Source organism: Mustela nivalis (assembly GCF_964662115.1).
Source record: "Mustela nivalis genome assembly, chromosome: 1".
NCBI lineage: Eukaryota > Metazoa > Chordata > Mammalia > Carnivora > Mustelidae > Mustela > Mustela nivalis.
Genome location: NC_139020.1, coordinates 69,724,050 through 69,796,138, shown reverse-complemented (window position 1 = coordinate 69,796,138; position 72,089 = coordinate 69,724,050).

Below are 72,089 nucleotides of genomic sequence, written 5' to 3'. Positions count from 1 at the left end.
TTCTCCGCAAAATTTTATATGATTTAAAAACATTTAATAGGCATGGTAATTAGAATTATGTGAAAGGCACAGGCAACGAAGAAACAGATTTTTTTTTTTCAAACGGATTCATTTCTTTGTGAGCTAATTTAAAGCAGTTCTTCAGAGGTTGGCACATGTGAATAAAACACTGCCTTAATTGACAGCAAATGCTGCTTGTTAAAACTTCACAAACTGGTGCATTGCAAAACATAAGAATACCTGTGCTGATGCCCTGGGATGGAGAGGGGGCTGAAAACTGGGAATAAGAAGAACGCCTGGGTGGCTTAGTGGTTAAAGCCTCTGCCTTCAGCTCGGGACATGATCCTGGGGTCTTGGGATCGAGCCCTGCATCTGGCTCTCTGCTTGTCGGGGAACCTGCTTCCTCCTCTCTCTCTGTGTGCCTGCCTCTCTGCCTACTTGTGATCTCTATCTGTCAAATGAATAAATAAAATCTTAAAAAAAAACAAAACTGGGAATAAGACCCACGAGCAAGCGACAAGGCTTTCTTGGAAGGAGGCTGCTAATTAAACACACTAATACTGGTCCTGGGCATTAGCGAACACTTCCTCAGAGGACATTTTATAGACAATAAGAGCTCGCACAGTGCCTGTATTTCATGATTTTGCATCCTCAAATCTACACGGTGAAAAAATAGCTTCTTCACTTGCAGGAGAGTATTATAGTCACCTTTCTTCTGTAAATGTTCTTCCAGGCTGACTAGACTGTGATCTTGGGCGATGCAAATATCTCCTGTGACTTTTTCTGTTGGGCATTTGGGGGACTGCCTTTCTTTTCTGTTGCTGAAAAAGGCACACAATTTCTGCCTGGTACCTCTGTTTAGTTCTTGTTCTTCAAATAAACATTTTAAGTGTAAATGGAATTAGAAAACCACCTGATTTCTTTTTGCTTCAGTGAGGTTACTCCGTGGTGCAGAAGAGTTGACTAAATGACTCTAAAAGTTCAAGTTAAGAGGCACAGCACTCTGTCTGGGGAATGCTGTGTGATATTCCCTGAGGAGATGGCAGTAGGCATGAATAATGTCGATTCAATTGGAAGCTGCAGTTGAAGTAAATGGATGGTTAATGAATTTTGCTATTTATCTTTGTTTTGTTTTGGCCTCAGTCGATGCAGATAAGCAGTCAAGATGATGAGCAGTGGGTCTTCGCTGATTCTATTGAAAATCTAATTAAAGGTTCTTCTCATCTTAGATTATATTGGAATTCTAAAACATAAGGATGCTTCCATTACTTAGGACCACCATAATTCACAGCACTGCTAGGGGAAGTGGTGTTTAATTGCTTGTCAATAGGCTGTTGTTTAATGTTATTCACCTCAAATCAAACTTGCTCAGAGACAAATGTTCATGCTTTTATTAGCTGTACTCTGTGACACAGCATCCAAATAAACGGAGGATTAATAAATCAAAGTGAAGGGATTTGAACCGTAACATCTACTTTTCTGGGCATCCATGATACACAAAGGCATACTTCTTTATTAAAATTCTTAATAAGTAATGTGACATTATTTGAAGACATGAAAATAAATTATTTGCCATTATTCTGAACACACCATCATTTTTAGTGTTATTTTGCATGTGGAAAACTAGACCTCCTCTTTACACTCATAATTGCTTCTGTGTCTACATTGCACCAGGTATATTCTCATTATACACAATCTTTGACACAAACCCTCCCTTTAGACAGATTATAGCTAGTTTATTTTTGCATTCCCATTTAAAACTAAGTGTTAACCTAAAGCAGTTGCTTCGTAATGTGTGGAGATTGCGAAAGACGGAATATTGAACAGACAGGTGAAAATGCTGGAGATTTGCCCCTTAGCGTCAAGAGAGTCGGGAGAGGCCACTGGCCAGTGTTTGCTCCTGGCTTCTGACACAACATTTCCCCTGAGCTCTCACTTTCCCTCTTGTTTTTCTGCTCTTTCACCTCTTCCTAATTTCTTCAGGCCACCAAGAATGTATAGCACCTATTCTGTGCAAATTAGGGTACACTAATTGTACTCACAGTTTCTTCCCTCAGTAAAGTTCCTGCTGGGTATGGAAGATAATGGATACAAATATGAATAATTTAGAGTAAAAAGTTACAACCTAAGAGTAATGCAAATAAAATTGAGTTGCAGCCTCCATCTTTCTAAACACACTGTTAATTTGCCACCATTTCCCTAATCCTAAAACAGTATTAATTTTTAAGGCATATCAATTTAGGAGTAAAATTTCAAGAGAAGATGTTGTATTAAAATGTACACATTTAAAAGCCACCCAATAGGGGCACCTGGGTGACCCAGTCAGTTGAGCGTCTGCCTTCAGCTCAGGTTATGATCCCGGGGTCCTGGGATGGAGCCCCACATCAGGCTCCCTGCTCAGCGGGGAGTCTCTTTCCTCCCTCTCTTCCTGCCCCTCTCCTCCACTCATGCTTGTTCTCTTTCTCTCAAATAAATAAATAAAATCTTAAAAAATTTTTAAAAATTAGAAATTTAAAAAACGACCCAACAACAGCATACACTTAGGTGCAAAATCCCTTGCCACATTGTTCATCAATATTAGCTTCTCAGTCACGACAAATTCTAAGTCCAAAGATCGTACTGACAAATTCTGCTGATCAGAGGTTCGGTATAGAATCACAGAGATTACCAGTACACCTGGTTCTAATCTCTTCAGCACCTTCAGGAACAGCAGTATAATTGTGAAACACATCAGATAACCCTAGAGTTTCTTCACCATTCACTTCTTCATTTTCTCCATTTCTTCTCTCATTCTCCATTTGGTTAAACTCTTAGTTACTTGCTTTGTTTTTGTTTGGCTCTTAATTATATGACTCAAAAACTGGCCCCCCAAATCTTGTCTAGTTCTGAAAAGACTCTGATCAGTTCCAAGTGATTTGGCAATACTATTGTCTTGAATCATACTGGACGACAAAAGACAAGTGATCATCTGGGTTTGTAGTAACTTTCATTCCCATGCTCCCAAAGGTTATATTTTTTTTTCTGAGGACATTTTAAATAACATATACAAGTCCAATTTAAAATTCAAACAGCTCTAGTGGTACAAAGGCAAATAACTCTTCTCATGTGGAAGTCAGATGAAACAGGAGTCAGAAGAACAGATGCCTTTAATTCTTGGCCATGATACTATAAGCTCAGAAATGATAATGACTTAGGGCACCTGGGTGGCTCAGTGGGTTAAAGCCTCTGTCTTCAGCTCAGGTCATGATCTCAGGGTCCTGGGATGGAGCCCAGCATCTGCTCTCTGCTCAGCAGGGAGCCTGCTTCCTCCTCTCTCTCTGCCTGCCTCTCTGCCTACTTGTGATTCTTTGTCTGTCAAATAAATAAATAAAATCTTTTTTAAAAAAAAGGAAAAAGAAATGACAATGACTTTACAATTTATTTCACTGCCCAAAGGCATATAGGCTTCTTTTGACATCAATTATATTTTGGCATCAATTGAAAGAAGCTTCCCAATTTAAACCATTAAAATTAAAAGTGAATTTAATTTTTTAGAATTGAAAAAATATGGCTCATAACTTATGGTAATTTAATAAAATCACATTCCCCATTTTTTTTTATTTGCCTGATGTATTGGACATAGTTCGCATTGTTTTGATGCACAGAGATTATTGCTCTGAACAACAGCGTTGCACCTCTGATTTTCTACTATTAGTGAAAGTATAATCTCCTATATAAAATCCTAGAAACCATTATAGGAGATTCCCCCAAGGCCATGAAGGAGGCTTAGGCCCAGCTGCTTCTTATTCATATAAATGCCGTACGTAAGCTGGAAGTATACAAAAATAGAACAGGTAATATGTCCAGTCAATTAATCTTTGTCTTGCTTACATCAGCTCCCCAACTTAACTCAAGGTCTAAGTTTAAACGAAGGCGAAAATAAAAGCAAAATTAAACTTTTGGAGAACGGGTACATGGAGTCTATGGATGTCACAATAAAACCATATTACATGGAAAATCCAGCTCAGGGGAAGACAGTAAATATAGATTCAGATCTGTTATTTTGAGGTAACAAAATGATATCCAACAGAAAATGTTTACATTGGTTATTTGGAAATGGGACAGGTTCTGCGGCTAAAGAAGTAGACTTTTGGCAACTATTTAGAAAAGAACAGAGGCAGTAACTGAAGGCATAAAAAGTTAGTTGCTATTAAAAACAGTCATCAAAAATTAAATTAGAACTCCTGTTCGAAGTTAGCAAATTTTGCAAAGGTAGCCATCAATTTCTTTATCACACACATTCCTTGTAAATGGCTAAAGTGACTAAGTCTACCTGGTGCAGTGTTGGACACTTAGGCCACGCAAGAATGAACTTCTAACGCCCTGGCATTGTCTTAGGACACCAGTCCTAACCCACCTTGAATTCCACAATCCAGTATGCTTCTCATCTCCACAGCTTTACACGACATGATTTTTCTTCAAATTCATGGATTTGCTTTTCCCTTCAGATGAGTTTAGATTCACTTCAATGCTCTTGTTTTCCATGACACCTATAATTTGATTTTTTTTTTTTTTTCTGTAGCTATGCATTCTTCCACAGCACTGGGAGAAGACCTAAACAACAAGATCAACTCTTAGGACCCTGTCTCATGGTAGCTCTCCATGGGTATATTTTAGGATGAATCCCTTTAGTAAGACCAATGGCAATTTACTTAATAGGAAACCACTATGTCCTACAAAGAAAAGAATAAGAATGTGCATTAAAAGCAAAGTTTAAATACAATAGGAAAACCTCTAGGATAAAAAACGTTGTTCTTAAAATTTCTTATATTTTCTTAATAGCTTCTAGACTATAGCTCATGAATAAATACTAAATTCTCACAACTTCAAAGGCATAAAAAGCACTAGACTATGGAAAATCTATTCAATATATATCTACATCTATATATCTATATTTATATATCATCTGCTACGATAAAATAAAATGCATGAACTATACAAAATAATTTTATATAAAATCATGCATTTAAAAATTATATTTAAGGTCACCTGGGTGGCTCAGTGGGTTAAAGCCTCTGCCTTTGGCTCAGGTCATGATCCCAGGGTCCTGGGATCAAGCCCCGAATCGGGCTCTCTGCTTAGCGGGGAGCCTACTTCTTCCTCTCTCTCTCTCTGCCTAACTCTTCACCTACTTGTGATCTCTGTCTGTCAAATAATTAAATAAAATATTTAAAAAAATTATATTTTATTAAATTTATATGAATACATGTACATATAGTTCAACATGGCTAAAATTATTTAGCTCCATTGACCCAGTATGCACATATAAAATAATTATATGTCAACAAATATAAAAATTATATGCTTACAGAGCAATCCTACACAAGTCTAAATAGTAATATTAATTGCTTAAATTTGAAATTATTACAACAAAAACAAGATTCTGTGAAGAATTAACTCTACTTTGAAATCTGTAAATGTAAGTAATGACCATCCCAACAGTGTCAAACAACACCTTTGATACCTTGACTTGAATCCTGGGCTCCCTAGTTAAAACAAAATAAATCTCTTGCAGAGGAAAATTCCCCTCACTTTTTAAACCCCTTAGATTGCATCAGGTGCTATAAAACATTAATAACCATAGAGTTTAAATATTATTTGAAATGACATTTGTAGAAAATGCAAATGTATGCTGAGAAAAGTTATCCAGCTTATAGTTTGGACAAGTACAAAAGAAAATAAGGTTGGCTATTTGGCTATCTCCAAATGATGTCATGGGGAAGAAAGTAAATTTGAAACAAAATCAGGAGGTTTGCATAGGCTCTGAGAAACCGATTTCTATAACTAGTATCACCCACATGAATGGCGAAGAGTCCAGATGGGTCCTACAGTGAAGCTTGTTTATTCTGGGGCTTTCAGTATCGGCCGCTAGACCACTGAAAATGCAGAGATAATTAGCCATTTGTTGGGAAACTCAGGCACATACCTGTGGTTTACAGAGATAAACAGAGACACATATTTCTAAGTATTATCTCATCGTTTTTCAGCAGCAGGTCCGGAATCACCTGACGACCCCTTAATTGAGTAAACCCTGAAGTGTCCTTATCAAAGGTCCACAGTGCAAAATAGAGAAGCCTCTCTCCTCCTTCTCTACTCTGACTGGTCTCTCATCACTCCAAAATAGAATGTGAAGTGTTGCTGCATGTTAAAGTAGTAAATTAAAGATGATTATGATAAGCAGAAAAAAGGGGGATTTATAAATATATGTACATATATTTATATATAATATAATTATATATTTATATTATATATATTATTTATACACACACACACACACACATTCCTTGCAATGGGGAAGCTGACTCCTTCACCTCATCCCCTCCATCAAGAAATATTCTTTTGAACACCATGCAGGATGCAAAATGCTAGAACCAAGGCCTTGACTGGGTGGGTGGAGGTTTGAGGTTTTCTTTAAGTCTTCACTTTTTTTTTTTCCAAATAAAATGCATTTGTAAACCATTCTCTGTAGTGATTTGGCTCAGTCATTGCATTCACTTTATTTTTTTTTAAATATTTTATTTATTTATTTGACAGATCACAAGTAGGCAGAGAGGCAGGCAGAGAGAGAGAGAGAGAGAGGAAGATGCAGGCTCCCTGTGGAGCAGAAAGCCCAATGCAGGGCTCAATCTCAGGACCCTGAGATCATGACCTGAGCCAAAGGCAGAGGCTTTAACTCACTGCCACCCAGGCACCCCTACATTCATTTTAGAAAATAGGATGGCAAAACCTATCAAAAGAAGCATCAAGTGAGGGTACCACGATGGTATCAACATGGCATTAACACTGGTTTGGGTTTAAAAGATCCTTATTTATTTATCTATCTATCTATTTATTTATTTATTTATTTATTTGCATAAAGAGATTTTTATTCCCACGGTGTGAGTTTATATAGCATTTTTCCTGTACTTTTTTCCCTTTTAATTAATTAATTAATTAATTTCATTCACATATAATGTATTATTTGTTTCAAGGGTACAGGTCTGTGATTCATCATTCTTACACAATTCACAGCACTCACCACAGCACATACCCACCCCAGTGTCCATCACCCAGCCACCCCATCTGTCCCACCCCCACCAGCAGCCCTCAGTTTGTTTCCTGGCATTAAAAGTCTCTGAAGACTGGGTAACCCGTCCACAAACATAATTACATACCACGAACTGGAACACACACATCTAGCAAAATCACAAGGCATATAGGTACAGTCCTGGATTTCAGGTTTTCTATAGCACCTGCAGGAGCCACAAATGACAGCTTTGACACAAATATAAATATATGTGTACATTATGCATAAATAATCAATCACTTGAATGGTTTTCACTTAAGTCTCCGGAGGAAAGGATGTACAACAGACACAAAGGGAAGGAAGTTCCATCCATTTAAAAAGCTCATAAAAGGGGCACCTGGGTGGCTCAGTGGGTTAAAGCCTCTGCCGTCAGCTCAGGTCATGATCTCAGCACCCTGGGATCGAGCCCCGCATCGGACTCTCTGATCAGCGGGGAGCCTGCTTCCTCCTCTCTGTCTGCCTGCCTCTCTGCCTACTTGTGATCTGTCTGTCAAATAAACGATTAAAAAAAAAAAAAAAAAAGGCTTCACGAAGGCTTAAAAAGCTCATAAAAGACATGTATCAGAAAAGACGTATGGGAGTAGATAAATTTGAGCAGGATGAAACAACATGAATGAAATAGCATGCTTATTAGAGGGAACAACAGAAGCAAAGAAGCCTATGTTAAGAAATGGCCATCCAGACAGCTGAGAGTAGAAACGCCCTCTCCAGTGTTTGAGGACCGCATGCTAAGGATGGCCCATGCTCTACATATGTAGATCCATAACTCTGGTCTGATTTCCACAATACTGTTGCAGGGGTAATAGTATCACCATCACCACCATTTTACAGATGAAGAAATTAAGGCATAAAGAATTCCCATAACTTGCCTCAGAGAGCACAGCTCGCAAGTACAGGAGCTGGAATTTGAACAGAGGTAGAGCGATCTTCAAGCCTACCTTCCTAACCATCTGCTGTATTATCTGCTGAGCCGGCAGCTTAAGCAGATGAAGCCTAGATGGTGGGGTCCTCACCTGCCTCCTAGACTGAAGAATTTGTACAGGCATTTCTCCTGCGGCGTGAGTTTTTGTAACATGAATTGTTAAGAACGTGATTGAATAATTAAGGAGCAAGACTGGCACGACTCCAGCAGTGGCTGGATATAAAATTACCATGATTGGGAAGAAGCACCTCGAACAGTAGAAAAACGCTATGCCGTCAACAGTGCAGGAACTCACACCTGTTTGGTGTGCAGTCAATGGAGGCTCAGCTGGCGTTCTTTCTTCTGGATCCTGCTGGAGGTTGTAAACAGCACTACACACATTTTGATTGTACAGAGTTTATTGATTCTTGTCTGATCCTACATGCTCTTCAGAATTTTTCCGGGGATGTTTCAGTTTATTTGGGGCAGTTCTGATCAACCACTTTATTACTTCACTTTTCGAAAAAGATTACTCTGGCCGTTTTAAAGATCTTCATTATTGAAAATCCTGAAAAATATAATGTGGTTATTGCTGATTTGGTATTGTTTATGCCATCTCTCGTGTGTCACTATTCCACACACCCATTTCAACAGTTGGTTTTTTGACACAGTATTTGAAAATGCCAAGTTTTTTGGTAATACTACTGTCTTGTAAGAGCTGTAGAGATTTCACTTAAAACACGCACTGTAGAAGCACTAATGGTTTCTGAGCGGGTGTTATATTGGGAACCATGCATTAGAAAGATTAAACATGCTGCATAGATGCTTTACAATGAGGAAAAGAGAAGACGTGGAGGGAAATAAGGCTGAGTCAAAATGCCTGTATCTGAAATCTATGTGTCTGGGAGAAGAGCAACAGCATTAATAACTCCAACTGCTAAGATTTAAGGACAGATGTGATAAAACAACATGTCAACTGACCACAGTTTAGAAATACACTAATTCTCCTGTTAAGAAATGTAGTTGTCTGTAAGAACTTCAAATATTACATTGTTTCCTCAAAGGTGCACATTCCAACCTAAGAAACTACTTATATGCAACAATTAAATATTCAGTGTCTTAATAACTCAGCTGTTTCAATATGCACCTTGTTTCTTCCTGGTTTTGATGAGGTTGCATGTAATGCCATGAATAGCCAATTATGTGCAATGCTTATTATATAAAGCACTCCATGGTTAAACTAAGATACCGCTGTGTTACCATGGAATTTAGCTCTCTGTAACACAGCATAAAAGCAGAATTAAAATGGCACTTAAAACCCATCTATTAAAAGTCTCTTTACTTCTACTGATACTAGTCTCCACAAATATATTTTTAATAATCAAAATACATATTTTTCAATAATCAAAATTAGAATTAATCAAACAGTTGAAGATCAAGTATTAATTCTGAGTTTTTTTCCCCATAGATATAGATCTTTGAAAATTATAAATGATTATCTAGTTACATCAGCAACAAATCAAAGGTAACAACTTCCATTATCAGAAAAGGGTCTTTTCCATAAGAGCTAATTACTGATCTATTTTCTCACACAAAAAAGCGTACCTAGTTATGGACAAATGTGTTTCTGATAGTTTTTTCAGTGAAACTGATAAATTATGGATTAGGTTCAGCTCACCTTTAGATCAACAAATGTCTAGAAATCTTCCAAATGCAATAATCAATTGGAATGCGTCTGAAGAGTCTGACATTATCTCTTGACAAATTCCTTTGTTCTCTTCTGAGTTGGCATGATGTATGCAGCTTCCACTTGTGTCTAGAGCAGACATTTCCTGGGAGGTGAGAACAGACTGAAGCATTAATGCATTGTCCAAGTTTATTTTGAATTCGACATTGGAATTCTTAAATCTTAACAAAATTGTTACATTTTCTAAGGCTTACTTTATTATTTTCAAAGGAAGGCAGGAATTACTTGAATTACTCTAAGAAATCTCAGCAGAAAGTATTGAATAAAAATCTAATAAACAATTTGAATAGATAGGAGTGTGGGTAGTTTCTCCATATGAACAAAAAAAAAATCCATTCAATCACTGAAAATTCAATACTTTCATGGTCACTAAAGTCTTCTTATTTTCACGGTTCTTCCCACACTATCCAAATTTCTATTTCTGTTGACAAAGTACTTCTGCTGCCAAAGCATATCCAGTTGCTTAGCCATCTTTATTCTTTCCTTCTTCCAGCTGCCATAAATATATTGTTTGATCCTATACCTTCATTTAGGTTTATATAAGAGATCTGTAGGATTATAGCAATATCACATACTTCTGGATCAATGAAGGTGACTTCATAACCCCAAATGGAAAAAAAAAAAAATGGTGTGTGTAGAGGGAGGATAGCACACTTGTAAATACCATACCAAAAGACAGTCCAAGGGTGACCTTTAGCTGGAAAATATGACTCTTTCATAATAAGAAATTGGAGTAGCCCTGGGGATTTAACCACAGGAGAAAAACAGGGCTAATATGATAAAGGACTGTTGGAAGCAAATTGGTACTGAAGCATTTGCTCCCTATGGGACAAATGCAGACTTGTCTCATTTTTGTGGCTACCACTAAGCCTACTTCTGGAAACAACACCTAATAAATAACCAGTCACCTGCCAGTTATGTCCCCTTGACCTAAACAAAATTTAACCCCCTATGACAATGGTTTTCTACATTAGATGCATATTAAATACCTAGGGAGCTTCTAAAAGATATCTTGGCCTGGGAGTTATAGAAAACCAATTAAATCAAAATCTCAGGATGGAAGTTGGAGCACAATTTGGTATTTTGCAGGATCTCTCTGTGGTTGAGAATCACTGTCCTAAAACCTGAGGTCACATGCATCCTCTTCTGGTCCTCGTCACCTCAACAAATCATAATCCTGCTCTAGTGGGCCACCTATGGCAGTGCAAATCACCGGATGCCTAAAGCCCACATCTCCAGCTCCAGCCCGACCATGGCTTTCTGCCCCCAAGATACTGGGGCTGATGATTGTGTTTTGATACATACTTGTTAAAATCAAGAATAGGGAATTTACCATGGTCACAGCATAAGAGGACTGAAAACAAGTCATTCTGAAACAAAGAAAGCAAACAAATACCAAACAGTTCATGCATAAGGTTGTACAACAGAGTAGGAATAAGCCTTATTAAGGCAGAATACTATACAGAGTGCAGAAACATGAATCGTTGTACTCAATTGTGAGGAAGGCTCACCCTAATCCAGAGATCCATCTCTAATAATCCCTGAAGAAGCTATTTAATGCAAGATTTTTTAAAGACAGATATTGATTGACAGTGACTGAATGTGTTCAGTGAAATAAGAATATTAAGACTGCTCCATGTAAGCACACACATCCAACATACACATGTGATGTAATTTTGCTATCAACTCTTAGTTTCTCCTAACTAATTGTTGAACCCCTTAACCTCGTGAAAGCAAAGTAGCTGCTTCTCATGGGCCAACCCTCCTAGGCAGAATAGAAATGGCAACAGGCAATACACAGCTCAGGGCGACGGTTGGGCCACACTGGAATTCAACGGGAAGCAAATGCTCCCCCCAACCCCATCATCAATGCCTGCTATGGATGCAGGAGAGCATACATTAGCACCTGTAATGTGCTTCCTAACTCTGTCTTAGTGACGTGTGGATGCCCAACACCCATGCCCCTGACTTGAACCTTCTGGATTGTCCTCCCCTATCCCATTATCTGGTTCTCTTTAATTTACTGATCCCTTTTCTGAAGCCAAGAGTCCTAATAACTCCATACCATCTTACAAGGCACAGGTACTCCCTCAAATCTTGTATTTTATACTAAGAGCAAAATAAATTTTTCGTTTCTCCTTATTGGCAAGAGTTTAGACTTGGAGAGTTCTTAATAACTGCTTTTGTTTTTACTTTTTTTTTTTTTTTTTTCTATTTTGGGTGGAGGCAGACTGTAGAGGGCTTGAGTTCTAAGGATTTTTTTTATCTTAATTTAAAAGATCTGAAGAGTTTTTTCTTTCTCTTTTCCTAATATATTCTGGAAAATGCTGTCACCAATAACATATTTTCCAGAAATAGCCTTGTTTTCTTTTTGCAAAATGCTCGCTTCCTTGCTCTCTACTTGGAGCTGACCTGCTGTGGTGGAAAGGGAATTCTATTCCGCTCGGGGTATGAGTGAGAAAAAGCAATATCCAATTCAAGATGAAGTGAAAAAGCCTTCACCAGAAGTCAGGGACCCTGTGCAGTTTTATCTTTGAAGCAAATAAAAACTCTGCTTTTAATGCTTTCATACCTACTTAGACTAAAGTCAGATTATCATGAAAACCATGCCCTAAATGCCTCCAACATGTTTATTCAGCTATTTCAAAAGCAATCATTAATTTTATATAATATGATTTCTTGTCAGTATTAGCCTATTTCTCGGCCTCACATATAAAATCTATGAGATGAAAAGCTGATTAAAAATATAACACAATGGGGCACCTGGGTGGCTCAGTGGGTTAAAGCCTCTGCCTTCAGCTCAGGTCATGATCCCAGGGTCCTGGGATCAAGCCCCACATCGAGCTCTCTGCTAGGCAGGGAGCCTGCTTCCCTTCCTCTCTCTCTGCCTACTTGTGATCTCTCTCTCTCTCTCTGTCAAATAAATAAATAAAATGGCTGAATTTCAGAAAATGTCATAAATTAAGAATAGAACTTAAAATGAAAAACCAGAGCATACTATTTGGCATCTAAATACGCTGTATCCTGTTTCCTATAGGATTTTTTTTGTTTGTTTGTTTAATGTCCTTAAACTCATACAAACGCACTGCCTTGGTAAAGAATTTCAAGTCTTCCATATTCTAAATTAAATTTAGGGAAGTTTTAAATATATTTATGATGTAGAAAGAAGTATATCTTAATTAAGATGTCACAATGATGGAAATATTTTTAAAATCTGAAATTTTTAAATAGACAAAACTATGACAGTATTTGTCAAGAAAAAAATAGAATGGGTACAATTAAATAGTATTAGGAACAATAAAAGAATTCATAATATAGATAGAGTACAATTTTTAAAAAATCATAAAGTAGTAGTAGGAGCATCTTTCTGCTAATAAATTTGAAAAAAATAAAAGGAAAATTGCCGAGTAAATTACAACTTAACAAGATAAACTGAAGAAAGGGAAAACATGAATTGACCCAGAATCATTTAAGTTTTTATAAAAATTTATACCTTCTGGATTTCTGCTTAATAAAAGACACCATTAAGATCATAAGAAGAACAAGTCACAGAAAACAAGACTGAAAAGTCAAGTCTCTCTCTCTCTCTGTCAAATAAATAAATAAAATCTTAATATATATATATATATATATATATATATATATATATATAACACAATGGCTGAATTTCAGAAAATGTCATAAATTAAGAATAGTATGGAAGATATTTTTATAAATATAACCATCAGGGCCACAAACTAAGAACATGCATGTGTATATATGTAGGATATGTATATATGCATGTGTGTGTGTGTAGTTACATATGCCTATAATTCTTTAGGAAAAAAAACTGATAGAAAATGGATAAAATATTTGAACAAATATTTCACAAGGGAAGAAATTAAAAATAATTCATCTTCACTCATGATAAGGGAAATGCAAATTAAAACTTCAATGAAATAGTACTACACATATACCAAGAAATTTAGAAGACTGATGATAGGAAGTAAGGACAAAGATGTGAAGCCACTGGACTACTGTACTGTTGCTGGGATTATAAACTGGTTTAATTGCTATGAAAAACTGGCAGTACCCACTGAAGTTGCCCTAGGCATTCCCTGTGACTCAGAAATTCTGCTCCTGGGCATAGGCCCAATGGAAGTGTATGTGTATGTTTATAAAAATACTAAAAGAAATCTCCTAGAACAAATATTGGAATTATTCAAATATCTATTAATGATAAGAAGGATGAATAAGTTATACTATATCTGCACAAAGGAACACTACCCAATAATCAGAGTAAATGAACTCTATTGTTCACGCAATAGCATTGGATGAATTTTATAAATGTAATATTGAGCACAAGAAACTAAACACAAAAGAATACACAGTACATGATTCTACTTGCCCAAGGTTTTTAAAATTCATCTACAGTGTCTTAAAGAAAATTTTCGTTCAACTTTGAGAATGTACACACACGTGTGTCTAAACCACCCTGGGCCCTGGAATTTTGTACAACCCATTCTGGCTTGTTTGAGTCCTGGGTTCCAGTGAGTAGTAAGGTGAAACATGATGGTGGCCACTGGCAAAGAAGTTTCTAGTCCAACTTCTGAGCCACCAGAAATCTGAACTTAAAAAGTTCCCTAATTTTGAATGCCTCTTTTTAAATAGATATCAAGCTCTTTTAGTTTCTGCACAAAGAGAAACGGGATTTATACCTAAATGGTACTTGCCAGGCAAGCAATAAATTCAGCTATTTTCCATTGTTATTTACAAATCCTTATTTCTTTTCACTTAACAGTTGGTAGAAGTCAAGATCTGGTGGCACTTAAAAAAACAAAAACTTATAAGTTATGCTTGTGGGATGCTGGTAATATTCTATTTCTCAGTGTGTGTTGGTTACATACCTGTGTTAATTCTGTATAAATTCTTTGAGTTATACTTCTGTGATTTGAATTATAACATAATTCAACTACATACACTTCAAGAAATATGGAATTGTGTAGCAGTTAAAAATGTCTCAAGTAAAACATAGAAAACCTACCCTTCAAAAGCACGCTAGGCTGAGATGGTTTTACAGGCAAGTTCTACTACACTCTTAAAGAACAGATAATCCCTAACATTGTACCCCTACTCATTTCTCTCCCTCAGGTTAGTATAACCTGCATAGCAAACACTAGACTGTGAGGGAAAAAAGAAAGAAAGAAAGAAAGAAAGAAAGAAAGAAAGAAAGAAAGAAAGAAAGAAAGAAAGAAAGAAAGAAAGAGAAAAAAAAGAAAAAATACGTTATAGGCAGATCTCACATATGACTATGACAAAATCTTTTTTAAAAACTAAGTTTAGCTGAGAAATTAACAAACAAGGAAGACAGAGGTATTAGAAACAAAAACCAAAGTAAATAAAATTCATATAGCCCAAACTGGAATTTACATTCAGTATATTTAATATAATGAAATGTGGCCCTGTGTAACCTCATGTAATTCAGATACCCATGCTGATAACATTTTAATCTCAGAAATATCTAAAGATATGTGTAAGGGGCATCTGAGTGGCTCTGTCATTGGGCATTTGCCTATGGCTCAGGTTATGATCCCAGGGTCCTGGTTTGGAGCCCTGAGTCTGGATGCCTGCTCCTCAGGAAGCCTGCTTTTCCCTCTCCCACTCCCCCTGCTCATGTTTCCTCTCTCTGTCAAATAAATAAATGAAATCTTTTTGAAAAATAAAGACACCTGTAAATCTTGCACAACACTTTTTAAAAAAATCTGATTTCTCTATTACCGAATTAACCTTTTCCCTAAGAAGCAGTAAAAGATGAAAAGCATGGAGGGAGTGGGACAAGGCTTGATTACGCTCTGTGTTCTCCAGTCACCATCCTCCCAAAGACAGCAAAGGCTGTCAAGGAGGCTGGCCTCTGCAGATCAGAGGAGAAAGGTACATGTGCCGAGGCACAGTGGTTCCTGGACTGTGGCCCCCAGACCAGCAGCTACAGCACCACCTGGAAACTTATCAAAAAAGGATATTTTTAGATTCCCGAAGTAAGATATATCAAATCAGAAGCTCCCTAGATGTTGTGTTTTAACAAGCCATTCAGGGGATTGTGATCCATTTCAAGTCTGAGAAAGGGGGTCCTCAGGTCATAGTCCCTGTAGCAAATGGGCGAGCTCTGCACACGCTGCCCTTTCTTTCTTTCTTTCTGTCTAGTCCAGGAGACCAGACAACTGTGAGGAAGACAATGGTGAAAGGAATTGATCCTCCTACGAAAGCAATATAAATTTTAAAATTTCAAATTTTACATAAATTGTAAACAGAAGTAGGGAGAACTGATACCATGTTCAGCTTTTCTAGATAATGTGAAAATGCTGTGAAATATAAAAACAACTTATGTAAATGAACTCTGAGTTATCTGGCTTAAGACTCTTTGAAGAGCAACTTATAATATTTTTTTAAACTACATAAAAATATACAGCAATTATAGAAAACAAGATAAAACAGATAAGCACACAAAATGGAACAGTAAACCTGCAATCCTGTCACTCATAAATGATCTCTTTTAAATTATTTATAAATTAATGTAATAATATATCTTAATAACTGGTAGGGCAAATTCTATGTCATCATTCTTTCATTTTATAATTTTCCTAACTACATTTATCATAATACTTTGGTGCATACTCTTCTAGTTTTAAGTTAATAATGATATAATACAATACCTATGATAGTTTACCTATACCATTTATTACCATTCATTAAAGAATGCAACATATATATATATATATATATATATATATATAACTTCTTCTATAACACATTTCTCTGTAGCATTTTAATTATTGCATATCACACTACTTGAAGATATCATAATTTATGCAGTCTATTGTCAAACATACAATATTCCCAATCCTTTAATGCTATAATGAACATTCTTATAGCAAATACTTGCACATATACTAAAAGTAGAATGTTAACTAATATTTTTGTTTATTTTTCTTCTGTCTCTCTCTCTCTCTCTCTCTCTCTCTCACACACACACGCACAACTGCTGTGGGGTTTTTTGACATTTTATCAGCATTATATGTCTTTTGTTTTTGTTTTTTTAAAGATTTTATTTATTTATTTGACAGAGAGAGATCACAAGTAGGCAGAGAGGCAGGCAGAGAGAGAGAGGAGGAAGCAGGCTCCCTGTTGAGCAGAGAGCCCGATGCGGGACTCGATCCCAGGACCCTGAGCCGAAGGCAGCGGCCCAACCCACTGAGCCACCCAGGCGCCCCAGCATTATATGTCTTTTGATGCTAAACAATGGGTATTATCTCCTTTGAGCTTTTCTAAGTTGATGTAAAATTGAATGTGATACAATTTTTGGTTCTATTTATTTAAATATGCGTATGGCTGACTAACTAATGTATTTATTCATTGGCTATTTCTCTTCTTTTGTGAATAATTTATTCATATACTCTGCTTACTTCCCGATCTTCTAAAAGTTTTTTTTTTTTTTACATTGCAAAAGTAATATATATGTAGATTCTTTCTTTAAAAAAAAAAAATCAAACAAGCAGTCTAAGCAGAATAAAAGCCCCCTTCATGGTCCCACTCCACCTCAATCCCACTCTCCTCCCCAGAGATACCCATTGTTTATAATTTGCTGTGTATCTTTATTTATTTATTTATTTATTTTTAAGAGAGGCAGAGAGAGGGGGATTGAGGGTGGGGGGAGAGGGAGAATCACAAGCCAGCTCCATGCCCAGTGCAGAGCCCAATGCAGGGCTTGATCTCACAATCCTGAGATCATGACCTGAGCCAAAATCAAGAGTCGGACACTTAACCAAGTAAGCCACCCAGGTTCTCTCCTGTGTATCTTTTAGTCACTTATTCTCACCATTTACACATATACTTATATATAGCCCATTTTTTACAAGGTTTGAATCATACACAGAGCTCTTTAACTTGCTTTTTTTTTTCTTTCTCAATATGTCATGGGAACTTTTCCATATCTGTACACAGTGGAATATATCCACCATAATTTTAAAAAGCATTCTTCTACAGCTCAATGTTTCAGTTACTTAATGTTTTAATGTTGTAAACAACATCTCCATCCTTTACAAATAATCTTGTGCATGGAACCAGTCTGTTAAATATGACTCATCAGAGTAAAATTTAAAAAATGATTTTTTTTCCTGTCAGTCACATATGTATTCAAAGCCCCTCTGAAGGACAGGATTTTACCCTATGCATGGATAAAAATCTCTGTAAAGCATTTATTTAGTCAGTCTGCTAGTCACTTTAGTTATAACAATTGCTCCTTAATGTGTAGCATGCTAAGCACTCTCCAGATTTATTCTTTCCATTTTCATAACAAGCCTAGGAAGTAGGCATTAAGATAACATCCAAAATTGCAGATGAGGAAACTGAGGAACAAGGATTGTACAGGGCTTGCAGAGCTAGTCAACAGTGGAGTCAGTCTTTGAATCACTGAAGATTCACTCTAAATCCCACATTCTTAACCACCACACCTAACGCCAAATTATAAAAACATTCTCCTTTTCTTTTAAAATTTGTACCATTTTTACTTTTCACATCTAGACCTGTAATTAATCTGGAATTGAATTTTGCATAGTAAGAGATAGGAGACATAGGGGATTGAAAATGTCCCCCCAACTGCACACAAACCTAAAAATTTAAATGTGATCTTATTTGGAAATAAGAGTCTTTGAAGATATAATTTAGGAAGGATTAAGGTGAGATTAAGGAGATCATACTGTATTAGGATGGCCCTAAGTCGAATGAGAGAGTCTATGAAAGAGAAAGGACAATATGGACACACACACAAAAGCAACAAGAAGGTTGTGGTAGTGATTGGAATGACGTATGTCTACAAACCAACGAACCCCAAAGATTGCTGCCAACTATCAGAAGCTAGGAGAGAGGCATGGGATGTTTCTTCCTTAAAGCCTCCAGAAAGAACCAACCAACACCTTGCTTTTGGACTTCTGAACTCCTGAACTATGTAAAAAATAATTGGTTTTAAGCCACCCAATTTGTGGTAATTAATTACAGCAGCCCTAACAAATTAATACAGGGACAATATTATTTTTTTTAAATAGACATAAAATTGACCCAGCATCATTTATTGAAAAGCCATACTTTACCCACAACACTGCATTGTTACCTTTCTCATAAGTCAGGCAACTCAGTTGCGGTCTCTTTCTACATTCCCTATTCTGTTTCATTCATTCTATAGCATATGATATTAATTACTATAGTTTTATTCCTGTAAACTATGTTCTTTAGCTATGTTTTTCTAAAAAGATTTGTTTTTTCCTTATTCTATTCATATCAATATAAATTTTAGGATCAGCTTAGCAACTTCCATTAAGAAATCCTCAATTGAAAGAGGACTGGCATCTTTACAAAACTGAACCTTTCAGCTCATGAACATGAGACAGTTCCATTAGTTTATATACTTATTAACTTATCTTAACAATATTTGTAGATTTCAGTATAAAGAGCTTACACATCTTTTGTTTTACTAATTGTTCTACATTTGATCTTTTCTGGTATCATGAATGGTGTTAAATAAATATTCATTCTCTACTAACATATTACTTATAAGCACAGAAATACAAAATATTTTCACGTATTATAAAAGGCAGAATATAAGGAATATAGTCAATTATATTGTAATAGTATGGTATGGTGACAAGTGGCTATACTTGTGGAGAACATAGCATAATGTATAAACTTGTCAAATCACTGTGCTGTACACCTGAAACTAATGTAACATTGTGTGTCAACTATACATACATACAAAGATAAATGAAGAGTATAAAGACAAAAAAGAAACTATTAGAGAAGGATGAGTTGCCCTCATTTCTCCTTGCTCTTCCAATGACCTCCATTGAAAGTGAGCCTCTATTATTATCACAAATGTGCAATAAATTGACCCCAGGAGCAATTTTTTAGTTGACAGTGCAAAGAAATAATTGTTTCTGAACTGTAATGTCAAGCCTTAAAATCTATTCTATGTATGAGATTATAATAATCATGACTCTTGAATCATATTTCATATTTAATCTTTAAGCAGTTCTTTCTCTGATGATAATGTTCAATTTTGATATCAGCTTTGGTTGAATATTGATTTTAACTGCAGGTTAAGATTCATTGATTAATTCATTAATTTAAAAAGATTAATTTGACCTTACATTATATTCTAGTCACTATAAAATTAAGATTCTATTACTGGCCTGATATTGTGAGATTCGCCATCTCCTATTCACATCTTTTGCCCTGGCATCTAGCAATATGTCTATCCCATGGTAGTTACTAAAGTATGTTCTATTTGTTGAATAAATAACTTCATTAATAAAAATAGATATTTCCACATATTGATTTTATATCCAGGGACTTTGCTAAAAAATTTACCTCGTGTTAAAAAAAAAAAAAAAGGAAAAGAAAAAATATTTCCTTATGAAATTTTCATAGTTCATCTTGGATTCTCTTGGATTTTCTATGAATATGATCATGTTACCATTGAATACTGACCATTGTATTTATTTATTCTCAATCCTTATAGTTTTTACATTTTCTTATCTTATTGTCTTGGCCAAAACTCCATGATGAATGAAAGTGGTGCTACAGGGCAAATTTGTCTTGTTTCAGCTCTTCCCCCAGCTCAGGTCTAGTATGGATTGAACACCAGCTCACGGGCTTTTCTCTTCCATGTTGAGGCAGAGGATGAGAGAGAAAGTATGGAAGAGGTCTGGCTGGCTTTGTTGTATTTTACCAATGGATTGCCTCTCACCTGATCAGAGCAGATATTCAAGTCAGATTCAAGTCTCCTTCAAGACTCCTGGGCATTGAATATCTCCCCTGTAGTCTCTTAAGGCTGAAAAGTCTCTCCAGCCAACCTCTGGTTTTCCTATACTTCCACACAGATTTCCTCTGTTTGGCTCTCATCCTCATCCACCTTCCAGGAAGCCCATTTGGATCTAGTCTCTCATTGTTCTAAGCCAGCCCCCTTCCCATATGTGCTCTATAGAAAGCATCCATGCAGCTCTGGTATCTTTAAACCATGAAGGGCCAGAGGAACCATCTGTTCTCACCCTTCAGCCATCAGCCAGCCTTTTTCTCACTTTAGGCTTTTTTGGCTGTGGATCTAACACTGGTACTGTAAACCTCATCATTTCTAGAGGATACGGGTCAAAAATCTAAGTGGTTTTCTTGAAGAATTCTCACTGGGTTTGAATTAAGACAGATGCATGCAGCTTCCCTCACCCACAGCATCAAGGAAGAGAAGATCCAACAGTCCTCCAGACTCTTTAAAGACTCTCCATCCTCACTTTATTTAAAGTAAGTATTGAGCTCAGAGCAACCAATTTTCAGCCCTCTACTTCAAAAGTCTTTCATCTTCCCTTGGAATACTTGTGACCTTTCTTTTTTTTCTTTTCTTTTTTTAAATCCAGCAGAAACTAAGAAAAAACAGTTTTATTATTGTATTTTGAGCACATGTAAACATTTGTCCATTTACATAATGAGAAGTTTATATTTTGGGGTTTTATAAAAATTCTTAATAATTAAGAATATCTAGCCATTTGTTATAATGTCAATATTCTCCCAATTTAATATGTCATCCATTCTTATTCTCTGGATTATGAGACACTCACAGAGTGATTTAGCTTAAGAAATCATAAGCAAAAATTTATATTCAGTTATTACTTACAAAATAAATTATGGAAGAGTATTTGTAAAGTTAAGTAGACATCTAATGACACATGTTGCTTTGTCTGAAGATAAATACCATCATATTAAACCACTGTATCTTGGACTTCAGCTCTTCACTATATACATCTTAACATTTATGTGTGTGTGTGTGTGTGTGTGTGTGTGTGTGTGTGTGTATGTATTTATTCCTGGGGACTTGTATACTTCTTCTCCTGCTGTGGTTGAAGAAATCTCCAGTGTTGACCACTGGTGTTTTATCCTGAAACACTGCCTAAAGTGTCTTGATTCTTAAACTATAAGTACAATACTTAGACCTTATATGGACATACTATTCATTAGAAATACTATACTGGGCAGAGAAAAAAAAACAAAACAAAATAAGCTCCTCTGTATTTATATTCATCAACTACAATGGAAGTTTCCATTTCCGTGGTAGCCATGCAAACAACATCTCTCTTGCATAAAAATGTTCTCACTCCAAAAAGACTTTGCAGCCCACATGCCTAGGCTGCATGAAGTCACCTAATTAGCCCTTCTCTTGCTGTAATTCATGGCAACTTTGCATGTTCTTCTCCATTGAGAACTAATATTACTCCATAAATTAGTCCTTGCCTTTCCAGCTGGGTCTAAGTTGAAATCTTACTTCAAAAGTCTTCTGAAAGGGAAAGAAAATAAAATCTTCTGTCCTTTGCTTGTTAACCTTTTAAATATACATTAACATAACAGAATGCACTGTTAAATAGTCTTTTTTTATCCATTTGGTTTCTTCACACCCTAATTAGGTCAATCCTCTGATGGTAGAAAACTTAAAAATACGCCCTCAATTTGTCAGTTTACTTTTATTATTTTTAGAAAAGGTCATTTTCTAAATTGCATTAGAGTATACATTGAAAGTAATTCATTGCAACATAGTTATCTACATATCTCATTTCAAATAATTATGTCTTTGGGGTCAGGGCAAAAATGAAAGGAAATGAAATATTTCCTCTGTTGATGCTATACTTCCAAAAATATACAATAATATTTCTTTTTTTTTTTTTTTAAAGATTTTATTTATTTATTTGAAAGACGGAGATCACAAGTAGGCAGAGAGGCAGGCAGAGAGAGAGAGAGAGGGAAGCAGGCTTCCTGCGGAGCAGGGAGCCCGATGCGGGGCTCGATCCCAGGACCCTGAGATCATGACCCGAGCCAAAGGCAGCAGCCCAAACCACTGAGCCACCCAGGCGTCCCTATATAATAATATTTCTAACACAAATAAAAAAGTGCATGTATTCAGACTTCGTGACTGTCCTACCTCTCTAGATCTTCCTGCTTTGTACCTTCACTCTCTAAGTGACTTTGTTCACCCCTGTATCCCATGAAAATCTCTTCACATTTATATCTCCAGGCCAGATACCTCATCAGAGTTTCACACCAATATATAATCATAATTTTTTCTTTCTTTGAAACTTCCAGGCAATGCCAGTTCCTTCATTTCCAAAACTGAATCCCTGCTTCGGCCACACTAAAGGGGTCTTCCTCAGAGATTACCCATCTCAGCAAAGAACTTTGTCTCAGTTCAGACTGTCATAACAAGACTTAGGCTGGGTGGCTTAAACAACAAACATTTATTTCTCACAATTCTAGGAGCCAGAAAGTCCCAGATCAAGATGCAGACAGACTCCCTGTGTGATGAGGACCCACTTCCTGGTTTGCAGAGGATTACCTTTTTGCTATATCATCACAAGGTAAAAACAGAGAACATCTCTTTAGAGTCTCTTCTTATAAGGGCATTAATTCTATTCACAAGGCTCTATCTGTCTTTAAGACATAACTACTGTCAAAGGTCCATCTTCTAATATTGTCACATTGGAGACACATAGGACTTATGAATGAGGGGGTCAAGTTCAATTCATGGCAAGCCCCGAATCATCCTTGTTACTTCTCCTTCTCTATGTCGATTCAGTCACCTCCTAAAAAAGCTCTCAAGCCTGTCCCTTTCTCTCCAGTGAACACTGCGGCCCCGGTGTAAGCAACTAGCATGTCTTACCAGGAAAACTCACAGATACCCTCCTGATTGCCCTGTTGGCACCATTACATTATTCTATACACAGGAGTCTTCACTGATATATATATATATATTTTAAAGATTTTATTTATTCATCAGAGAGAGAGAGGGAGAGAGAGTGAGCACAGGCAGACAGAATGGCAGGCAGAGGCAGAGGGAGAAGCAGGCTCCCTGCCGAGCAAGGAGCCCGATGTGGGACTCGAGATCATGACCTGAGCCGAAGGCAGCTGCTTAACCAACTGAGCCACCCAGGCGTCCCTTCACTGATATTTTTCAATGTGAATCTAACTGTGTCACCTCTAGCGTTATCTGAACACCTTTGTGGCATCCTATTTCTCTTTAGAATAAAGATGGAATATACTTAGGTTCCTTATGACCTGAATTCTAGTCTCTCTCCATAGTCTTACTTGAGCTACTCTCCTTTCTTAAAATCAGTGTCACTTTTTTTTTTTTTCATTTCTGACAACATTTTAATCATTATCCCACCTCAGAGCTTTTTTACATACTATCACCTTGACTTGGCACTCTATATCTACCCGTCACTCCCTTCACCCTAACAGATGACTCCTATGGTGATAGGGTCCTTCTGGAAGGATTTATTGTCTGGACCACCGGGAGTACTACTGACAGACACCTTCAACCTTGAGACTATTTGGGAATTGCCTCAGGTGCAGGAGACTGCCTTGCCCAAGGTCGTGCTTTTCTTAGAGAGGCCCACAACCAACAACTGAGTGAGGCAGAGTAAAAATGGACAATTCTGACAAACCATTTTAGCTCCAGAGCTTTCTATGTGATCAGATGAGGCCTGCATCGCAGCCTAACCTCTCCCTCTGCTGAATCCTGTTCCTTTCCTTTCCTTCCATAAATGTAGATTTATGGAATAATCTGTATAATACGGAATAAATATAGATTTACCCACTAAACTGCTTCAGAGTCTGCTTCAAAATACTCCTCCTACAGAGGTCTGCCTAGCTTCCTTATGGAAGCTAGCTAGTTAGCTGTCTATTAATTTTTTTAGGGCTATCAAAATAAATACTCATAAACTTGGTGACTTATAACAACTGAAATGTATTCTCTCACACCTCTGGATTCTAGAACTCTGAAATAAGGTTTTGGCTGGGCCACGCTTTCTCTGAGTGTCATCAGAGAGAATCCTACCCTGCCTCTTACAGCTTCTGGTGGTAGCTGATAATCCTTTACAACCTTTAACTTATAGACACATCCCTCTAAGTTCGGTCTTTATCTGTGCGTGGTCTTCTACTCTGTGTATCTGGGTCTCTGTGTTCCAATGTCCCTCTTCGTTAGAACACCATTTACATCAGATTTCGGGTCCACCTTAACTCAGTATGACTTCATCTTACTTGTTGATGTCTGTAAATATTCTATTTCTAAATAAGTTGCATTCACAGATTCTAAGAGTTAGGACATCAAGATACCTTTCCGGGGACATAATCCAACCCATAAGCTCAATCACTGAAGACACAGTTGGATGTAAGTAACATACATTGCAGTAGATATTGGTCATCCTTTCTAGTTACCAAACATTTCTGAACAATTTCTTGCTATTTAGGGCATTTTCGTAAAACTCACTATAAGAGTCCAATGTATATTTTCCCAGCCTCCTTTGCAGTAAGGATAAAGGCATGTAACTTCTGTCGTCAGAGACCAAACATAGATCTGGGAGTCAGTGGTACAAAGAAACACGCTGTGTAAAGAGTCTATTTGGTAAAGAAGGTAACAGGGACATCCAATTTCCAGGGGCAGGAGCATCAGAGTTTAGGTACTGTCAACTCTAAACCCACAGTGGGTACATCCAAAGACAGCACCCAAGGTGTCTTCAGTAGACCAAGTGTGGTAGCATTTGGGGTCCTGTTGTGTGATTTCTGGCCAGCCCAGAGATTCAATAAGGTTTATAATATTCTTTTGAAGCTATCTTTCTTCTTAAACTGTCAGAGTTGGAGTGTATTATCTGCAACCAAGGCCCTAACTTATATAGAAATTCACCTTGAGTTTATTTAGATAAAAGCAAAAAAGAGGGCGATGAAAGTAAATTTATTGGTTCAAATCTCTGTAAGATTTGGGAGTAGAGCCTGACTCTCATATGCCAAATGCTCTCAGGAATTTCTATTTATTTCATCCCTTCTCTTATCTCTGCTTTTCTCTGCATCAAAATTCATTTTTTCAGGTTGATTACCCCCATTGGAACCACAATCACCATCAGCCCCTACACATACATGCTGGGTTTTGAGAGCACAGAGAAAAGAGCTGCTCTTTGCCAGAACCAATTTTATAGATCCAGGCAAAGTCATTTGATTACCCAACTTGAGTTACATGCCTTTACCATGGATGGATCAGTTTGGTTAGGAAACTGAGTTACTGTGAATTCATTCCAGTTACTGTAGCCAGGGAGGCAGGTCATCCAAATCCCTTTAAGAGCACATGCCAGAGCAGAGAATGGGAGGAAAGAAGCAGATTCCCCACTGAGGGGAAGGTTTGAAGGTAGGGAGAGAGAGTAGGTAGCATAAATATGTCCACGGGAAAATCATTAGGAACCTGGCTGTTAGGCAGTTTGCATCTACTCTAAGTATTTTCAGTGTTTACCCATAAAGTTTTATCTATGTTTACAAATAATGACAAGCATTACCTCTTTAAGACTTCATTGTAGTTAAATAATTCATTCTATACATTATAGATTCTAAATGTATATTCTATACATTCTATACACAAACCTTTCTGTTATAACTGTTATATTACCAGTGTCTTAGGGATGCAGCAAATAGAATATAGGGATAAAATGACATTTACTAAATAATCAAATAAATAAGTAAACGATACTCTGACTCAAGGAATGAATCTAGGGCATTCTATTGGGCTAACCGAGAGGTAGCATAAATTTATAAAAGATATTTGTGACTCTTCAGCCAATCTATACTTTATCTCATATCATATAGACAATATAATGGGATAAAAACAACCTTGAATTAAACTAATTCTACCTCTTACTAGTTATGTGGATTTAAACAAGTAATTTAACTTCTTTGTGATCTAAGTTCTTTATATAAAGAATATAATATTAGGGATCCTTGTAACAATTATAGCACATAAATAAATGCTTTCTTTTGTTATTATATTCACCAGATCCTACTGTCTACTAGGTATTTTTATGATCTTAATACCATAATGACACCAATATGCCTCTGCCCGCATATTGCCAATTCTCTTGTATTGCTCCAGCACATCTATACTCTCTTGAAAGAAATTAAGACTCAGGACACCTGTATGGCTTAGTCAGGTAAGTGTCCAACTCTTGATTTCAGCTCAGATCATGATCTCATGGGTCATGAGATCAAGCCCCGCATCAGGTTCCATGCTCAGTGGGGAGTCTGGTTGAGATTTTTCTCTCCCTCTCCCGCTACCCCTCCCCCTCTCTCTTTCTTTCTAAAAATAAATAAATAAATCTTTGAGGGGGAAAAAATGGAACAGGTATATTCCTTAAAACAAAAAACAAACAAACAAAGTAAATCTTCCATAAACCAAAAAAAAAAAAAAAAAAGATTTTTTTTTTTTAACCTCCATTCAACTTTGGGATTGGAAGAAGAAAAATCAAAGGAATTTTTGAATAAATAACAAATTATTTTCTCTTATTAGTGTTATTTTCTTCTTTACAGCTTTAATCTATTGATTCTCAGTTGGAGCTCTCATTGTAGTGGAAGGTGGAAGACCACGGGGAATTGAGAGAAATTCATTGAGATAAACAGGCATAGCCTTCCATTTCCCATTCCTAAAGTGAGAAGCAGTAATGCACAATCTCAAAATGGAATCCTCCAAATTATTTCTATAGAACCAAATTTACAGGTATACTTAGCCTATGTATACTCATTGTATATATATATATATTTTAAGATTTTATTTATTTATTAGAGAGAGAGGGAGCGAGCGAGCACAGGCAGACAGAATGGCAGGCAGAGGTAGAGGGAGACGCAATCTCCCTGCCGAGCAAGGAGCACAATGTGGGACTCAATCCCAGGACGCTGGGATCATGACCTGAACCGAAGGCAGCTGCTTAACCAACTGAGCCACCCAGGTGTCCCCATTGTATATTATTTTGATAATCAGAGTACAGCCCTTGACAAACTAAAGTATTCTCATTTCTAGGGAGAGAACTAACAATGAATGAAGAGGTTGATTACTAGTCTCACATTGGAAGATACAACTAATGTAAACCATTTAGTGAGCTTTCTGAAGTCTAACAAAACTGACCACTAGTTAGATTCACTGCCCCGCCCCCACCAGCAATACTGCTTTGAGGAAAGAAAATAAACAAACAATAAAACAATCCTAGAATTCCTGCCCAGAACTTTTCTCTGAAAAGAAACAGGCTGGTAAACCTAGGTGTAGTTGTATAAGAAATAAACATACAGGAAATGTGTAATTAGTTTGTAAGTCTGTAATTAGTGTGTTTGTAATATTTTCTATCTGAAGGACACACAAAAAATACTTACAGGGCTAGAGATCTGTTCAAGTTGTTTTTCTGAACTATCATTTTAGAAATCTAAAAAGGGCTTTAGGGTTCATCTTAGAATGGTACCATCTGCTCTTATTATCATTTCTCTCTACCAAAGACTACATTGTTTCATATGAAAGTATAATCTTGTCAGAAAATGAGTTATAAAATGTTAATTTCTGATCTACTTCCCATCTTATTATGTAATTCTAACTCTAAGCCAAATATATAACTAACAAATGACTTCACAAAATGAAAACATTCCCTTGTCAAATTACTCTTTTATGGGCATTAAAAAGAAAAGCAGATTGCATTTGTTTTGCTGAATATTTTTTAAGAGTAATAATTCTATATACCTCCTTGGAAAGATGAAAAACATTCTTATCTACCCCATCATCTGAATATGTACTTACTTCTTCTTACTGCAACATCTTCAAGTTCATAACCATAAAATAATTTTCATTCTTGTTTTTAGAGACTGTAACTCTGCCATATGGTAAAGTTGTTCATTCATCCATGTATTTTTTTATTTATCCAGCAATATGGTTTTTAGCACCAGTGATACTGTATACCAGGTATCAACATGTTTATTGAGGAGCAAACACACACCTGCACCCTCTCCTTACAGATCTCCAAATGCCTGGCCTACCCTTCCCTTTGAGTTTTCTTCAAAGACAACTCGTTGGTCACTACATCAAAGGTACTGCATTAGCACTCTGTCATATTAACCCTCACTTACTGATTTTAATAAGCAAATTCCCATCAGAATGTACAATGTTCATTCATTTATTTGCATAGTCATTGTTCATACTCGTAAGTTCCATGAGAACAAATGGCCTGCCCAACCTTGTTTGTTGCTGGGTCACTGATATCTTAGAGGAAAAACTGGCATCTAATGTAAACAATAAATAGTAAATACATGAAAAAAATTCTATTTGCATAGATAGATTATTAACACACATATATGTAAGCTCAACTGTGCTAAGTGTTACAAAAGAGTTGAGCACAGTTTTGTGTGTTTATGTTCTACAGGAAGGTTTGACCTTACTTATCTAGCCCTGATGAAGGCCATCCTAGTGAAGTCATGACTGAGCTCAGGACTTCGGAGAAGTTAAATTCAACTAGGTAAAGAGGGTAACACAGGTGTCTCCAAGCTTAGAGATTATAAAAGGACAATGCTATGGAAATTAAAAGATGACCAGTGTAGCTGGAATGAATGAGATGAAAGATCGAATTGCTCAGTGGCTTCTCACTTTTTATGAGCATGGCCCACAGTATGAAGCCCATTTTGTATCATGAATTGTGCACATACACACACATACTTACATATAGAAATATAAAAATAAATTGAAAAAGTTATCCATTAAAGAATTTTATGATCCAATAATGCATCACATGCCTAGTTTGAAAAACTTGAACTTGGCTAGCCATATGAAGGATTCTCTCTTATCCTAAGAGGCCAAGAAGAAACTTTTTGAGATATGTATTTTTTTTTTTTTAGTTATTTTATTTATTTGACAGAGGGAGACACAGCTAAAGACAGAGCACAAGCAGGGGGAGATAGAGAGGGAGAAGGCTTCCCATTGAGCAAAGAGCCCAATGCAGGGATCCATCCCAGGACTCTGGGATCATGACCTAAGTCGAAGGCAGCCGCTTAACGACTGAGCCATCCAGGCACCCAAAGATATGTATATTGTAAAAATTGTTTTGCTGCAGTGTGGAAACTAGATCAGCGTAGGAGATAGATCTCTGTAGAATGGCTAACACTTCACACAAAAGCTAATGGAAGCAGAGATCAGGAAATAGTAGGAATACAGGATAATAAAAGAACAAATCTGGTAAATATTTAGGAGATAAAAATCAGCTCAACTTGGCCATGCACTGCATATGAAGAAGTGAGGTATTATTAAGGACAACTCATAGACTTCTGTCCTCTGTCCTATATGGGTGATGGTAACACTCAGGAAATTTGGAAACTCTGAAAGAAGATCCTATTTAATGGTAAAAAGATATTTTCTGTGTTTCCTGTGTTGAGTTTGAGATGTCTTTGAGACATCCATGTGGTGATTTTGGAAAAGAAAAACAAGAACAGTTGGGTATATGGGTCTACAGTTCAAAGGCAAAGTCTGGACTAGAGATCTAGACTTTGGAGTTCTCTAAAATTGAAATCACAAATGTGGATGAGATCACACGGAGAAGTGAGTCAGCAGAGGACAGAACCAAGGACAGAGCCTTATGAAACCTCAACATTTAAAATTTAAATGCTAAGTGGAAGAAGATGAGCTTGTAAAGGAGAGTGAGGAATGACTACACAGATAAGAAGGGGGGAAAGAATACAGAGCAACGGAAGACAAGAAAAGAACTTATTTCAAGAGAATGTTCGATTTTATTTTTACTATACTGGAAAGTTATACCCTGGCTGCTTATTTTTTATGATTTCTAATGTTGTTGTGTCACTTAGGGCACAGAGTTAGTATCTGTGTATGTATCCATGGATCCCTACTTTTCTCCTGATTCTTTCAGATTTCACTCCCTTTCTTATACAACTAATATAGCATGCTCCATCATTATGACCTTTTTATTTTTTTGCCAATTTCTTTAATTTTCCTGCTGCTCTTTTTGTGACACCTTCCTAGGAAACATCCAATCATGGAAAAAAAAAAATCTGTTTCATTTCTTTATCCCTAGAGAATACTAGGAGAAAGCAAAAACCTTCCAGATTATTGTCTTTATAGACTCATGGATATTATGAATATTATTATGTTAATATCTTATTAATTACTAATACCTAATATATTGGTATCTATTGACTTGTTGCTAAACAGCAATTCTTCCTTTGCTGCTTTTAAATATTTATTCATTTTTCCAGAAAAACCATGTTCAACCCTCAACAAGTTATGTTTATCCCACTGCTTGCCCCTCTCGACCTCAGGAAGTGATTTTACTTCAGTTAGAGGGAAAACAACAAATCATGAAATCATTGAACAGAAAATTGTTCAGCATCCCATCCTCAATTCTGCAAGCAGTTCCTAGAGACAACATAAGATAGGACTTAAAAGTGTAGGCTTTGGATCCAGACACCTGGTAACATTTGAAGAATTACTTGAACTTTCTGTGCCTCAGCTTCCTTGTCTATGAAACAGACACGATCCTAAAATCTATCCTAAAAAAGACATTGTATTGTTAAGTAATTAGGACTATATTTTTTTGTAGCAGTTCTCAAAGTTGGGCAAGTATCAGAACGGCCCGGAAGGGTTGTTATAACACAAATGGAGCTCCATTCCCAAAGTTTCTGATTCAAAAGACCAAAGATCAAGCCCTAGAATTTGCATTTCTAGGTGATAGGCAACCCTAGGTGATGCTGATTTTGTAGCAGAGCTTCAAGAACCACAGTTTGGGAACCACTAACCTAGTACTTGAGAAGCACTTAGAATTATGGTTGGTACATCACCAGCAAACACTTTACGTCCTTCAGCTGTAGCGTTCCCTCCCTTTATTGTGAGACAGTGGGAAATGTCTCTCCCCTCCCCACTGCTGTTGTCTCATCCTATTCTCCAGGACCAATGGCTCCCTGCTTTCCCAGATAATTTGATCAATTGAACATTCACTTTATGTTTTCTGTTCATCTTCTTCCTCTCTGCATTCTTCTTCTCATTTGAATAAACTAGAATTTAAACATGTTTCCTCTGCAGCAAAAGAAAATCAATGTCCATACTTCAACCCCCTTCAACAACCATTCTAACCTTGTTTCCCCTGCTGAGCACCTAACATTTTAAGAATTGTTTTTCACCAATTTTCTCCATTTTCTCAATTCTTACTAACTCCCCAGCCAACAGCTTTCTGACTTGTTTCCACACTGCTCCCTGATACTGCTCAAAAAAATGTCAGAACTAACTGCACTATTACCTAAGGGCATTAGATGTTTATCTCCTCTGGAAGTGATTGATACTGGTGACCATTCCCTTCTTCCTGAAACCCCTCTTTACATCTTAAATCCACATCACCTCCCACCCCTGCTGATTTTCCCCAATGGCTTAGCCATTGCTCCATCTCTCTTATGAGTCACTCTTCTTTTGTGCTTTTAAATCCTGGTTTGATTTTCTTGTGTATTTGTTTGCCTGTTTGATTTAAACCTTATTCAGGGACTTTTTCTCTTCTGACTCTTCATGAACTCTCCCTGAGCAAATTCTGTTCAGGAAATAATACTGATCTGATGATATAATTTATTTCACAATAGAAGGAAAGTGTATCAGAGATAGTAGGAATAAATTATCTGGAGTTAGTGTATTTAAGGGAGTAAATATTTTATCAAGATCTTATGGAGGAAAAAAAAGAAAAATATGACATTTATGTTATTCTGGCCATACAAAAAGATGAGACAAGAAGTACGAGTATGCAAGCAAGGCTTCCCTGTATATTCAGCATATCCTGGATTCCCTTTGAAATGAAGCCTATCCTTTATACTAAAAAAGTAAAACATACAAAAAAAAAATTGCCCCACATCAGTGAAATAAGTAAATGTAAGAGGTAAAGAAACTCAAGGTATAATTAGCACAACCTTTGGAGAAGGCCTCAGGAAGAATACTTCGGATCATATAAAAATTAGTTAAGTTGACCCAAAACACTGACTGGGAGGTTCTAGAGACTTCCTACCTATTATTTCTCACAAATTTTATTTTTAACCAGTGCTGATAAATGGTATAGTTGCATATCAGTGTCACCTCAGAATAATATCTCATATTCTCCAGTAAGCATTACCACGTAGGAGAAATCTGGGACTGAAAAATAACACAGCTCATTAGCTGGGCCATCCCCATAACTGAGTTTATTCTGCTACTCTCTTTCCTTTACCTCAGGAGGTTGGGTCCCTTAACTTACTCACAGCACAGATACTGCATGCTTCCTGATACACATAGCTAACTGACTGCTAGATAACTCTGCTTGATTGTTTGGGGCACTTCAAACTCAGTATTTGCAAAACTGAACTCACCGTCTTCTCCTTCACCTGTTTTTCTACTATTGTTTTCTGTCTGAGTGAATGAAACTTCCTCAAATCAGTTGCCAGTGACCAAAAATGACATATGATTTTTCCCCTCCCTTTTCCTCAGACTCTTTGTTTCCTTGGTTCTATTCCATTGAGCCTATCTCCAATTTATTTCTTAAGTCAACCCAGCCACAATTTCCAACTTCCTTGTTCAGGCCATTCTCATTCTTCTTGTAATAGCAGGGCAGCGGGTCAGGTGACACTATCTGCTGGACTGAACTAAACCCCATTGGCCCTTCAGAATGTATAGGTTCTTTCTGGTAGGTAATAACAGCTGTGAAAGAATTTCAGATAGCAAGGATTAACTCCTCCCTCATTACCCTATTAACTTTTAGTAAGAACAAATCTTGCACCAAATTCTGACAAAACTATAGACATTTATTAGATATACAGTCCTTGGTAAAATCCAATCCTTGCCTCTAGTTGGCAACTTGCAATCAGAAATCCTCCTAAACCAATGCCTATTTGTAGAATCAATCAGAGTTCAAACCCCAGGAATCATCCTTCAGGGATGATTTACTGACGTAAAATTTTATATCCTGTTCAGGGAACATTTGATAATATCTAAAGTGTTTTAGCCATTCTACATGTCTTGACAATCTCTAATTATCAATAATCCCTTTCCTTCTCTCCTATATCATGTTAATCAACAGGCCTTGATTACATCAATAAATGCTATTTCTAATCAATCCTCAGTATGCTACTTAGCAAAGAAGTAGTTATTGATAGTGTTGGGATTAGAGAAGTGTTTTTGGTAGGTGCTCCTGGATGTGGCCTTTTCTGATAGGTTGTGAGCTGACCTCCCCTTGACTGCGTACCTCCCAGTGGGTTGGTAATCAGGCCCAGAATTAGAGCCTGAACTAACTGGTGTGTGTGTGTATGTGTGTGCGTGCATGCGTGTGTGTATGTGTGTGTGTGTATATATATATACACACACATATATGTATATATGAGATATTATTTATATATATATATATATATATATATATATATATATATATATATAATCATATTGGCTACCCTAAAGTCTTTTAAAGTAATTTTTACATATTGTAATGTGATGTTTTCAGTCTCTTCCCTTTCTACAACCTTGAAGTACTTCTTAAAATGAAACTACAGTCATACCTATTTCTTAAATTTTTTTCAAAATTATGAAAAAAAATTACGATATATAAAAACGTCCTGAGACAGCCCCATCTGACACCTATCATCATCTTTCACTCCCTCATCTCCATCCTTTGTGATTTGACTATCCTGAACATCTCTTTAAAATGTCATAATTTTATCCAACTCTAGGACTCACCATTTAGTCTTGCATTTATCCAGAAAACTCTTCCCAGCTCCCTCACCTGGCCAAATCTTTCCCTTACCTCAATTACTCCAGCCACTATAGAGGCTGGTCACAATGCTCTGAGTCTCTGGGCCTCACAGAAACATTTGTCAAATCATTTTTACTTCTAACCCTTTAATAACCCCCCTCCCAACACCCTACACAAAGCTAGTCCCAGGTTTTATGTCTGGTCTCTATTTTTCCTTAGAATGGCTGATTTACCCAATGGCCATTCAGGTTGTTCAGGTTACCAACTGAGAATGCCACTCCCCAACTGGAGAAAGAGAACACTGTTTTATTTTCCTGTACTGAAAAGAGAGGTAATGTCACTTAAGAATTATGTGCAAACAGGTATTCTCATATGCCATAAAAAAATTGGGATGCCATATTATTGCCAAAGAGCTGAAACTATTTTTCTTTTCCTTGCCTATGGAAAACCTGGCACTAGTAGAAAAAATCAAGTTGATCAAATGGGGCCCACATTTGGGTGGCAGCCCAGGAGAAGAGCAGAGGAGGGAGATTTAGAAACACAGCAGGCAGAGGTACAGAAAACACACACAAAATTCATCAGCATGTGCAGGTGCAAATTTATCCTGAATACAATGATGCTTTGGAGCCCTTCTATCTTTGATCAGAGGGAATGCAGGAACTTGTGGAAGACTCTAGGTAGGGAGAGAAATCTAGGAGGCAACCAGGATGCATCTCTGGTAAATTACCTCGAGAAAGGTCAGAAGAAATATAACTGAATCTCCGAAGCCCCAGGCATGGTTCATTTTAAATTCTTGCTTTGGAAATTCTTTCTCAGTTTGTATTTTTATATTATTTCAAAGAGAACCTTCATCTCATATTTGGTCAGTTTCAGGCTTCACAGAACTTGGATCTGCCCTGAAAATAGGTAACAGCCACATTTCTCTAACAGAAAGAAAAAGTTAAAGAAGTTTCATTTCATTTGCTTTAGGTTCCCATAACTAATATTTTCATTTCTAGTTGAGAGCTTATGGTCTGGATATATTGACTTTCTCCGCTAATTCACTGGTATTTCTTTTCAAAAGTTAATAGTAAAATGAAAATAATCTGTAAATTTATTTGACCTGGTGGAGTTTTCTTTTTTCCTGCAATCAGTCCTAACAATGTCATCTTGGAAAAAACGTAATTATTTTCACCTTTTATTCATATAATAGATGAGATGTGAAATGAGCTTCATGGATGATAAACATCCCAATGGCTACTAAGTTTTACAGTGTATAAACAAGAATTGAGCTGCTGCTACACAAAATTAACCATAAAATGTTACTGTAGATGCTGGATATAAAGACAATGAAGTATCCTGAGTGAAGGAAGGCCATTAGTTCTATAATGAAATGTGAACATTGCATGCATTTATGTACCTATGCACAAAAGAGGAAATGAGTTTATTCCCATATACAATTAGAACTAAATGCCAAATTTTTACTTTGAATGTTAAATTCAATTATCTCTTAGGAAAAGCAGAGTAAGGCATCACAATTATAAAAGCAAATGTATCATAACTAGTTTTATGAGATGTTCTGTGGAATTCAGAAATATGTATGTCATTCTATTTTCCAAGTTCTGAAAAATACAAATGGAGTGTAATGAATTTCAAAAGAAATACAGGCAAGGATCAGGGGTAAGTTTGCACATTTTTATAAAGAAATGTGCTTATTTTAAAAATAATCCTGAACAAGAAAGGACCTGACCAAACAAAAAGAATTTTAAAGTGCTTTACTCAAGAGTAATTAACTTCAATAGGAAAATAAACTTGAACTCTCCAAAGAAAGCAACAAGGAACTATAGAATTATCAAAAATAAATAAATAGCATTTTGTGCTGCCAAGAACAATACATATTAGCATTCATCTTCCTTAGTCTATGTGACCACATTCTTCTTATATATTAAGAAATCCCAGAAAATGGAAGAAAAATGCAAGTATCATTTCCAGTGTTTTAATTGCAGTGGATGCATTTGCTGAAAGTAGTGAAAGACACAATTATTTCTCAGTAGGACTGTAGGTCAGCTGCACTGCACATCACTGGGATAAAGTTGATCTCAATAAGAAATTTAAAAATGCATTAACTCCAAGGTATGATGTAGCATCTTCACATTGCCTGAAGGCTTTCACACCACTTCTCCCAATTCTCATTTTATAAGAAAACTTGTATAAAATGGGTGTACTGTTTGTGGTTAAGTCACAAGATGTAAGCTGTACTCCTCCTTCGATTGTCTAATTAATAACTGAATTCTAATTTTCCTGAAAAAAGTGCTCACATCACTCACATCTATCTGGCAACTCACACCCTGGTACACAGTCTCCAGAGCACTGGGTTTGAAATATACACCAAGAAACAATTATGTAGTAGTATCTAATACTCCCTTTTGAAATGCCCTATCACTGAAAATCATTTAAATGCCTGCATATACTTACCAAATCTATCATGTTCCTTGAGCAATCTGTGTCATCAATCTGAGAGTGCATCAACTTTGGGGAAAAAACAGCTTCTAAATTTGTGTCTTTTTTAAGATATTCCCCACCCCATATTACTTCCTAAAAATTCTCCTGCTTTGTTTTAGTACTTTCTTTATTTTTTATTTTTATTAACATATAATGTATTATTTGCCCCAAGGGTACAGATCTGTGAATCATCACACTTGCACATTTCACAGCCCTCATCATAGCACATACCTTCCCCAATGTCCATAACTCAGCCACCCTCTTGTTTTAGTACTTTCTATTTGTCAGAAGCAGGTGGGTAAAAAGGAACTCCACCCTGATTTCAAGACCATTCACTTTCTTTATTCATCAAAGTAACATAATTATTTCTCCTTCTTACTTCCACTGAAAGCAGAACTTATTTGGCTTATAAGTGCCATAAACAGCTGCTGCTACATTTTGCCCACTTAACCACAGGTAACATGACCACCCTCCCCACAAGGATGTTAAAAGGGAGTCAAAGTTTCCTTTTCATGATTTATTATAACATGGGCCAATTCCACCAGCTAACCCTACAACATTTTAAAATAAACTTTTCTTTTAAGAACAGCTTTAAATCTGCAATAAAGTTTCTAGGTGCAGACAGTGCATTCAGTTTCCCCTGCCTCACACCATATTGCATTATTTTACACCAATACATTAAAATTAATGACATTATCGTTAAGAAAATTCATACTATATTCAGATTTTGGTAGGGTTTTTTTTTTTTTTTTTTTTTTTGGTGTTTGTTTATTTTTGGGGATTGTTTTGTTTTTGCTTTGACCTACTGTCCTTTTTCTTTTCCAAGATCCCATCCAGACTACCACATTGCATTTAGCCATCTTGGCTGTGACAGCTTCTCCAAGTTTTCTTGTTTTGATGATCCTAACATCAGGGTCATCAAAGTACTAGTCAGATATTTTTGAAGAAGTACTAATCAGATATTTTCCAGAGTGTACTTCCAGTGGGATCTGATTCCTTTTTTTTTTTTTTTTTTAACAGTTAGAGGTTCTATGTTTTGGGGAGGAAGATCATAGGGGTAAAGTCCATTTTTATCACACCCTATCCAGCTCCATCCTATCAGTACTACTTATCGCTAGAGACCTTGATTACCTGGCTGAGGCCCTGCATTATTTTTGCTCTTGTGGTTTTCCATTCTCGGTACTATCAGTTAGTGTTAGTAACAGCCAAAGTGGTGAGTTAGCTTTGCTCTAGTCTTTGAAATCTTAAACTCAACCAGTTGTTCTTCATATATTTGAAGTAAAATTCAAAAAAACAATGTTTTTTCTTTTTTTGAGCCAAATAAAAACCTTTATATAATCTGACACTTGGACACTTGAGAATCCTTAGGATCATCTTTATTGATTTTTTTTCTAATTTCCTCTATTTGTTTATGCACATACATGTTTTCCTCTCTACAAAAAAAATAAATAGAAACCTACAACTAAATTTCCAACTGCGTTAAAGTGGTGGTTGTTTAAATAAAAAGTGCTTAAAGATACCAGAGAATTTTTGTTTTAAGATTTTATTTATTTATTTGAGAGAGAATGAGAGAGAGAGAGAACATGAGAGGGGAGAGGTCAGAGGGAGAAGAAGACTCCCCGCCAAGCAGGGAGCCCAACGTGGGACTTGATCCGAGGACTCTAGGATCATGACCTGAGCCAAAGACGTTGCTTAACCAACTGAACCACCCAGGCACCCCCCCACCCAGAGAAATTTTCTTTTAAGTTTTTCTTTTAATTTCAGTGAGTTAATATAAAGTATTATGTTAGTTTCAGGTGTATAATATAGTAATTCAACACTTCCATACAACACCCTCTACCCTCTGCTCATGGCAAGTGCCCTCCTTAATCCCCGTCACCTTTTCCTCCAGCCTTCCACCCACCGCCCCTCTGTACCCATCAGTTTGTAACTTACAAGAATCAAAAAGAGAGTAATTTTAGGAAATAATAATAATCATTGGGTAGGAAAGAACTTTTAAAGAAAGACTTATTTAAAAAAAAAAAAGACTTATTTTAGAATCAATAAATACAACAATTCCAAGTTTGAGCATTTAAATGTTAAAGACTACTGGGCAACCAAAACAAAATTTCTATGAAGTAAGTTAGAAAGCAAATGGCAGAGTGAGAAAAAAAAAATATTTGCCTCATATGTAAAAACATTAATAATCATAATTTTCCCACCCTTCTCCTCTCTCAAGTTTAGCTGAAGTAATTTAGGACTTTTAGTTCCAGTGTTTTCCTTGTGGTATATCTCTTTTGTCTTAATCTTTATTTATATCTTAACTGTGACAATCATGCTATCATTTTCCATTCAGAATTAACTATAGACATACTGCAAAATTCATTGTTCACCACAGTTTCTACTTCATCTTGCTGTCAGAGGTCTCTGCTCTGATTCATCAGTCCTATAGAGTCTTTTCTCCAATATTTTACTTAGAGGTGATACATGTAGATGTATTTTCAGAATTCTCCATAGCCTCAAATATCTTTTTTTATCTCTATGACAGGTAAATAAAATGTCAGAAGGTATAGGGTACTTACATTGCAATTCTCTCTCAGTACTCTACATTCCACTACATTTCAGCTTGATAAGTCCAAAGCCAGAAGTCACACTGCCATGACTCTACCTCATAAAAATAAAAGCAACATACCAAGCTCAGGAAAAAAGTTTACAGAGTGATAGAGGATTCGGTGAATAATTATGTAATTACAGTATATTTATGCTATGAAATACTCAGAATTTTGAAAGAGTGGCTCAATCAGTTAAGCCTTAGACTCTTGATTTTCAGCTCAGATCATGATCTCAAGGTCCAGGGTTGTGAGATAGAGCCCCGCATCAGGCTCTGCACTTAGTGTGGAGTCTGCTTGTCCCTCTCCCACCCCTCTGCCCCTCTTTCCTCTCATATAAATAAATAAAATTTTTCAAAAAAGAAAAAAAAGAACAAATTAAGGTTTGGCTGGGTCACTTGAGATTTCAAATATACATGGATTCAACTACAAAGAAAGAGTACTTTATTTTTGTATAACAATGACAAAATATGTGTATGGCTGTGTGTTTTGTGATTAAAAGGTTAGGTAAGTATGGAGATGAGTACAGAAGAATATATACTAGGCTCTTAAACTGTTTAGGTAGAGTGAGGGAAATTTGGATGAGAGGATTTACTAAACAAAAAAAAAGTGATTTAAAACTAGTATTTTGGGACGCCTGGGTGGCTCGGTTCGTTGGGCGGCTGCCTTCAGCTCAGGTCATGATCCCAGCGTCCTGGGATAGAGTCCCACATCGGGCTCCTTGCTTGGCAGGGAGCCTGCTTCTCCCTCTGCCTCTGCTTGCCATTCTGTCTGCCTGTGCTCATTCTCTCCCCCTCTCTCTCTCTGATAAATAAATAAAATCTTTAAAAAATAAATAAATAAAATAAAACTAGTATTTTCAACATGATCATGTTTGTGTAAATTTTCATGTATGTGTATATGTGCCAGTATATAGATCTGCCAAGTTCCTACACAGATTTGAAAGAAGTCACCAAAATGTTCCTGGTGGTTTCCACAAGGTGTTGGGATTTCTTCCTAATAATGGTGTATTCTGTTTGTTACATACAATGAGCTTGTGCCTATGATCAAACTAGTACAATAAATTTGTTTTCATTTTTGTTAAAAGAGAAAACAACAAATTATGAAAGCATCTTATATATATTCATGACTGTATTTGAACTATAGAAAACCAACACCTGAGATCATTAAAAGTATAAAACTAAGTGAACATAGCAGTCCATCCATTAAGAATATGGACAATTTGGGGTGCCTTGGTGGCTCAGTGGGTTAAGCCTTTGCCTTCGGCTCGGGTCGTGGTCTCAGGGTCCTTGGATGGAGTCCCACATCGGGCTCTCTGCTTGGCAGGGAGCCTGCTTCCTCCTCTTTCTCTCTCTCTGCCTGCCTCTCTGCCTACTTGTGATTTCTCTGTGTCAAATAAATAAATAAAATCTTTTAAAAATATATTAAAAAAAGAATATGGACAATTTGGAACTAGAGTGAATAATTACATAACATCACATTTGTGAAGTTAGATATCCATCCCGTGCATATATATTTTCTTTTGATATTTTATGAATCTACCCATTTACCCAAATATTGCTAATAGATTCCAATGATATTTTATTCCAACAGAAATATTTATCAAAATGTTTTTAATAAGCATATTTTTTGTTTTGAACAAATTTCCTTTAAATATTCTAAAATTACTTCTTTTAAATAGCCCAGCTCTGTTTTCCATAAAGTAGTCTAGAATTTTATCATTTATTATAAATTCACACCTGCTGTTAATATTTGTGGTTTTGTATGTCTTTATTTTCATTTTTCAGAATACTGGCTCTATATTCTACATCTATAAATCTAATGCCACCATGCTTCTCTCTAGATGGCAATAATCTAGAATAGTCAGATTGAAGAACAGAAAAGCATTCAGTGTTGCTGGACTGAAGCGAACATAAGAAAAGTAAGAGGATATGAAGCAGGGAAGTAATGGGGAATCAGATCATAGAGGATCTCATAGGTAATTTTCAGGACTTTGGTTTTTGCTTGATTGGAATGAGAAGCCATCAACAGTGTTTTGTGTAGAAGATTGACATGATCTGACAGGTTTTAAAGGATTGCTACTCTGTGGAGTAAAAATTGTAAGAGACAAAGACAGAAGCAGAGAGACTCTGAGGCTAACTAAGGCAATAAATAGCCCAAGTGAGAGGGAATGGTGGTTTGTGCCAGGGGGTAGCAGCAAGGAGAGCAAGAAGTGGTTGGGTTCTGGGTATATTTTGAAAGGAAAAACTAAGAGAGACTCCTAGCAGATTGAATCTGTGATGTGGAAAAAAGAAAGGAGTCTTAGATGAATTCAAGGTTTCTGGCTGACGCCACTAAAATAGGAAAACTATAAGGGAAAGCAACTTTGTGGCAGGGAGTGGGGAAGCCTAACTTTATTTGGGACATGTTTGAGCCTTTTGAGTTTTGTGCACAAGTCCTTTTAATAACTGAAAGAATTCATAGATACTTTGTTTAATGCTAGGTTGGAATCTAACTTAATACCTCAGAAATCACCTGGAGGAATTATTTTCCAGGCAAATTTCCTAGTGGCCACTTGATAGTTACTTTCTGCTGCTCTTCTGCACTGTCTACTAAACAACGACACTATACCTTATGGTCTCATGAGAGACAAAGCTAGAACGTACTTTGCTCTTTCAATATTTTCCTAATTTTGCACAGTTGCCTGCAGCAAAGTCTCATTTTTATTATGATTAGGCACTGTAGACATAGGTCAGCACATTTTCAAATTACGGCACTTTCACAGTGTTGCTTACACAAGTTCTATCTCATCCTAATTTCTACTAATGTCTCATCTCAGGTTTTATGAGAAGCACTTACCATGACCCATTCTCTGAAAGCTTTTTCCCTACATATAAATTCTCATTTTTCCTTTTGACATGTTTTCTGTTTACTTCCAGGAAGACATAGCCAAAGTGCTGTGGGAAAAAAAATCAGCATTTTCTAAGTAATCCCAGAAATAAAAGAGACTGAAAACAAGACAGAAGACTCCCCTCACGCAGAACAAGTGCTGCTGTAGTGAGGGGGACAGTTCTGAGGTCTAGGGAAAGTAAGGCCTTAACCTCCTTATTGACTCTAATTAATTAGGGTCAGTCTGGACACCATGCTCAACAAGGGGAGGTGAATGAAACCCTTAGAAAGACTCCTGCCCTTCAAGCGTAATCACTCTCAGCAAACCCTCAACTTGTTGGCATATGAGTAACAGACAAGAATGGTGAAAACTCTTCAAACCAAAGAGGATCCCTTGGCTCATGGGATGAAAAACTTTGGGTACTTATTTTGTAATTTATTATGGTTCAACATATATTCACTACAGGATGTTGTTAATGTTGAGCAAGGGAAGGAACACTGATAGTGCTATCACCTACTTTTTTTTAAGATTTATTTTAGTTGAAAGCAAGAGTGGGGAGAGGCGCAAAGGGAAAAATTTTCAAGCAGACTCCCTGCTGGGTGGAGAACCGGACTCAGGGATTGATCTCCTGCCCTATGAGATCATGACCCGAGCCTGATCTGAAACCAAGAGCTGGATGCTTAACTGACTGAGCCACCTAAGCACCCTGCATTATCCCTTATATTGATAGCTACCACTTATGGAGCATTGAGAACTGTTTTATTTTTATTTCACTTAATTTTAAAACTACTCTATGGGGCAGGATTTTTATTCCCACACTTAGAAATAAATGAGCTGTGGAGGAGAAGGTAATTGTAGCTCTGGGACCAAAGGTAGGTCTATCTGATTCCAAAGCCAATACTCTTCAACACCACACAATGTTGTCTACTGTTTACTGAGGTACTGCTGATGATATTTAATTCCAATGAGACAGAGATTATGATTCCCATTTTACAAATTTGAAAACTTGGCCTTAAGGAGGTTAAAAATTGAGATAGTAAGTTGCAGAACCAGAACCAGGATGCTGGTTCTGCATCGTAAGTTGCAGAACACAGAATGCTCTGACCCCGGTATCTGTGTTCTTCTCACTACATTGTGTTACTATCAGCAGGACCCTCCAAAATTTTAAGAGCTTATCTTAGAAAAACAGTTCATGAGAGCTGCAATAAAATCATAGCAAAACCTACCCCTAGGGAGCAGAGTGGCGCCCAGTTCACTAGCTGTCTACAGTGCAAAGTGTTGGTGGTATGAGTACATCAATGTAAAAAAATGTAGCTACCTGGCAGCCAAGTCCTAATGATGGCAGCAGATGTATTGGGTTATTAGAGGTTGGCACCATTAGCTATTTTAATCATGCAACAAGCTCCTCTTGCTCTGACTCACTGCTCACCAAGCAAGATTCTGGTTGTATATTTGGTTTCCCATGTGGCTTCCCTAAGGCAATATCAGTTCCTCTGGTCTCTATGACAATTGTATTTCTCATTTTAATTAACTCGTAGGCAACCTGGTAAACTGATCAGTTTCCTTGTGAATTTGTAACATAAGCCTCCCAGAGTTAGTAATGATTAGTCAGCTTCTGGAGATCCACTCTAGCAATCTGAACCCGAGCTACAGGGACTTCATAAGGTAATGCCATCATGTGAATCACCCTAAAGGGGCCACTACTCCGGCACAATGGGAACCTATTATCTCAGTGCGTGCTAAAACTACAGCAGAGGCAAATTAGTGACGTGTTATTGATCACTATGGATATATACACATGAGCAAAATTTTTAATTTCACTAACTGAAATTTGTTTTGGTATTCTAATCCCAGTAAAGAAATGTTATATTTGGATTCCTAAAGTTTCATTTTGATTATTCACATGTGAGTATTTATAATAAATGCATATTGCCCAATACAATTCATAAGCTGCCACTGCTCTTCTTTATATCTGTTTCTTTTGATATATTTTTCCGTATCATGGTACATGTCTTTTGCTTGGTGATTAGCTAGGGCATGTATCATTATTTTTTCTTGTTTGGTTCAGAAAATGGAGGGAAACTGAGTATTCTGTTTGGCTATCATAGCCTTCCTAGCGATATAGCACAACTATAATGCATTTTCTTCAAGTACAATAGATTCTAGCACAAGGCAATCCATTTTGTCAGGACTGGGTTAATAAGGAATGAAAAAATCCATGCCTACTTGTCCCAAACTGTCAAACAGGAAAAGATTAAACTTTAGTCAAAGAACTTATCATTCAGGGGCTCCTGGGTGGCTCAGAGGGTTAAGCCTCTTTCTTCAGCCCAGGTCATGATCCCAGGAAATGATCCCAGAAATGATCCCAGGGTCCTGGGATCGAGCCCCGCATCAGGCTCTCTGCTCAGCTTCCCTCTCTCTGCCTGTCTCTCTGCCTACTTGTGATCTCTGTCAAATAAAGAAATAAAATCTTTAAAAAAAAAATCACTCAGTATCATTATTAGGGGAAAAAATTTCACTTTGCACTTGCTTGTCCTTTCTTTATAAACCAAGAGATTGTTAATTTGATGCTCCACTAAGTGTTCTGAATCATCTAAAATATTTTGCCAGCCTCATCTTTCTGAAGCTAATTTATTAATACACTGAGTATTTTCCAACTAAAGGCATACTTACAAAAAGATAACATTCAAACTGTAACCTGAAAAGACCTATTCATTAGAAGTGTATCTAAAAGCACCATCCACTTTCTTAGGCTTGTTTTTCTTAAATTTTTATTAGAAATGAGGGTCTACATATTAATGAGAATGTACCAAATATAGCATCAAGTATTACAGTATTATACTGTCGAATGAAGCCATTCTGACATCTCAAATACTTCAGAAAAACTCCTTAATATGTTCAAGAAATATATGCTTCTTAAGGATAATTGAAATTATTTTGAGAGTACTTTATACCAAGTCACTATTCATCACTGTAGCAGGTGAAATTTTAACTGGATAAAAATGAGGAAAAAAAATTGGCGGGGGTATTAGAAACTTAAAGAGGTTAAAGCACAATTGTCTAAAAATTCTAAACTGCCCTATCCCCCTCTTTCACAAATTCATAATTGACATATATCACAGAAAGCAATGGAAAAGAGAAAAATAATAAATAATCACAAGAAATGTAATAAATAGCTAATCATAAGGCAAAAAAATGCCAACAGTTTTTCTTTTGGTCAGTGTGGGCTCTTCTCCCATAAACATTCAGGTTTGAGCAGCATTTGTGGACATAAGGCACTCATGGGGTTTGTACGTGACTTCCACGCCCTTAAATCCAAGTGCCTTTCATTTTCAAAAATTTATATTAAAAAAAAAAAAAAAAGCCTGCATGTTGGTCTTTCCATTCCCCCAGCTCTTGAGAAAGTTTGCTATGGAAGTGTCAAATGTTGCTTGAGGATAATACTTGGTAGGTGAGATTTGTTTCCCCTGTGCATAAAGAAAGGCACCATGGGGGCATATTAACACTTAAACACTTCTTAGGACTCAGTGTATGAAGCAGTACACCAAGCTTCTATCAAAAAGCAACTCACAGGGTGCCTCAGTGGCTCAGTGGTTTGAGCTGCTGCCTTAGGCTCAGGTCATGATCTCAGGGTCCTGGGATCAATTCCCGCATTGGGTTCTCTGCTCAGCAGGGAGCCTGCTTCTCTCTCTCTCTCTGCCTGCCTCTCTGTCTACTTGTGATCTCTATCAAATAAATAAACAAATCTTAAAAAAAAAAAAAAAAAAAGCAACTTACTCACCAGGCAAAGCATGGTTTTGAAAGAATGCAGGTATCTTCTCTGCTCATTTCTCCGGGATTTCACATTATGGACGATAAATTTGCGCCCTCAAGAAAAGCTTTCTGTTACTTCACTCATTCCAGATTCCTCAGCAACCTCTTAAGACATTTCAGTTTGCCAATGCCTTTCCTACAGTGAGGCCCTGTCATCTGACCCAGACTCCAATGATCTGATCAGTCCAGTACAGAGTGACTGGTGTGCTGGTTCTAGTAACACAACCCAAAACACACTAGCTTTTGACAGCCACATCACATTCTTCGCTCCTATAACCTTCTGGTCAGGTGACCCTTCCAGGTCTTGTTAGTGTGAATCACTGCTAAGCCACTAAATCCACTTTGATCTACTTTACGGAAATAAAGAAACAACCCAAACTGTGAACTGCCCATTGTTCATCAGTGTTATTAGTGCTATAAAAAATCAAACCACCCCAAGTCATCAAAGTGGTGTTATTTATCACAGAACTGTGAATTCCCAGGACAGACATTCTGGGCAAACGTGCTATGAAGCTGCAGTTTCACTGGGTTTATGCCTGAGTGCCAATAATAAAATTAACTGTGATGGCTACAGTGAGCTGTCAGAAATGAAAGACCTTCCAAAAGGAAGTTTCTGCTATCATTTATACGGTTGACTACCATTCAGCACATAAACACGCGGAACACACAAAAGCCAGGGGCTTTTATTCTCTCTGCTTTTCTTCAAGAAAATGGTTGAAGGCAACACAAGGGAAGGTAAACCTGACATGTTTCAGAGAGACAAAAAAAAAAAAAAAAAATGTTTGTGTTAACACACTGAAATGTAATAATTTCAAAATAATTATGTCATTTTCATGCCATAGAAGGGTCTTGATTATCAGTGTGAATGGAAAGGGGCTAAGATCCAAACCCTTAACACTGATGGTGATTGGTAATTTGTTTTCAATATTCACACCTCAATTTCACTTTGGGTTTGGCCCAGATCCTCTTCTGCTTTGTTTATAAAAGTTGGGCAGGTTATGAGACTGACATGCTGCCTACAGCATTAAGAAGGCACTAGAAGTTGGGCAGGTTAAAGCATGGCAATGAGTGAACATCAGTGATAATATGCTTATGAAAAGTTTTAAGGGACAAAATTTAATTGAGGTAAATCAATATATTAATTATAGTATAATTAACATATTTACTTGATAATTCAATAAAAATATCTATCATAATATATATTCTCATATTAAATTGTTACATCCAAACTAAGATCAGTGATTTTCTGATGAGAATTTTTCTTATTTAATTTCTTTTTCAAAGAATATAGAAATCAGTCTTAATTCAGCAAGTAAGGAGACTATACTGCTTTGAAATAAAATGAATGTCTACTCATGAGCCAAATTTGAAGAATTTTTTTAAATTTAAAGCTCTATAAATCCAGAGAAGAGAGAGCTACATGCTTTGTTATTTCTACAATTCCAGAGTTCCAGGAATCAAGGAATCTGGCAAAAAAAAAAAAAATTTTTTTTCTAAAATTAAAATTAACTAAGAATAACAATGACAGAGCTAGGAAGCAAATCAAGATCTCTTTACCTATGAGATTTAGCACAGCAAAAATCATATAGTCTACAATTTTCCATCTTGTGTTTCCTATACAACATCTGGTACAAACTCCATTCTTATTAAATATACCGGCAGCCCCTTATTTACGAGGAGGATATGATCCAAAGTCCACTTATTCCATAGAAACAATGCAGTAAATGGCAAGGTTTCCTGACAATCACACAAAATATGTTTAAGCAACTAGCTGAATTACCATAGCTCTCCAATTTTAAAACAGATTTGTATATAGTCACAATAATAAAACTAAATGCGACCAAAATATAAACATTTAATAGAAATTTTAAAAATGTAGCTTCAATTCCACTGCTAGCAGAGGAGTTTAATGGGAAAAAGAGAAGGAGATAAAATCGTTATCTCTGGAGAGTCTAAAGTACCATCCAATGCCTTTCAATGTTTGAATATAGTGTCACTGCTGTTTATTATATATTATACTGTTCCACATATTAGAATATTCTAGTACAACTCCAAGACTATTACTGCATCCCAAATATCATTAGAGTATTTTATTTTCACTGGTTTTTTCAAGTTTGTTTTTTTTTTTTGTCATGGTTGGTGGGTAAAGGCATTCAGTAGGTCTCAGCTAACAAATCAAGTGATATAAAGGGAAAGCATCCTAAAAGGAAATGCAAGGGAAGCATCTAAGAAAAAAATAGGGAAAAGAAAAACATAAAGTGAGGAGCTGCAGACACACTTAACTGGTTTATAAAGGAGAGCCATGAGTGTAGCAATCACAAGTTGATGCTTTTTTCCTTCCTCTTGATGCCATGTTATGAGCCCATGTTCCGTGTCTACAAAGTTGCTTCATACCAACTCAAGAAACACCAAAAATAAGTACAAAATTAGCTTGACAAAAATAAAACCAATATATATTTTAGAAACATGCAGTATGGGGCGCCTGGGTGGCTCAGTCGGTAAAGCGACTACCTTCAGCTCGGGTCATGATCCCAGGATGCGGAGATCGAGCCCCACATTGGGCTCCCTGCTCAGCAGAGAGCCTGCTTCTCCCTCTCCCTCTGCCTGCCACTCTGCCTACTTGTGCTTTATCTCCCTGTCAAATAAAAATTTTTTTTAAAAAAAGGAAAAGAAAAGAAACATACAGTATAATCACGTGAAACCACTATAAAAACTGTTTGTTTGTTTGTTTTTTTTTAATATGGACTAGACTAGCTGAGGGTTCAAATACTACTTAACAGTCAATTTACTGAGCTACATGTCAGGCATTGTTCTAGGCACTTGGAATCCATTAGTGAACGATAACCACATCTCTTTGTGGAGACTCTTTTTTCTTGATCCCACTCTCTTCCCTTTCAATGAAACGTCATTGCTAAACTCCTGTAAACAAGGTCCCATATATCTACTCCATAAAGAGCAATACTCTTTTCCTTTCTCGAGAACGTAGTTTTGCCAGGGTACTGGTTTTCCCAAAGTCCTCTTTCATCAGTTTTAAATGTAAATAAAATAGTTGGCTTCTCTTTCAAAGATATAAACAAAATTTTCTGGAAAAAAAAAATCTTAGCTACTTCTACAGATCTGCTTCAAATTTTTCCTTAATGCTGATGTTGGGCCAAGAATTTCTCTTTTGGAAGTAATCACACTGTTCCTTTATTGACTCAGGCACCTATGCTAAAATTCATTGCTTGGTTTAGGCTTTAAACTTTGGAAGCATATGTATTTTCTGACCAGGCCTCCACAAAATCACCTAGATTTCCACCTCATCACTCGGCCAATGCATTTTCATGCCACCATTAATTGAATTGACTTAGCATTTTCTTCTCCCTTCAACTATCTCCCCATTCTAAAAAAATTATACTCATCCCCAAATGAGACAGCTTAAAGTGAGTTCATTCACTTTTATTCCATCCTTCATGTCTGAAGTAAGGTTTTTCTTCACTTTTGTGGTGATTTGACATCCTGAGATTCATGTCTCCTTTTCTATGACACAAAGTAGAAGAATTTGACTTTAAAAATTGAAGAAAATATGAAAGTGAAGAGCAGTATGAAAGACACATACTTGCTCTTAGTGCAACTGCAGATGCAGCCAGCCAAAACCAGGGCGAGCAGCCAGCCCAACTGTGTCTTACTGGCTGCTCTGAGGCATCACGTGACATGGGGCCAGTAGCACAGACTCAGTGTCTTAGGAGTTCACATTCTGTGCCAGGGATGTTGGAGAAGAGAGGTCCCTTGGAGGGTTCTCATAGTTCAAGGTCATCTATATTGAAAGTGAAACACTTACTTCAACAGGGGTATGAACTCCTATTAAGAGGCGAAAGGCAAAATAAACACACAGGTGTGATAAAGAGAATGCCACAGTGATCTAGGGAAGTGAGGTTTTTATCCCTCTGGCCTGACCCAATCAACATCATTCTCATCAATTCTACATAATTCCCAAACGTTATTAGTAGCAGTTCTCTGACATGTAAATGAGACAGAAGTAATACTAAGAAAACACAGAGACACACCACCTTGGAATAGTTTAGACAATCTGCCATTTAAATCTAAGAGTGGTTATATACATGACTCAGTATTTTTGATACACATTTGGATCTTCTTTAACTGCAGTGACTCAAGTTGGTAAAAGGGATGTGTCAGCTAAAAGTCTATTATTATATTAATTTTAATAGGTATCAGGTATACGGATTAAGTATCAGGCATTAGAACTAGCTGTTTTTCATGTTGTATAAATAACTTGCAGTAGTAAAGTCTGCTTTTTTCATTTTAGTTCCTGTCTTTCTTTTATTCTTCTTCTGTTTTCATTTTTTATAAATGCCCCGATCTCTCAGAAGACAGTCATTCAGCCAAGTCAACTGAACAACTGGAATTGCTCCAGTTATTTCAACTTAAATTTTTCTTGCTATTAAGTGTGTTTTAAAAGCTAGCATTAGTTGGCAAGACAGATGTCCAGAACCTTTCAAGATGGTTGAATTTATGTTACCCTGCAAAAATTCATTTATCTTACCTGGGAGGTGTCAAAATATTAGAAATGCATAAGTTTAAAAGGAAAGATACTGGTATGAGCTAAAAGTATTCTAGGAATTCAATAAAAGATCAGGAAGTTTATACAATTTACGGAATTTCATCCAATCAGTGCCCAAAATAAAAGGAACTTCTGCATTTATAATGAAAACTTTCCCAAAGTAACAAAGCAAATTATAGAACTGTTTTCATTTGAATAGGATCCTTTTGAAATATTTTCTAAGTGGTTAAAAATGACCTAAGAAATAATTCTCCACAATCCAAAAACATGAAAACACTTACAGTCAAGTATCAATTCAATGTGGCTATATTATTTGTTTTTTCCCACCTATACTTTAAGCCAACCCACATATTTCATCTCCTCCCCAAATGCGAACCTCAGGCAAGTTTCAAATAATATGTGATATTCAGAGTGTAAGGCTCCTGTCTTTCATTTGCTTCGAGCTTAATTTTATCAATTCTGGTTTCTCAGGGCACCTGGGTAGCTCAGTGGGTTAAGCCTCTGCCTTTGGCTCAGGTCATGGTCTCAGGGTCCTGGGATAGAGCTCCCCATAGGGCTCTCTCTCAGCAGGGATCCTCCTTCCCCCTCTCCCTCTGTCTGCCTCTCTGTCTACTTGTGATCTCTCTCTGTCAAATTAATAAATAAAATCTTAAAAAAAAAATTCTGGTTTCTCTGATTCTAATCCGTTAGTTCTAAACCCCATTTCATCTCAGTCTTGCTTCCCTCCCCCTCACTCTCTTAGTTTGATAGTAAGCACTCTTCAGGATTCTTTCCCAAGGAATAAATAAGTTTTAAGTAACTATTCAAGATTTTTAACAATTAATACAGCACGGCACTTAACCTATGCAAACAGACGCTGGTCATGAACACTCGGTACTTCCATTTCGGTATGTATCTTCTCAAAACACTCTATCTCCTCTGGACTTAACTTGAATCTCTCTAAGGATCTGTTTTTCTACTCACTGGTCTGAGCATCTGTCTTTGATATGCTGAGTTACTATTGCAGTTCAAAGTCGTATGTAATTTAGGTCACATGATCAGTTCACTCCTACTTGGTTTAACCCTTCAAGTACCTTTTTTAAAGTTTTTATTTAAGTTCAATTTAGTTAACATAAAGTATATTTTTAGTTTCAGGGGTAGAATTCAGTGATTCATCAGCTGCAATAATGCCCAGTGCTCATTAAATCAACTGCCCTCCTGAATGCCCATCACCCAGTTACCCCATCCCCACCCACATCTCCCCAGCAACCTTTGGTTTGCTCCCTATAGTTAAGAGTTTCTTATGGTTTGCCTCCCTCTCTGACTTTCTTTATTTTTACTTCCCTTTCCCTATGTTCATTTGTTTTTTTTTTCCCTTAAATTCCACATATGAGGGAAATCATATGGTATTTGTCTTTCTCTGACTTATTTTGCTTAGCATAATACCCTCTTGTCCCATCCACATCATTGCAAATGGCAAGACTTCATTCTTTTTGATAACTGAGTAATATTCCATTCCATACCATATCTTCTTTATCCATTCATCTGTCAGTAGGCACCTGGGTTCTTCCCATATTTTAGCTATTATGGTCATTGCTGCTATAAACATTAAGTCCCTCTTAAAGGATAGCGGATGATGGCTGGCAGCAGGGATTGGGTACAAATGGGCCAAATGTATCTCCTTTTTATGATTTATGAGGTTCTTCATTTAAATGTTTTTCTCCATGATCATCTTTCAATTTACGAGTGTGTGAATCTCTATTAAGTAGTTGTATGATTTGCAGCAACTGATCTGCCAGAAGCTGTCCTTAGGTGTTAAAGGTTCTCAATGGAACCCAATATTGGAGAATAAGTACACACATACTTATGATACTTTATAAGAACAAGACATTCCTGTCACTTTCTCTTTTTCTGTTAGGCAGATCTAACTCAAAATAATTTAGCATGTGTGTAACTGGTCTAATAAATCATATCTCATCAACACATATCACTTAGAGTAAAAAAAAAAAGTGATTTATCACATTAACCATCAAATTAAATTATTGAAAGTGATTACATTTGGACTTTTAGAAAAGAGAAATAAGACCTTTCTACCAACTAAGAAGAAAGGAAATTAACATTTGTTTAGTGAATAAAGTATGCAAGAAAGTATAATGAGTACTTCAATTATACATTATCTCATTAAATTTTTACACAAATTCTGCAGGTAGATGTTATTAACTCCCGAGTTTTTTTCTTTGTTGTAGTCACAGGTACTTTGCAGTCCAGTGCCCGGAGCCAGATAAATATCTACTGATTGAACAGATTCCTAATTCAGATGAGAAAACTAAGACTTGGGGTTGAGAAATCTTAAGTCAAGGTAACAATCTCAGTCAAGGTAAATTTTAGCCCATTTTGTAACAATTACTAATATTTATGGCTTATCCACTTTGTGTCAAATAATTTACATGAATCCTCTCATTAATATTCACAACAATCTTTACAACCTTTACTTTGTTTTTATTTATAGAAGAATTGAGGCCTAGAAAGCTAAGCAACTACTCCCAGTTTACACAGCCAGGAAGCGGCATAAATCCCAGATTCTGGACTAGAATCTAGAGGCTGCATACTTCACCACAGACATTCTCTCTAAGCAAAGCAGAGATTTGACACCATTTATTCCAATACCCAAACCCAGGCTTTTGCATAACACTGAGCTCATGTTGAAAGACATAAGCAACCTCAGTCTTTTAGTACCTCTAAGACTGACAAGCTCTGATCATCTAATCAAATGTCCCCTTTTTTGGGATACCTGGGTGGCTCAGTGGGGTTAAGCCTCTGCCTTCAGCTCAAGTTATGATCTTGGGGTCCTGGGATCAAGCCCTGCCATCAGGCTCTCTGCTCAGTGGGAGCCTGCTTCCCCTCCTCTCTCTCTCTGCCTGCCTCTCTGCCTACTTGTGATCTCTCTCTGTCAAATATATAAACAAAATCTTAAAAAAAAATAAATTCCCTTTTTCTAGGCAGAAGTGATCATTCTTCATTATCCTTATAATATGCAAAGTAAGCTTAAAATTCTGCCTCTCAAAATTTATATAAAGTCATTCAATCCTTACAAAGCCCTATTAGTATAGGCCTTAGTTCTACACAGAGATTAAGTGACATGCTCAAAGTTACAGCTGGTAGGTGGCAGAGACCACTCTACTCACCACTACATGTGTCTTGCATAATCACACACTGATGAGAGGGTCAAAAGAGTGAAGAGTTTGGGGGACCTAACTTTCTTGAGTATGAACGAATTGCCTCATTACAGTGAGCTAAAGAATGATCCAGGCAGGGAGAACGTGATGTTTGGAGTTTCTAAGGTAGGCGAGCATTTGGCCCAGGGGTGTATCTTGAAGTAGACTCGTGTGACCACTGTGCAGTGATTAGGGTAGGGCAGGCAGCTGCAGACGGAGGCCAGTCAGCATAAAAAGGCTTTGTTTAGAATCTGCACTTTTTCTCCCAAGAGTGGCAGAAAGCCATTAGGGTTCTGAGCAGAGTGTTCTACTCCAATTTATGTCTTAAAACAAGTGCTGGCTGCTGTGTCAAGATTAGACCAGAGGAAGTGAAGGGCAAGAAGAACTAAGTCAGAGATCCAGGTGAGAGGTGAGGCTAGCTATGCATGAGTGGCAGTCACTATGGGGAGGAGCAGACAGTCAAGCAATGCAGCATGGAATCAGCAAGAGATTGGGCACGCATTAGACAGGTCCCTAAAGCTGGGAGGGAAGAACTACCATGTAGGACTATAAAAAAAGGTCCACCAGATATCTAGCGCCATGTTTCATGAGAGGCAATCCATTGTCTCCACTCAATGAAACTCTCAGGATACCCACTTCCCTTCTCTTAAATCTCTTAGAGGACAGATGGACCCACACCACAGCATTGCCACCAAAGGTTCTCTCTTTCTCCCAGTCAGATTACAGCATTTTGTAAAGTCAAACAACTCATTTTTCATAGATGTGCTGAAGGAGACTTCCACTTCCTGTAGATAAAAGACAGAATGAGAATAAACTACTCTATCCTATGTAGTGTCACATTTAACCCTGAAACAACTGGAATTTACATTACCAATTTTTTTGTTTGTTTGTTTAAGCAAAATCTTTGTATGTTGTTAGGGGAAGGTCCTGGTCTATCTGTCTCTCTGTCTCTCTTTTTCCTTTTTTTTTTTTCCCCACTTTGAGACACATATCAGAGTCCGTTTCTGTTCTATGGGTGAAGGGGTATGTGTCAAGTCCATCTCTTCTTACTAAAACTATAGATTTGTTATTATTTTTGTAATATTCTGTAGAGTTTTAATGTCTAAAAATAAAAATAAATGCTGTATCCCCCCCAAAAAAATACTAGAATAACCTAGAATCTATTGTTGAAATATGCACGTCAAGAGAAATATTATAGTGCAGTAGGTTGAAAAGTGGCCCCTCAAAGATATCTATAACTTAATCCTTAGAACCTGTAATTATATTACCTTCCATAGCAAAAAGGACTTTGCAGGTGTGATTGAGTTAAGGACCTTGAGACGCATTACCCAGGTAAACCAAATGTAATCACAAGGGTCCTTCTAAGAGGGAGACAGGATGGTAAGAGTTAAAGAGAGGTACTGAAAGCCATTACACTGATGACTTTGAATATGAAGGATGGGGCCACTAGCCAAGAAGTGCCAGCCATCTCCAGAAGCTAGAAAAGACAAGGAAATGGATTGTCCCCGCGAGCTTCCAGAAGGGAATAAGCCCCGCCACCATCTTGACTGTAGTCCTCTGAAACTGTTTCAAAATCTTACCTCTAGAAATATAAGATAATAAATGTCTATTATTTTAAGCCATTAATTTGTGGAAATTGTTACAGCAACAACTGGAAACAAATATTGTTAAACTTGAACTAAGTCATTAAATTGATGGTAAAACATTAGCATTTGTATCAGATACACTCATGAATAAATCTGCCACTTATTCTGTATAATCTTAAGAAGTTACTTATACTCTCTGAACCCAGATTTCTCTCACTCATGATATAACTAAAATAATAACTACTCTCAAAGGATGCTATAAATACTCTGGTCCAAGGGTACCAACCTTCCCTCTACTGTTCTGCCTAATAGTATATCCACAAAAGGATCTGTAGCCAATGAGAAATAATGTGCACATTCAAGTTCAAAATATTAATTATCCTAAATCCTTACAGTACAATGTGACAGAAGCTGCTAGTTATCTGTTATCTCTCAGTTCTACAATTGCCACTAATATTAGTGGTACTGAAATTGTGGTCCATGGATTTCGCTGGTCAGAAAGCCCACTGATGTCCAAAGAGATTAAGTGTGTAAATTAAACTTAAGTTTCTGCATGTTATATTTGTAATAATGAAATGCATTTTGTTCCTTGGGCATTATCATCAGTAAATAAAATATTCAGTTCTATATTTTGGTTTTCACTTCCTTAGCTAGCAACTAGAGCTGATGCCCAGCTTGGTTATGAAAATAAATTCACTTCGGTTTATCTCAGGGCTTAAATCATCAAAGCTCTGAGAGAAGCTCCAGCCATGAGTAGGAAATGTTTAATGTACATATAAATTCCACAATCCATATCTACTTTGACTCAAGAGCAAGATTTAAAGCCTACCACGTGGGTCCAGCATAATTTACTTCTGGGGGAGAAATTTCTTCTAGCCCAAATGCTATTCTGTTATGACATATTCTGCGATTCTGCAGCCATCCACAATACAACTAACTATTGAACAAGACATTTATCTAATTGTGATCCCAAGTTCAAAATGTCCAAGAATAAGAATGGCAAGATAAGGCAAAGAAGCATTATAATTAGACTATTTGAAAGGTCTTCTCAATGCACTAAAGAAAGCATAATGAAGACACTCCTTAAGATAAGTAGCAGTTTAGGACCCCTGGGTGGCTCGGTCAGTTAAACATCTGCCTTCGGCTCAGGTGATGATCCCAGGGTTCTGGGAATGCGTCCTGCATCAGGCTCCTTGCTCAGCGGGGAGCCTGCATCTCCCTCTGCCTGCTGCTTCCCCTGCTTGTTCTTGTGCACACTCTCTCTCTGACAGATAAATAAAATCTTTAAAAGAAAAAAAAAAAAAAAGGACAAGCAGTAGTGTGAGCTAGTGGCTTGACTCTTGTAACTTTAGCTTCTTTACTGATAATATAAGGAAGCTATTTTCCCAAGTCCCGTCTAGCTTTAAAACTCAAATTTGGAATTCACTTTTGCAGCAGATAGTATTACAAACTCAATATCCCATGTGCTCCCCACATTTCATCTTCTTCCTGAAGGAAGAAGGTCCTGAATGCAGGACCACATGACTTGTTCCAGTCGGCCGGCTATGATCAGGGTTGGGCCAAACACTGAAGAGCAGGTGTGAGTTCCCTTCTCATTCATAGGAAGCCTAGAGATCAAAGGTTGAGACGCTGGGCCATAGGTCAAAGAAGACTACGCTGCTGAGATATCACCTAAAAGACAATGTCATGGAGAGTTGCTGACCTACAGATGTCTTTACAAGAGAAGAAATAAGCTTTAGGTATTAAGCCATTGAGATTCTGTGTTTGCCTGGTACTGAAGCATAAGCTTATCCTCATCTGTCTGCTGAATAATTAACCATCAAGAAGAAAGAGTAATGAAAGTCATAAATAAAATGAGAAAATATTATGGCCAAATGTAAGATTTTGTTAAAATTCCTAAGTTTTAGAATCATCTAAATCTTTCAAGTTTTTATTTCTTGTCACAAAACACAAGTTTATGCTCTACATAAAAGATGGCAAAATCTCACAAAAAAATTCTCCTGAGACTTCCCAAATATCAAAAAGATCTTTAAGCAACATTTTGAAAAGTTAACAGAAAATTAATTTTAAACACACATTACATTGCAGTTATCTTCTCCTTTAAAGTGAGGAAGTTTAAACCTTCATTGAAAAGGTGCTAACAAAATGCCTTTTGACAGATGATAGCACAGTAAATTAGAAACAAATGTAGATTTTAAGGGTCACAATAAGACTAGAGTAAAAACTGGAATGCAAATGCATTTAAAAAAATGTCCTACATCACTGCTTTGTTAAGTCTCTCAACCTTTTTTTTTTTTTTTCTATTTTGACATGTCAACATACAATCAAACACACTTATACACCACAGATACTTTAAAGGTGCTTTCTCTGGGTGCCTGGGTGGCTCAGTGCATTAAGCCTCTGCCTTTGGCTCAGGTCATGATCTCAGGATCCTGGGATGGAGGCTCACATTGGATTCTCTGCTCGGCGGGGAGCCTGCTTCCCCCTCTCTCTCTACCTGCCTCTCTGCCTACTTGTGATCTCTCTTTCTCTCTCTCTCTCTCTCTCTCTCCCTTTCTCGAATAAATAACTAAATAAATAAAAATAAAGTTGCTTTCTCCTATTCAAAAAATGCTGAAAATTCATGGACATTACTGTTTATGACTATTTCTCCTCATTTTTTAATGTAACCACTACTTTTTTATAAAGAAAAAATACATTTGTTTTAATGATTTAAACAACACAATGACCGTATAGCTTATTCAGAACTAGGTCACAAAACGTGGTCTTATTTTATTCAGGATGTCATGTCCCAGATGCTAGAATCTCAATTATATTCCAATGTGACATCTTCAAAAACCAGAAAGCACCCTGAGGGCCTGGAGCGAGGAATAAAGGGAAGAAATTTTTAAGATAAAACAAAAAGGCCCAAGAGTATTCCAGGCTGCTTGTTTTATAGCTAAAGGTTTATTGACAATCACTATGAGGCAGTTGTGCCCACTCTACTGGAATTAATTGATGATACGAGATCCCCTACCTACTTCTGGAGATGTCTTGAGGATTATTACATAATACAGAGAATGAACACCATATGCTAGCAACTTAAGAATAAATTAAAGGGGGCATTCTACAATTTGTAAACAATGACCACTGAAGAGTAAAAGAGTCAGCAAATGAGAAAGATAAGATAATTACAAAGATAAGAAGTGACAAAGAGCAGTGTGATGAAGGCAGGAGAAATCCTGAAGCTTCGAGAGCCTCTTTCATTTCTGCTCACCAAAATGAAAGAACTGAGTCAGGTCTTGGAGCAGGTGTTCAAAACTCAATGAGTCCAGGGGTGCCTGGGTGGCTGAGTGGGTTAAAGCCTCTGTCTTCGGCTCAGGTCACGATCCCAGGATCCTGGAATTGAGCCCCACGTCAGGCTCTCTGCTTAGCAGGGAGCCTGCTTCCTCCTCTCTCTCTGCCTGCTTCTCTGCCTACTTGTGATCTCTCTGTCAAGTAAATAAATAAAATCTTACAAAAAACAAAAAACAAAAAACTCAGTGAGTCCAGAGGGGGCATCTATGGGATATTCAGGGGTCATTTAAACCTCCAAACTTGCAGTGAATGCTGAATATATATGTACATTTTTCTAGAGAGAGAAATATAATCTTAGTCAGATTTTTTTCAAAATTGAAGATTCACTGACTCTAAAGTGGACAATCTGCTACACATTGACACCAGGCTTAAAAAGGACTCAAATGAAACATAACCATAGCCTCAGTCATATCAGACAGCGGATCATGACCCAGAGCCAGGAGGGGACGGTGCAGGGTCAGCTCCACTGGTGGAACGGCTGAGGCCCTCACCCCCCACCCCCAGTGAAATCTCAGCTGTCCTTCAAACCCAAATTAAACAGCACTAGCTCTTCAGCACTATCCTTCTGATATATTAGAAAGAAGGCACATACATTTTATTAAAAAGTAAGATCAATATCATAATTATGAATTTGTTACTGAAAAAACGAAAAAACTGGAGCCCTTATGCACTGTAGAAACTTACAATGGTATAACCAATATGGAAAAAAGCATCATGGCTCCTCAAAAAATTAAAAATGGAATTGCCATATGTTTCAGCAATTCCCCCTTTTGGGTAGCTACCCAAAAGTATTCAAAGAAGTCTGAAAGAGGTTTTTGTACAACCATGTTTGCTGCTACATTTTTCACAGTAGACAAATGATAGAAGCAGCTCCAATGTCTCTCAAAAGGTGAATAAACAAAATGCGGTATAAACATACAATAGAATATTATTCGTCCTTGAAAAGGAAAGAAATTCCAGCACATGCAACTTTGACGACACTGTAATAAGTAAAATATGCCAGTCACAAAAAGACAAATACTGTATGATTCCACGCTATATGAAGTAACTAGAACAGTTAAATTTGTACGGTCAGAAAATACAATGGTGGTTGCCATGGGCTGGAGGGAGGTGAGATGGGGAGTTGTTTAATGGGTGGTATAGTTTCAGTTTTGTAAGATAAAAAGAGTTCTGGAAATCGGCTGCATAATAATTCAAATATATTTAACATTGTTAACCATATACTCAAATATGATTAAGATTATAATTTTTTAAATTTATTTGTTTTGACAGAGAAAGGGATCCTAGGTAGACAGAGAGGCAGGTAGAGAGAGGGGGTGGGGAAAACAGGCTCCCCACTGAGCAGAGAGCCCGATGTGGGGCTCGATCCCAGGACCCTGCGATCATGACTTGAGCTGAAGGCAGAGGCTTAACTCACTGAGCCACCCAGGCACCCTAAGATCATAAATTTTATATGTGTATTTTACAATTAAATTGTTTTACTTTTTTTAAAAAGCATGGTTTAATTCTGTATCTATTAGCCTACAGGGATGTTCGTGTTATATTTTTAAGAGAGACAAGCAGCTACTGAAATAATAAATACCTTATGATCTCATTTTTTTTTAAGATTTTATTTATTTATTTGACAGAGAGAGAACACAAGTAGGCAGAGAGGCAGGCAGAGAGAGAGGAGGAAGCAGGCTCCCTGCTGAGCAGAGAGCCCGATGTGGGACTCGATCCCAGGACCCTGAGATCATGACCCGAGCCGAAGGCAGTGGCTTAACCCACTGAGCCACCCAGGCGCCCCCCTTATGATCTCATTTTTGAAAAAAAAAATTATTTTTAATGTGTTTGTACAAAGTCATATAATCATGAAGAAACATATGTAATGATATACATCAAGTATTAGCTTATTGGAATGAGGCCATGGCAACTGATTAACTTTTGTCTTGCATGTTTATGCTTTTTCACTTCTACAATGAATATTTACTTCAACAACTAAAAATAAAAATTAGCAAAAAAAAAGTGACACAATGTAATAAGAATTCAAGCAGATGTAGACACCAAAGTCTATGTGAGATGAAGACAGGAGAAAGTCCATGGTCCTAGGGGATGGTTTCTGAAAGGGCTTATAGCCAAGATCACATAAGAGTTGGATGACCTCTTAGTGGTTAAAGAGAGGTGGTCTAGATATGGAATGCAGGAAAATCAAGAGGGCAAGCTTGATGAAGATTAATAATAATTCCACTGCATGTCAGTTGTTCACAATTCAACTCATGAAGTTTGTGAGCAATATCAAATTTACGTGCAACTATGACTAACATTTTAAGGACACAGAACATAATTTGTACCTTTAAATATTTAACCCCACACATGTTTTTCTCATTTAACAATATACTAGAAACATCCCTCCAAGACAATAAAGATTCAACTAGTGTTTTTGACAAATTCATTTTTTTTTCCAAAAAAAAATCTTATTCATAAATAGAAGGAATGAAAGTCAATGAATTAAGCAACTGATTCAGTAAGTTAAAAAGTAACAAAATCAACTTTAGGAAAACAGAAATGAAGAGTCACATTAAAAATTTAAGGAACTGATAAATCCAAGATGAGTGGGAAAATTAAGAAGCATGAGAGAAAACTTTGCAAAACTCTATCTACCCAAAAGGATCTAAAACTCAAGTGAAATAGATTTTTTAGGAAAACACGAGTTTCTGAAATTGAACCCAGAAGATAGAAAAAACTGAAATAGATCAATTGTCATGTAAGAAATGGAGAAACTTAAAGTGGAAAAAAAAAACCAAAACTCTAATGCCACCTGGGATTCATATAGCAGGAGATGAATAACCAAGGATCCCAATTCCTAGCAGGTGACATTTGTTTAGTTGTGATGTGACCACTGACGCAGGGAAAAGCATTTGTAAGTATAAGGATGTGTTCAGATGGAAAGGCAACACAGAAAAGTTGTTCTCTCCCAACTCCTAACTTTCAGTGCCAGCTCCACAAGATTGGCTTAACAAAGTTCCTGAGTAGCTGTTAGTCCCTCTCTACTAAGGAAGTCCTAGGAAGCCCCAGTGGTTGATGGAGATGATAGGGGTCATGTGACTCCCATTACTTACTGGAGCCAGCCTGAACATCTGCTCAAAGGATAGGTATCATATAATATGGCCAATGGTCTACAAAATTGTATTGGTCAATCACAATCACTTTGGAAATTTTACTAGTACCAAACAAACAAACAAACAAAACCCCAGTTGTTCAGTGAGTCACAGAAGCAACAGTAGATAAGGGTAGCCAAGTCACGTTAATAGCTACATCGTATTAATGACACAGAAACATAAAGGATCCCCAGACTCAGCTGCTAGAAGGCAGCACTGTAATCCACCCAGAGTGGCTTTGGATCTTAACAGCCTTTCAGTAATAACCCCCAGAAAAGCCTGTGTAGAAGAGGATTCCTGTTCTGCTGAGGCCCAGTGGATTGTGTTTCCTTAGCTTCCCACAGGGACAAGTAACACTGCTGGAATTCCTATCTTTGTCATTTCCACTTCCATCCAGATGGTGAAATTCCATTCCTCCGCACCCCACTTATAGCAGAGAAAATTTCTGTTCTGGGCTCTAGCCTACGAAACATTTCTTAGAAAACATTTTGAATTCCTGATTTACCGCTTTGGAAAGATTAAAGAAATTGGTCTTTTTCTAAGGCTGAAAAGATCGTGGGGAGATTTATTAATGGTATTCAAGAATATGATGGATTCTTACACAGGTGGTACTAACCAGCTGTTCTCCATCTCTACTGAGAGCAGAACAAAGGGAAATGGTGTTAAATTGCAAAATTAGGGATTTTGTCAATTTAATAAATCACCCAGTCCTCATTCTCTGATCTCCCACTCCCTGTCCCAGTTGCTAACCTTTTCAGTTAAGTGTTCATTACTAGGCATTTCATTTTCAATTCCATTTATTCCAAAGTAGGAGGACCTGGACAGCCCTGCTCTTTGATTTATGGATGTACAGTGGACTGCACAAGTCCTTCTCAAATCTGCGTCTGTGATGAAGCATTGCTTGTCAGAAGCACTATGCAGGGCAGCAGAATGAGGGCGAATGCTGACACACTTTTCAGTTCCAATCACGGCGGACCTCTGACGCCGAATAACACAGAGGCACACAACTTCTCATATCATTTTGTCTATTTCCTTCCAAACAGCACAGTCATAGAGCACTCGGCTACCAGTTCTATGGCAGCCCTGACAGCTGCGAGTGTGAGGATTACAAGGAGAAATTTAATTCTTTGAAATGAACCTAATGAAAGTACACAGGCATAGCAGATTCTTGGGGCCAAGAAACAAATGGAAGGGAGACTGAGAGAATCTGTCCACAGACAGTGGACTGTGCTTAGCAGGGACGGCAACAAAGGCAGTTACAGACTTGTCAGTGATGTCCAACTGAGATGTGCTGAGGATTTGAAAACTCATCTCCCTGGTGTCTACCCCTTTAGATACAAAAAAAAAAAAAAAAAAAAAAAAAGCAGGCTTCTTTTGAGTTTTAAGAAAGTTAGCTCCTGGGGTGCCTGAGTGGCTCAGTGGGTTAAAGCCTTTACTTTTGGCTCAGGTCATGGTCCCAGGGTCCTGGGATCGAGCCCCACATTGGGCTCTCTGCTCTGCAGGGAGCCTGCTTCCCTTCCTCTCTGCCTGCCTCTGACTACTTGTGATCTCTCTCTGTCAAATAAATAAAATCTTTTAAAAAAAGAAAGAAAGAAAGTTAGCTCCTGGGGCGCCTGGGTGGCTCAGTGGGTTAAAGCCTCTGCCTTCAGCTCAGGTCATGATTCCAGGGTCCTGGGATTGAGCCCCACATTGGGCTCTCTGCTCAGCAGCAAGCCTGCTTCCTCCTCTCTCTCTGCCTACTCGTAATCTCTGTCAAATAAACAAATAAAATCTTTAAAAAAAAAAAAAAAAAAGAAAGTTAGCTGCTGAGGTGCCCAGAGCAATCAAAACAAGAAAGATTATGATGTGTTCCACCCAGAGACACCTAATAACAAGAAAAAGATGTTAAAACATACACTGGAATTTTTTAATGGGTTTATCTAGAAATAAAACTGCATCTACTATTCCATATACTAAAGAGGAGAATAAAAGCTAACCAAGTTTTCGAGGATATCACACCCACCAAATTAGAAAAAAAACTGCTTTCACTTACATGAAGCTTTTGATTTTCTCAATCTGATCGTTCCCCTGGGAGTAAAACTGCTATCGAGGAAGAGGCATCAGTCTTCCAGAGGCCCTGACACCAGGAAACTGTCCACACGTCATGCAGAACAAGAAAATATGTTTGTACCCTTTACAAACACCATCAGCATCTCAGTACCACCCCATTCATTTGTCTTTGATTTTGCCATTTTCCAAGATTGTGAAAAGCAAAATAGTCTTATGGATTTACGGTTGTGCCAATGCTATTTGCAGTAAATAAGCACACTCCCTGAAAGGCACAGACAAAGAAGGTAACTGAGTCGATGTGAGGGGGCAGCTCTCCTCCTAGAACTTAAATTCTACTGGAACTACAGCATTATGAGCTCAGGAGTTTCACATTGATTTTTGAGTGTGAGAGACTCAGTTGAACTCATCTTTCTCTCACAATTTATAATCCTTTTATTGAGACTTGAGATAAGCAAGCAATTTAAAACTTGGTTTTTACTACTTAAAACTAGACAGCCATTCCTTCAATAATGTGTGTCTGTATATTTATATACACACATGCATAAACTTATACGTGTAATGTGTAACATATGTAAACATACAACATATAGATATATACACACAATGTATGTATATATGTAATCACTATTTCATCACTTTATTTTGACTTTTCCAATCAGCAATTTATCTCATCCCCTAAGATGATGATCTGTAAGTATGAAAGTAAATCTGTAGTAAAGGCTAAAGTAAAATGTTGACTTAAAAACTCAAAGCAAAACAATAACAAGTCTGATTCCACAAAACACAGATATTTCCTTCTTTTGCATCTCACCTCACATTTATTGTCTGCTAGAGTAAGTGTCACTGAAAGAAGCAGAAGATATGAAAAATAAGTCTTGGACCCCTGACCTCTGAAATTCAGGTGGGAGACAAGCTGGTCCCATGTCTGATAAGTACCTTGAAAAATGCCCAGACCAGGAGCTGACCAGCGTCTGCACACTGCATGCCTTGTCTTACTCTGAAATGGCTGGAGAGCCTTAGTGGAATATTCTGGTCAAAGTTTCTCATATTTTTAAATCAAGATGAATGTTTTAGGACTTATATAAGAAATGCCCATGTTTCTGGGCCATGCAACTGACACTGGCTCCAAGAGCTCATAAATTATTCCTCAGAGCCTTTAAGGGTGACAGGTTGTAAATTTGCTTACTTTGTCCTACACTTCCCTCCAGCCTCACAGCAACTTTCTCAATTTGGCAAATTATCTTTCTCTAGCCATTAGAATTGACAGGTAGGTAAAAAGGGTTGAGAAGCACTGGCGGCCTAATTATCCTAGTGACCAAACTTCTAAAACTCCGGAGTCTAATAAGAAAGGGTATAAATGCAAGACATTCTCCTTGATTATGTGGAGGAAATGTCATTATATCCTCTAAAAGTATACTTAATGAGATAGTTTAAATACTCTGGAAAGAAAGGGGCTTGATTACTACAACAGTTGACATAGTTAAGAGCTCATTTATTGTGGTTTTATGTATCTAAAATGCACTTTCCGTACATAAGAATGGAAATCTGCTGGCTGATAAACTCTTTTAAAAGGAAGATTCTATCATATACTTAAATCCCTTTGAGGATACTGAGTGCTCCATATGATAACTATTATAATTATAAGCATTTGTCAAGATGGTTTAAAATACCCTTATCACAAAAAGCTTGATTATAATAGTGGACTGATGTGGTTAGAAGCTCTATCAGAGTGATTGTGTATAAAAGCCTACATCCTACGTTTGTGAAATGGAAGAAGGGTTTTTGTGTTAAGTGCTAGAAGTCTACAAAAGCTCCATTTGTGATTTAAGCACCCTGAGGAAGGACAGGGAGAGCTCAGATGTGGGCTTTGAGGCCCAAGCTGAATCCTCATTACCAAAGTCCCAGAAGATTAATAATACATCTATGGCACTGGAAAAGGTGGTAACGAAGTCTGCCATTGTTTCTAGCCACTGGCACTGCATAAGAGGGATCTTCAAACAGCTCAACATATATGGATGTCATTCCATTCATAATGTGATATGTGGATGTTATGCCATAAATTACACTGTAAATCACTTCATGTTTATTTTCACTTTTAGTAACGCAGTAAACCAAATGAGTTTCAGGCCCAGCTTCAAGTTTAACTGTTGCAATCAGCCCAGGAGATCCCCTTATCTATTTGAATTAAACTATAAATCACAATTTAAAACCCTAAGGAATCTACTGAACATTGCATAGGATTATCGTGCAAGTGGATTTAACCAATAGTCATTTTATGTGACCTTCCAAATGCTTCCCTGAGCCAAAAAAAGAAACAGTGGCAAAATAATAGAATCATCCAGAGGTAATGAAGTTCTTATGTATCAAAAACACTTAGAGCACAATGTTATTCTATACGTGCACCAAATCTGTACAGAGAAATAACGATTTTAACAGGCCAGCATACAGTTTTAGGGGCTACAAAGGAATGATTCTTTCAGGAAAAAGCACTGGAAAATTTTCAGCTGTAACTTAAACTTTCAGAAGCTGAAGGAAGTAAATAATGAAAGAGGATGATGTCACTTTAGGAAACACCCAAATTCAACTTAATGAGAAGCTACATCTTCTCTCCATACCCATTTCTTACCCAGAGGGGAAAGAGTCGAGACATGTTATTACATCGCCATCATTCTGTAGCTAGTACATTTTCAAAATTCATCAGCTGATGAAATATGATGGAAGATGCTTCATGTCACTTTATCTGAAAAAGTAGGCAGTTACTGAAGAAACAAGAGAGGTTATTTTATAGTTGGAAGTCTAACGGAATTTTCATGCTCGAAGCTTCCAGAAAGATAGGTATCTATTCTTCTAGCTTCCTGCAGAACATCTGCTTTTAAAATGTCACTCAAACCATCTCCCAGCAGATTTTTTAAAATATTAACATTCCTTTATTGTATCATTACATTGTATTTTATTGTTACCAGTGTTGTCATTCTTACTGTCCTTATTGTGTCTAACTTGTCTCCAAGACTTGTGAATCCAGAACTTTTACACAGCACACAGAAAATCATACATATGTACACCCCACTGGTGTTAGGTGGAGGAGCTTGCCTGGCTGAACTGATTGCTGAGGGGTCCCTCGTTCAGCTAACCTATGACCCACTAAGGAATCAAATGAAAAATCCCTGCACTTGGCTCTGGGCTCATTAAAAGCAGGGTATTTATCTTCATGTCCATAGCTACAGAACAGTGCCCTGATTAGTACATATCAAGAAAAAATTTAAGGTAGATTATAAAGCATTTCGCAGCCCTGGCTCTAAACCAAGTTCTTTATTATCTCCAGCCACTCATCCCCACTTGTAATTCATCCCAGGCTCTGAAGTATTCTAATATATTTATCCCCTAGTTCTCTACTCACTAATGTGGCACATGGCAAACATGCAATAACAAATTCTGACTATGGTCTTCAACAGAGCAATGCCAGGACGTTGCTGCTGCAGGAACAACTTGTAATCCTCCCCATACACGATCAGAGCCTGAGTTAACGCACACCCTTCTCTCTCCTATCCTCATATTCAGTCAAGTGCTAAGTTCTACCAACCTAACTTTCTAATGTCTATCCAATCCATGCACTTCTCTCCATTTCCAGATCACCAGATTGTATCAGGCTCTCATCTCTCACATAGACTATTTCCATACCCTCTTATTCTTTCTCAAAGCATTCACTTGTGCCTTTCTTCATACAGCACCCCAAAAGAACCTTCAAAAATACAAATATGATGCCAATAAACAGGATAACTTAGAAGAAATGGAGGTATTCCTAGAAACATACAACCTCCCAAAGCTGAATCAAAAAAAAGAAAGAAAGAAAAGAAAATTTGAACAGACTGATTACCAGCAATGGAATTGAATCAGTAATCAAAACATTCCCAACAAATTAAGTCCAGGACCAAAGACTTCACTAGTGAATTCTACCAAACATTTAAAGAAGAGTTAATACCTATTTTTCTCAATTTTTTTCAAAAAAAAAGAAGAAGAAGAAGAAGAAGAAGAAGAAGAGGAAGGAAAACTTCTAAAGTCATTCTATGAGACCAGTACTACCCTGATACCAAAACAAGATAAAGATATCACAAAAAAGAACTATAAGCCACTATCTCTGATGAATATAGATACAAAAACACTCAAGAGATATTAGCAAACCAAGTCCAACAATACATTAAAACAAAATCACTCACCATATTCAAGTGAGACTTATTTCTGAATTAAAGGGTAGGCCAATATTCACAAATCAGTCAACATCTGTTGACTATCAATGTGATTGATACATCACATCAATAAGAGAAAGGATATAAAACCATATGATTTCAACAGATACAGAAAGAGTATTTGATAAAATACAACATACATTCATGATAAAAAAAATCAATAAAGTAGGTTTAGGAGGAATATACTTTAACATAATAGAGTCCTTGAAAAACAAGGGACTAACGTCATACTCAATGTGGAAAAACAGAGCTTTTCCCCTAAGATCAGGGAGAAGACAAGATGTCTGCTCTCACTACTTGGATTCAACATAGTACTTGAAGTCCTAGCCTCAGCAACTGGATGAGAAGAAGAAATAAAAGGCATCCAAATTGGTAAGGAAGAAGTAAAACTTTCACTCTCTGCAGACGACATGATACTATATACAGAAAACTCTAAAGACTCCACTAAAAAAACTACTAGAACTGATAAATGAATTCAATGAAGTCACAGGATATAAAATCAAAGTCCAGAAATCTGTTGCATTTCTATCTGCTAATAATGAAGCAGCAGAAAGAGAAATTAAGAAATATATGTTAACTACACTGAAAATAAAATGTTTTAAAAAATATAAATATGAGAATCTCACCTAAAATATATCTCTTATCAATGTGCTTGGAATTTTAAAAAAAAGATCTTAACATGGTCTATGGTGGTCTACTGTGATCTACTAGTCCCCTCCACTTCTTCCCCATTACGTTAGTCACCACTTTCTATAACTTCCCTGAACACAAGTTCATCCCCACTTCAGGACATTGACAAATACTCTTTGTTTTGGAAGATCTACTCACCTGTCCTTCTTAAACTAGCTAATGTCTAATTAAATACAGATCAATCATCAAAAATCTCAAGAGAAATTTAACTCTTAGGTTAATTTATTTATTTAGTAGGATTCCTAATAGATGTTTTGCTCTGCCCTGAGCTTTGGATATACAACAGTCAACAAGGTACAAAATGTGCCTGCTCTCATGGAGGCTATGAAGCAAGATTTCATATGGCTGCAAGTAATTAAAAAGCCTACCACAGTAATGTAAACATATAATGAATATTTCCTCTCAAGTAAAGGAAGTCCAAGAGACACAAGCCTTGGATTGATACAATAGGTCAGCTAAACAATGCAATCAGTGACCAAGGCTCTTTCCATGTTTTTAGTTCTTGTCCTTAATGCAAAAGGCTTGGTGTATTCATTCCTATCATCCTTGGTCAAAAGATGATGATTAAGACAGGCTACAAGGATAAAAGGGATGATACTTCCCATCAGGATAGTAATCTCTGCAAGAATTACTCTGTCGACTTCCTCTTATAACTCATTTGCCAGAACAGTGCTACATCACGTTTTTGTATATTGTGGAGGTCAAAGATATTGAAATTTATTAGCTGAGCAACAGCCACTCGGAGTAAAATCAAGCTTTTGCAACTAAAAAAGAAGAGATGAGTGGACACAAAGTTTGCTACATGAAATTTTAAGTTGGGGGAAGGAGATAAACACTGTAGTGAGCAGAATAACAGCCGACAATGATGCCCATATCCTCCTCCCTCAAATCTGTAAATATGTTAGTCATGTGATGAAAAACAACTAGGGTAGAATATCGAATTAAGATTGTTAATCAGCTGACCTTAAAATAAGATCACCCTGGGTCATCCTTGTGGACCCAGTGTAACAGGGCCTTAAATGTAGAAAAGACAACCAGAGAGATAGCAGTGTGAGAAGGACTTGGCCAATGTGGTTTTGAAGACTGAGGAAAGAAAGCATGAGCTAAGGAAAGCAGACGGCTCTAGAACTGGAAAAGTCAAGAAAATGTATTCACCTCTAGAATTTACAGGAGGAATGCACCCTGCCAATACCTTGTTCTTAGCTCAGTGAGACTCACGCCAGATTTCTGGTCTATAGAACTATAAAATAATAATCCTCAGTGATTTTAAAAAAAACAAAAAAGCCACGAAGCATGTAGTAATTTGTCACAGCTGCAAAAGAAAACTCATACAGACGCTGAACAAAATAATCACTTCAATAGCTCATTAATTACAACTCTGATGAGTGTTAGAAGCAGAATGTTATGAGACTATTTAATAGGAATACAGAATACAGACTGGAAATAAATACCCAAAGGCCTACATTTGCACTTAAGAACCTTCAAAATGTAGACTTTCCATGCCTTTCTGACTCCTGCTTCAGTTCTCACCAATTTGCTTTAAATTCAACTCTTGGTACTCAGGACACCAACAAACACATACTAAGATCTTCATGAATTAATTAACTCATTATCAATAAATCAACCCACAAATTAATGGGCATCCAAATAGTTAATATTTGTATATGTAAGTCTGAAACATGAGATGTAGCTTTGTAACTTCTAAAGTGTTTAGATGTTAGCTGTTCTAATGGGAGAACTGAAAAAGAATGGGGAGATTATAGAAAGAAAAAGAAGAGTCAAAACAGAATCTCAATATTTAAAAGTTATGGACAGTTATATATTTAAGTTAACATAAAAAGATAATTGGCATTTCATGAAGAATCAAGATTTCAAAAAATTACTTGAATTAAAATATAATTAAATAAATATAAATAGTTTGATTGGAGTATTAGAAACACAAAAATCACAAATACATAAAACACACAAACAGCCTGGGAAGAAACTGATGAAAATGTTAAGTAGTTGTGTTTGGATAGTGTAGCTATTGGTCACACTATATTTTGACAGTAAAGAATATTGCTTTATTCTTTCTATACTCCAATTTTATGAAATCAAGTTCACTCATAATAAAAAAAGTGATTCATGATCCCTTTTAAAATGACTCAAAGAGCTTCTTCCTTTAAATGTCCAGAGGGTTAATTCTCATCTTCTTACGTTAGTGGCAGATCCCCTTCTGCCTTGACTTTTGATGTCTTTTACCGTCTCCGTCTCACACACTCGGACCACAGACATTCTAGGCCACCTACAGATTGTATTCAGTGCCTGGTCTGGTCATCACTCCTTTTCCAGAAAGCATTCCACGCTGTTGTCCGCAATTTCAATGTTCTCCCTGTTCCACATAGAAAAAGTCAATCTCGCTCAGTCCTTAATAAGAAGCCCAAGGTATTTCTATTTAAAAATTGGGTACACAAACTGCATTTAAATACCACCAGTTCCTAGGTGCTGTGAGGTTGGCCTGCTATTTACATTGGCATTGCTAAAGTTGTCAATCAACCCCCAGCCACTGGGAACTTCAAGAACCAGACAAGAGACTTAACAGCGGAGAAAATGACTGAATCTATTCAGCTATGAACTCAGAGGATCAATATAAACTGAAAATAACCATAGAGATGTTTTAAAATTCAGAGATTAATGGACAATAACCTTAATAAAACTGTCATAATGTAGGCCCAGGCACAAGGTGTCATTATGATAAAGACTAAATTGAAGGTCACTTTTAACTAAAGATACTGCCCCAAGAGGATGGATGCAGTAACAAATAAATGGCATTTATTTTTACCTTTCTTTATCATTTCATGTCTTACTTCCATATGACAAAGAATAATCATAATTTTCTTGCTCTATTATATATTTTAAGATACCTCTTAGCCCTCTATGACATACATAACAACTGACACTAAGACATGAGGTTGAATGTACCCTGAATAAAATAAACTCTGATTGAAATGCTTCTTTAAATTTATGGGGAAGTATGGCTGAGTTTCACCTTAGAAACTGGTGTCAGTATTAAAGTACCCAGTATAAACATGTCTAAAAAAATTTTTTTTAAATTTTTATCTGAAAAAGAAAACCAGGTCTGGAGTTTCCATTATACATTGAAAGAACTGAGATTATTTGGGTTGGGTGGTCAACCACATT